Source organism: Plasmodium gallinaceum (assembly GCF_900005855.1).
Source record: "Plasmodium gallinaceum strain 8A genome assembly, contig: PGAL8A_v1_70, whole genome shotgun sequence".
NCBI lineage: Eukaryota > Apicomplexa > Aconoidasida > Haemosporida > Plasmodiidae > Plasmodium > Plasmodium gallinaceum.
Window position 1 is genome coordinate 20084 of NW_021628231.1, and position 72089 is coordinate 92172.

General features: G+C 18.8%; 6 protein-coding genes and 1 pseudogene across 7 annotated transcripts, besides 26 other annotated features; all 7 read left to right on the forward strand.

The window, feature by feature from the left end:
- Nucleotides 1-955: 955 nt before the first annotated feature.
- Nucleotides 956-1844: a repeat region.
- Nucleotides 1845-3618: 1774 nt separating this feature from the next.
- Nucleotides 3619-5541, forward strand: PGAL8A_00186400 (fam-f protein; the record flags this gene model as incomplete). Its single annotated transcript, XM_028670548.1, has 3 exons — nt 3619-3660; nt 3727-3785; nt 3867-5541. The coding sequence occupies 3 exons, from the start codon at nt 3619-3621 to the stop codon at nt 5539-5541; spliced, it is 1776 nt and encodes a 591-aa protein (XP_028527289.1).
- Nucleotides 5542-8764: 3223 nt separating this feature from the next.
- Nucleotides 8765-9174: a repeat region.
- Nucleotides 9175-10122: 948 nt separating this feature from the next.
- Nucleotides 10123-10536: a repeat region.
- A 1298-nt stretch (nt 10537-11834) lies between these two features.
- Nucleotides 11835-12653: a repeat region.
- A 2645-nt stretch (nt 12654-15298) lies between these two features.
- Nucleotides 15299-17715, forward strand: PGAL8A_00186500 (annotated as a pseudogene). Its single transcript is given in 10 exon segments — nt 15299-15503; nt 15506-15602; nt 15604-15803; nt 15806-16115; nt 16117-16445; nt 16447-16595; nt 16598-16787; nt 16789-17033; nt 17036-17228; nt 17231-17715. Coding segments are annotated over 10 exon segments (2403 nt in total).
- A 596-nt stretch (nt 17716-18311) lies between these two features.
- Nucleotides 18312-18847: a repeat region.
- Nucleotides 18848-20625: 1778 nt separating this feature from the next.
- PGAL8A_00186600 (fam-f protein) lies at nt 20626-22556 on the forward strand (the record flags this gene model as incomplete). The annotated part of the gene is made up of 3 exons (XM_028670549.1): nt 20626-20667; nt 20734-20792; nt 20891-22556. The coding sequence occupies 3 exons, from the start codon at nt 20626-20628 to the stop codon at nt 22554-22556; spliced, it is 1767 nt and encodes a 588-aa protein (XP_028527290.1).
- A 1219-nt stretch (nt 22557-23775) lies between these two features.
- Nucleotides 23776-24276: a repeat region.
- A 296-nt stretch (nt 24277-24572) lies between these two features.
- Nucleotides 24573-26038: a repeat region.
- Nucleotides 26039-28042: 2004 nt separating this feature from the next.
- On the forward strand, nt 28043-29959 carry PGAL8A_00186700 (fam-f protein; the record flags this gene model as incomplete). Its single annotated transcript, XM_028670550.1, has 3 exons — nt 28043-28084; nt 28149-28207; nt 28306-29959. The coding sequence occupies 3 exons, from the start codon at nt 28043-28045 to the stop codon at nt 29957-29959; spliced, it is 1755 nt and encodes a 584-aa protein (XP_028527291.1).
- Nucleotides 29960-31989: 2030 nt separating this feature from the next.
- Nucleotides 31990-33114: a repeat region.
- Nucleotides 33115-33520: 406 nt separating this feature from the next.
- Nucleotides 33521-34108: a repeat region.
- An 82-nt stretch (nt 34109-34190) lies between these two features.
- Nucleotides 34191-34632: a repeat region.
- Nucleotides 34633-35984: 1352 nt separating this feature from the next.
- Nucleotides 35985-36877: a repeat region.
- Nucleotides 36878-38609: 1732 nt separating this feature from the next.
- Nucleotides 38610-40532, forward strand: PGAL8A_00186800 (fam-f protein; the record flags this gene model as incomplete). The annotated part of the gene is made up of 3 exons (XM_028670551.1): nt 38610-38651; nt 38719-38777; nt 38879-40532. 3 exons carry the CDS (start codon nt 38610-38612, stop codon nt 40530-40532), a joined length of 1755 nt encoding a protein of 584 aa, XP_028527292.1.
- Nucleotides 40533-41759: 1227 nt separating this feature from the next.
- Nucleotides 41760-42260: a repeat region.
- Nucleotides 42261-42262: 2 nt separating this feature from the next.
- Nucleotides 42263-43399: a repeat region.
- A 52-nt stretch (nt 43400-43451) lies between these two features.
- Nucleotides 43452-44142: a repeat region.
- Nucleotides 44143-44945: 803 nt separating this feature from the next.
- Nucleotides 44946-45490: a repeat region.
- A 112-nt stretch (nt 45491-45602) lies between these two features.
- Nucleotides 45603-46257: a repeat region.
- A 1348-nt stretch (nt 46258-47605) lies between these two features.
- Nucleotides 47606-48478: a repeat region.
- A 1784-nt stretch (nt 48479-50262) lies between these two features.
- On the forward strand, nt 50263-52185 carry PGAL8A_00186900 (fam-f protein; the record flags this gene model as incomplete). The annotated part of the gene is made up of 3 exons (XM_028670552.1): nt 50263-50304; nt 50371-50429; nt 50532-52185. The coding sequence occupies 3 exons, from the start codon at nt 50263-50265 to the stop codon at nt 52183-52185; spliced, it is 1755 nt and encodes a 584-aa protein (XP_028527293.1).
- Nucleotides 52186-53281: 1096 nt separating this feature from the next.
- Nucleotides 53282-54650: a repeat region.
- A 456-nt stretch (nt 54651-55106) lies between these two features.
- Nucleotides 55107-55516: a repeat region.
- A 1469-nt stretch (nt 55517-56985) lies between these two features.
- Nucleotides 56986-58619: a repeat region.
- Nucleotides 58620-60394: 1775 nt separating this feature from the next.
- Nucleotides 60395-61087: a repeat region.
- Nucleotides 61088-61105: 18 nt separating this feature from the next.
- Nucleotides 61106-61582: a repeat region.
- A 2255-nt stretch (nt 61583-63837) lies between these two features.
- On the forward strand, nt 63838-65796 carry PGAL8A_00187000 (fam-f protein; the record flags this gene model as incomplete). The annotated part of the gene is made up of 3 exons (XM_028670553.1): nt 63838-63879; nt 63947-64005; nt 64086-65796. 3 exons carry the CDS (start codon nt 63838-63840, stop codon nt 65794-65796), a joined length of 1812 nt encoding a protein of 603 aa, XP_028527294.1.
- A 570-nt stretch (nt 65797-66366) lies between these two features.
- Nucleotides 66367-67099: a repeat region.
- Nucleotides 67100-67438: 339 nt separating this feature from the next.
- Nucleotides 67439-67870: a repeat region.
- Nucleotides 67871-67892: 22 nt separating this feature from the next.
- Nucleotides 67893-68567: a repeat region.
- Nucleotides 68568-69454: 887 nt separating this feature from the next.
- Nucleotides 69455-70340: a repeat region.
- The last annotated feature ends 1749 nt before the right edge of the window (nt 70341-72089 follow it).

Here is a 72089-nt window from a genome sequence, read left to right on the forward strand (position 1 = left end):
CATATATTTACATTAAAAGTAAGAATACTAAAGCAAGAAAAAATTTAAATACATAATAATTTTTTTTTTGTGTGTGTATCTACAATTTAAGAATAAATATATAATATATTTTTTTTTTTGCATATAACGTTAACGTAAATATTTTATGATAATATTTTTTTTATTATCTTCTTTTTTTTTATTATTAAAAAAAAAGTATAATCATAAAGTAAAAAGTTTTTTTTTTTTTTTTTTTAAAGGATGTATTCAAATTACTATGGAATATATATTTTTTTTAAGTTAAAATGTAATATTAAGGAAATCAAATTTTGGAGTGTCGAATAAATAAAAAAAAAGCAATTAACTAATTAGTATTTGGTGTTTATTAATAAAAATAATAATTTTAAATTTAAATCTTAATTAAATTAAAATTAAATCAAGTAGAGTTTATTCCACATTCTCTTTTCTAATTTGTTTTATGCTAGCAAAGTCATTGAACAGGCTTTTAATAAATTATTATGTTCATGATAATTTTTTATTATTTTTTTATAGTTACTTATTAAAAAAATATATTTCTTTTTAATTCTTGTTTTTTAACAAAATGATTATATGCTTTATGAATAATGCATAACATAAGCCATAATGAAATTGCATAATTCTTATGTAGTATCATTTGAATAGTTCATATGATTTCTCAAGTGTAAAATAATAAAGTTAATATTATGAGATAAATTGTTATAAAGTCATGTAAATATGGCAACATTTACTTAAAAGGAAAATTTAATTTTCGTTATATTAAGTAATTTAAATTATGAAAAATTGATAAGTATTTGTAACATAATTAATATTTTGATAAATATAATACAAAAAGGCCTCTATATGTGTTCTTTAATAACATGACTATATAAAGCACTATAAAGTCTTTGATTGCTTAGTTTATAAAAAATATTTCCATAAAATATTCTTTTATGTTGTAGTTTTATTTACACTAATCAAGAATTTCAAGATTATATTACTAAATAATTACAAATAAAATTATATCATTCAAATATTTATTCTTAAAGAAGTGATATCAAGGAAGGTTTTCATAAAAATTTTTCTTATATATGGAAAACTCTGTGTGAATAAAAATATACACCCTTTAAATAAATATTTCAAAGTATAGATTTAATTAGTAATAATGTACCTCATGTCACATGTGAAATACATCGTATTTTTTTATGTTTGCAATTGATTGTGTATTCCCTGGTTTTATAAAATTATCGTCTAAAACTATTCCTGAAATGAGAACCATTTATTAAGTTCATTGATGAAAATAATTATGTAAAGAATTAAATAAAATCAAGGAAAATCTACTAGTTACAAAAAAGGTTATTGATATTAGCAATATTATTCCATTTGAATTAACAAAATATGAGAGAAATTACATGAGACCTTGTAATAGAAATATCTGATATAAACTATATAGGTCCTTTTCATATGAACTAATTAAAATTTAAAGTCGAAAATTAAAAACAATACATATATATTAAGGAAATACAAAAATTTAAATTCTAATTAAAGAACAAAATTATTAAGCGATAAAACATGTGAAATATATAAAACACAATTAATGAGTCTAATAAAAGTCACAGAGGAAAATAAAGAAACAATTACAAATTTTATGTATGAATTAAAACGAAAAAGTTATTTCTATATCTGAAAAAATTTTTTATTTTATTTTATAACATGATTAATATTAAAAATAGCAATTAAATGAATGAATATCAAAAAAACATGCTACTATAAAGAAAGTTAAAGTACAAAAAACAAGGTAATACCATTATCTTTCTGAAGATTATAGAGTATGGTTAATAAATAGTCTTATAGTTATATTTAAATTTTTAATAAGATAAAAGAGAGTGTATTAAATATTTACTTGCGCATGTAAAGTATTTGAGGAATATAAGAGCATTAATGTAATTATTCTTTCATTAGTTTACAAAACATTCGAGCACTAGAATGAGAACGCTGTAATACGTATAATTAAATTATACTAAAAAATAAAAGAATTTTAAATATCATTTTTTTTATGATAGTATATTATATTCATTTAGTGTTTTTGTAATACAGTAGGGATACCTAAGAAATTGATATTAATTGATTAATATATAAAAATTAGTATACATTGTCATATTTAATATAAATAAATTGCTTTTTTTTGTTATTTTATGTAATTATATAAGGAGTATATATAATTATCTGTAATATTTAATATTTAGTAAATTTAATAATCAGATATTTGTTTTCTTATTTTGTGTGAATCTGATTATTTATTATAAAAAAATATTAAAACAACTAATTAATAAATAATTCATTATGTGATTGAAACATTATAATTAATAAGATAAAATAAAATTTTTTTTTTAAACTCTTTTTACATAAAATTAAAAAACAATAAATAAGGCTAATATAATTATAAATTTCAAAAATATATATTTATAAATGAATATAAATTATTATATATATTATTTAAAAACAAAACATTGCGATAAAATAAAAATTAAATAATTGTGTTTATAAGAAGATTAAATTAAACATACTGTATAATCATATTTTTTTTTTTAATAAAATTAATTTCAAACCACGCATGAAAACATGTTATATTTAATAAAATATAATTAGAAAAGATTTATATATTTATTTTAATTTTCATATCTATTTAACATAACCTATAATCTTATGTAAACTTTTTAAAAGATATTTTCTCTCTTACAAACATTCTAAAAGGAAATATGATTAAATGATAACTTTATTAAGAATATATTATAATGTTTATTTAAATATATTTTTTTAAAAAAATATACATATTTTAATTTATTTTGTTCAAAAAATATTAAATTTTATTATAAGAAAAGTATAAAATTTTCTAAATAAAACATATTAAAATAGTAAAAGAAGTGTACATTTATCACTTTTTTACTGTTACTTTTTATATAATGTAAGTAATTCATATACCATAAGACTATGCTCTTCAAAAAAAAAGAAAAATAAAACAAATTAGAATTTTAACATATATAGATTTGGAATAAGCAAGAAGAACTATATTTGACATTTAAAGCATGCTAAAATTAAATCTTGTTTGTTTTTTATTAGAATATATTTTTTAATGAATTAAAATTTACTGTTTTATTTTTATGAAATTTATGTATTCATTGAAATGGAAAAATAAAACTAAAAAATCATAAATTTAAAAGTTTTAATAACTATTACATAATTCTTATTAAATGTAGTTAAATAGAAAAAAAAATATATATATGTATTATATTTAACCTTTAAATATAAAAAGAAATTTATGTATTTTTTAATTTTATGTAATCAAAATTAAAAGAATTTTATAGTTTTAAAATATAAAATATGCGTATTAATTAAATAGAAACTAAAAAATATTATGATAATTATAAAATATCTTACTATTTTAATTTAAATAGGAAAATGTTCTATTTTCTATAATGAACAGATTAATCTAGCATTTTATAGAATATTTAAATAAAAATTTTTTTTTAGTGTACAATTAGGAATCTGAAATGAAATTTCATTATAGATAATTCATTATTTTTAAATATCTTTTAAAAATATAAATAATTAAACAAATTTCAAATGAAAATTCATTTGTTTTTACTATATCATTTTTATTTTTTGGTAATATTATTTTGAATAAATAAAAAAAAAAAGTTTTATTATTTTTTTTTTTTTAATTTTTTATAGATCACAATAATAGTATATATTTACTTCTGTTGCATTCATCCATACTATAAATCAAAGAAGTATTTAATTTTTTTTTTGTTAAAAAAAAAAATATTACATATTCACAATAAATTTAAAAATTCTTTTTTATACTTTATCAGATATAAACTCAAATTTATAAGGCATATAGAAATACAATTAGTAAGATATTTAGCGGAATTATATGATTTTAAAGATGAGGATATTATAAATTCTTCAGGCCTTTCAATGAAAGATGTACAACTGTTATATAACACAAGAGAAGCAAAATATGAAAATACATTGGCTGAAGGCTATTTTGGAGATTCAAGAAATTTATTTGTAAAATTAATAGATAATATATTTTTTAAAAATTATCACAAGTACTTAGAAAAAGAGAAAAAGTATATTAGATCAATATATAACAGTTTAGAGACTACCAAATACGAAGTGTTAAATTTTTTAAAAAGCTCACTTGATGATGCAGAAGATCATATAAATACGGTATTTCAGGGTCTTATCGCTTCTGATAAATCTGAATTGTTAAGATTTGGTGATGTAGAAATCACCGTTAGCCACAATGGAGATAACATTGATCTATTAATTAATGAACAAGATGCACATGAATACTTAGAACGGATAAAATTTACTGGAGCGTTTCCTTTAATGTTAGAAAATTCCTTTGACTATTTTAGAAAATTGAATGAAAAGAATGATATATTTTTTTCTAGTCTTAGTAATGGCATTTTTAGTTACAAAATTTATACTATTATTTATTTTATATTTCGTAAAAATATATTTCCTCTTAAATATGTTCAAGGAGATAATTGTAATATCATTGATTACTATAGGTATGAAATGGAAAATATTTTTAAGGAATTTAATAATTCCATACTATTACTTAATAAAAAAAGATCTACAACAATTATTTCTATAAAAGAAAACGTTAATGAATTTAATGATTTATTTAATGGTATAAATAGAGCCTTAGATCGCACAATAGAGGATAAAACACATAAATTATTTAAGTTATTAAATAAAATATTAAATGGAGACATAAAATGTATAATATCATTTATTGCATACATACTTGAAATAAACCTTTCGAATAATAATTTTGAATTAGATAAATTGAAAGAAGAATATAATGAGATTTTATTTAAACATAGGATTTTAAATGAAATATATAATTTATTTTTACAAGAAAAAGAAGAGATAAAAGAATCCTTAGTTGAATTTAAAACCTATATAAAAGATATTTTTGGTTTCGATGTAAATAGTACGGGTATTAGATCATTAGTAAGCAAGCTTTATGGATCAATTGATATAGAAGATATAACAGAGATATTTGAAGTTATCGTATTCTCATTATTATGTAAGAAACAAATTAATGAATATGCAAATTTTATACAATTACTTAAAAATGAATCGAAAAATGGAAGGTTAGATAAAAAAAAATTTATAGGTACCCACGGAAGAATAAGGGAAAAAGTTTTATTAATTCCAAAAAATAAATCTGAAAATTTAATATTAAAATATGCTGAAATTTATGAAAGGAATAGTTTTATTAATAATATTAAGCGTTACCGTAGACAATTGTCTTCAGTACTACGGGACATGGATAGAGAATTACGTAAGTTTAAATTCTTTAGATTCATCATATATTCTTTAAATAATGAGTTGAATAAATCAGAAAAACTTTATTTCAGTTCTAAAAAAAAAAAATTATTGAACAAAAATGTTATATTATGTTTTCTCTATGACATTATAAACTTTGATAGTAGTTATGAAAAAAAATATAAATATACTCGTATTTAGAGATTTAAGTTGAAAAAAATAGTATTTACAAATAAAAAAAAATATATACATTATTATAATTACTTTTAAAATAATCATTTTTATTTTCCTTTTGTTTTTGATTTATTATTTTGATATTTAATTACATATGAAGTACACTAAACTGTCAAGTTAATACATAGAAGGTAAGGTTACTTATACTATTTTATTTATTATAAAAATAAATATTGTATATAATATATGATCATAATTTAATTATATAACATATAACAAATAATTTACGTTACATTAAATTTAAAATTCCTTAATCAATTTTATGTTAATTAAATAGTTTATTATTCTTAGTTCTCTAAAATTTTATAATAGCGTCAATATTGTTTAATAAAAATCATTAAATAGTTGTGTTAAAGCTTAAATATTTTATTACAAGTATTCAAAATATGATACACATTTATCCTTAATAAGTGTTACTCTTTTCTTGATAAAATTTATTCTTTTTATAATTGGTCATTCATTATTAAATCAAAAGAAAAAAATTTATTTTTTATTTTACGTTCTTTACGCATTTCTGAAATACCTTAAGTGCTTTTCGATAAAAGATATTATTCACCTTTTTAAATTTTTAATATAATAAAAAGGATTATTTATAAAAAGTTCCATGTACATTAAAGTTTTTTAAAAAGATGTGCATATGAACATACATATCTGAAGATTTTTGTGCAATGATAAATTTACAGAAATATGCACATTAAGATATGCATGACAATATATGTACAATAATATATGCATGTAAAAGTACATTAACATATTTTTTTTTCTTTTTTATTAATGAAAGAGTTTAGGTTTACTTTTTTTGTATAATTTTGGCAGGAAATTATTTAATTTTTTAATAAAGCATAATAATTTTTAAAAAAGCTATAAAATCATGTTTAAAAGTTTAATATAAATTAATACTGTGTTCTTTATATTTTATAGAATAATTATATAGTGCATATAATTACTTATAATAAGTGATTTTACATGAAAAATAACTATTATAGTTTAAAATAACTGTTCTTTATGGACTTTATAATATACTGATAAAGTATTCTAACATCCACTAAATAAATCACACGGATTTTTAAAATATAGATATATTTTTATTGTAAAATCAAAGAGCTAGATAAAATATCATTTATTGATCAATAATTAATTTTTTGCTTATTTATTTTTATACATATATTTCTTGTTTTTAAAGATATTATTGAATTTTTTTTAATATAATATAAATAATATCAAATTATCTATTTAATTTATTTTTATAGGTAATAACAAACTACACGCAATGTAACTATAATACTATTATTTATTTTTTCTATTTGCATATAAAGTAGTTTAAAAAAGGCAATATATCTTTTTACAGAAGCAATTTTTTACTATTGGTAAGGAAATTATTCTTGAAATTTTACATCATTATCATAATATAACTATGAAATAATAGGCTAAGTATATTAAAAACGTTGTTGAAATTATAAAAATTTAAGTAGTACAGTTAAATTAAATTTATGAAGAATGATATTGTTAATACTTTTTGCGCATATATTATTGATTAATTGATTATATTATATAAATTATATTTATGCGAAAAATAATTTCCGTTAACATACTTCATAATGAATCTATATTTAACAAAAAATGTCAAGATTCAGGTGAAATAGGGGCCAACTGTCAGTATATTAAAGAAAAGCGTAATAAGATTTATCTTAATATATTGACTATTTCAATAAAGTACAGTTTAAAATAATTTTATGTATTATAATAAAATGTATTTTTCTTTATAAAAATTGGTAGATCCTTTAAATACAATTTATAAAATTAAGTTATATATTTAGTTCATAATGAAAATTGAATTGGTTTTTATTTTTATTTTAGGAAGGTTTTATTTATGAAAACCTAATTTTAAATATTTAATTTATTTATATAATTCTTTTTATAAGTAATTCAACAGTCCTTGTAAGTCTTTATTTATATGATTTAATCATATAATATAATTTAAAGTTTACTTAGACTAAAAAAGAAATATGTTAAGTTTTATTAAAATTTACTAATAATGTTGGATTATTTTATTGAATTAAGGGAGCATTTAATATAATATTTTTGTGGAAATTTTAATTTTTATTATTTTTCCATCCAGTATTCGTTTCTTTTTTTAAACAAAATATTTTATTAAATTTATAGTGAAACAAATAATGAAAAAATAATACAAATTAGGTTATTTTAAAAAGTATAAAAAAAGCAAATTTAATTAATATAATATAAAGTAAGCTGAAACAGCTGCAATTATTTCTATTTTTTTGTATTAATCGTATGATAACCTTATATCCTTCATAATTTTATTTCATAATTATATTATGTAACAATAACATAACTAAAAAGTTAGTGTAAAATAAATAACAAAAACAAAAAAAAGGAAGAAATATTACGAAAAAAAGCAAAAAATATTATATTTTCCTTTAGTAAAAAATGAGTCAACAAAACAAAGAAAAAAGTGAGACGTATTTACAAAATTAAAAATAAAAAAGAGCATAAAAAATATTGTAAAGATAATTATGGATATAACTTTTTAGAATTTTTATAGTCATAATAGTATATTAAAACATAATTAAATTTACAATTATTCAATTCCCACATTATAAATTAAATAGAACAAAAAATGTAAAAAACAAATTATATTTATAATAATGAATTTAAATTTACTTTAAGATAAATGATATAAGTCAATTTCTAATAAATAACATTATGGAATTTTGTGAGTTTTCAACATAATGAATTTAAATATAACTTAAAATGTGCACATATAATATATTTGATAAAGCACATGAATTATGCACAAAAAAAAATTTTAATTCTATATTATTTTTTTTTGAGTTATCAAAAAACAAATATATAGCCTTAAAAATGGTTAAAATTTATATAAAGATTAAAATTTTTGATGAATAACAGTATATATGTGTGGTATAATTAGGTGTTTATGTATATAGACTATTTTAATTTAAGTAGTATTAGTGTTTTTATTAAAATATATGAACATTGTTATTAATTTTTAACATATTGAAAATAATAAAATATTTATTTAGTATAAATTAATTAATTAAAAAATTAGTATATAATAAAATATGAATTTTATGTTATCATTTAAAAAATCATTTTGATAATCTTTTTGAAATCATAACTTATAGTAACAAACTATACATGAACATTTAATAGTTTATTTACTATTTGGCTATCCAATGACTTTGCTAGATTATTGAACAGAAAAATTAATGAAGAGCACAAAGAATTTCTTCTACTAATTTAATGAATTTAAATATAAATTTGAAGACTATAAACAAATAAAATGAATATATGTAATATATTTCATGAATCACATGTTTTTAAGAGGTAATTACTTTATTAAAAATTCAATATTTTTATTTAAAGTTTAAAAACTCATTAACTATAGATTTTTAATTAAATATATTTTACTTATAAGATTATCAATAATGTTTACTAACTTAATTTTATTGCTCTCAAATTAACAAAAATAAATAATTATTAAATCATAAATTCAATTATGTAAGTATAATAATAAAGGAAATTTTATTATTGTCAATATAAAATTTTTTTTTAAAAATTCAAATAAAAAATCAATACACAGAAGCCGTTTTCGTCAACAATTTTCTCATAATTTTGAAGATTAAATCTTTTTTTTAAAAAAAGTAAATATATTATTTATGTATTTAACTTATAAAAAGAATCAAAAAAAATTATTTTTTTTCTTTTTTTTTTTTTTTAATTTAGCGTTTGCATGGACTATATATGTTCTATGCAGCAATTTATTTATTTTTAGAAAGGTTATTAATGTCTTTTCCTAATAAATAATCAATAACTTTGCTATTATTGATCAAAAAAATTAATAAAAAGAATGCAGAGAGGTTTATTTTGTTTTTATTTATAAAAAATACATATTTAAATAATAATAATTTATTTATATTAAGATTAAAATTAAAATTGTTTACTATATGATAAAACATATAAGGATTTAAATACAAGTAAAAACAAAGATTCTTTTTTTTTTCCTGTGGAACATTTCGAATACTATTTATATTGTTCAAAAATTAATTTGATATAACCAATTTTTACATATCCTAAACAAAAATTAATTAACAAACAATTTAATAAATGGAAAAAATAAAAATATATATATATACAACAAAACAAAAATAAAATAATGACAAAAATAACTTTTTTTTTCAAATTAGTGACTAATAAAAAACATTAATTATCTTTTTGGGAATAAAAAAATTAATAGATATATGAAAAACACATAGTCATGCAAGTGTTATATATAAAAAAAAAAAATTATTAACAGTTAACTTTTTTATTTCTTTTGTGGGTTAAAAAAAAAACAAAATAAAACATTCTTTTTACTTTTTTTTTTGGAGAAAGGAAACAGTGAATTCTGACAATTTTATTTGATATTTTAAAATAAAATTTTACACTACTAAAATAAAATTTTCACGTTTATCGTATTAATATAATTTAACTTGTGTTTTGTTAATTATTTATATTTGTTAATTTGTCATTTATTAATTTCACATTTAAAAAATTTGTTGGAGTGCTTAACAAACATATTAATAAAGAACATGTAAAGCATCCTCTACTAATTTAATCGATTTAAGTATATTTTTAAATGTTATAAACAAAATAACTAAGTTTATATAGTCTACTTCATTGAGTATTTATTATTTTTATTAGACATTTATTCACTTTATAAAAATTTTATATTTTTATTAAAAATTTAAATCCTCACTTATTATCGATTTTTTATTAAATATATTTTACTTATAATATTACAAGTAATGTTTAGAAATTCAAGTTAGTCGTTCCCATATTAATAAACCTATGTAATTAATAGAATACAAATTAAACTATATAAACACTATAAACACGAATATTTAATTATTGTTAATATAAAATTTTCTTATATAAATTTAAGCAAAAAAAAAAAAAAAATACTACAAGGAAATTTTTTAGTTAACAATTCCTATTTTTAATTTTTTGACAGAAAATCATTTTAAAAAAAACAAATATATTTTTCTAATGTATTTTAAATTACAAAAAAAAAAACAAAAAAAAAAATGTCTATTAATTTTTTTTCTTTTTTTAAATCTGGTGCTTTCATGGCTAACTACTTATTTTCCATACAGTTATTACTTTTTATTATTAAAAAGATTAATAATGTTCTTTATTAGCAAATTTAAGAGCTATGAATTTGAGTTTATAAACATTGCTCTTAACATTATAAGTAAAATATATTTAATAAAAAATCTATAATTAACGAAGATTTAAATTTTTAATAAAAATATAAGATTTTTATTAAATAGTCTCTTAAGAACAATAAATACCTAATTGAGTAGACTATATAAATGCAATTTACCGATTTATTGCATTAAAATTAAAATTGAATTCATTAAATTAGTAGAGGAAACTTTCCATATTCCTTATTAATACGTTTTTTCAGTGTACTAGAAAACTTATTAAATAAGCAATTAATAAACCAAATCATAAATGTGCATGATGAATTTTATATCTTTCACGTATATACTAACTATTATTCAAAAAATATTAATAAAATGTTTAATTAACTATATTCAATCATTAATTTAGTAATTGCTTCCTAAATAACTTTGTTAATATAGAACGAATAAATTAAAAAGAGCATATAGAGAAACTTTGTTTGATATATTTAAAATAAAAGATTTAACAAATTATGTATATTTATTAATATAGAACACTAATTACATTAGCTAATTACTATTTTAATTAGTTTATGCAATATTCTGTGTATATAATATCTAATATTACATTTATAATATTTCTGAAAAAAAAGAAACTTTACACAATCAGCCTTACAATAAAAAAAAAAAATTTGTTTGTTTTTTTTTTTTTTTAAAAAAAAATACAAACAAAAAAATTGATCATTTTTTTTTTTTTTTTTTTTTTGTGTGCATGACCAACTTCGTATTCTTCATTTAATTAGTTCTTTTATTTTCCAAAAAGATTAATAAAGCCTTTTATTTACCAGTAACAGATCTTTTTCCAATTGATTTTTATTTTTTTATCAATTTTTTTTTTTCTGACGGTCTTTGTTTTTTTTTTTTTACAAAAATACACAAAAAAAAATTGATCATTTTTTTTTTTTTCTTTTTGTGTGTGCATGACCAACTATGTATTTTTCATATAACTATCCTTTTATTTTCCAAAAAGGTTAATAAAGCCTTATATTAACCAAAGATATAGTGAAAAATGCAATATTAATATATAATAATATCTCATATATTGCGATAGGAGAAACACAATATTTTTCTATGTTTAGAATTACTTCTATATATCTATATTTTTTAAATATAATACCAGAAAATAAATCAGAAATAAGAATTATTTATTCAAATAATTGGTAGAAAAATTCACATGATAATTTAGTGAATTAAAGAAAAATCCTTAATTAAAGGTAAGTATATCAAAATTGGAGATATTATTTCTTATGAATTGTTTGCATATGAAAAGAATTAAATTAAATATTATAGTAGAAATGTATAGCATAAATCACATTAGTATTTCTTCACAGGTTAACTGAAACCATAAATAAAAATTTAAAAGAAATAACTATGTATTATAGAGGAAAAAAAATATTCTTCCCTTTAACGAAAATTAAATTGTTAAGTAATGAAACGAAAGATATATGTTAAAGATAGTTGAAAAATCTTATAAAAGTAAATAATAAATACAAAAAAAAGTAAAAGCGCAAATATTCATTAAAACCTAATGATTATTCTGATATTTATGAACGAAACAATATTTCACACAATGAAATTATTATTAATATAAATAGAAAAATAAATGATGGAATACAAAAAAGATCTGATGTTGTAAAAAAGTCTAGAGAAGTTAATCCTTAAGTAACCCCATTGCATATTTGGGTAGTGGCGTATGATTAATAGATTATTAACATTTTGTAAAATAATGATTAGTTTCTTATACTGAAAATAGAAAATTCACTACGCATATTAAACAGTTATGAAGAAAAAAAAATGTTTTTTTTTTTTTATATTAGTGCATTTTTTTTCTATTTGTTCATTTTGTGTTAATGATACTTTTGTTTTTGAAAAGTTAACAAGATTTGTCAAAATGAATTGAAATTTGAATGAAAAAAAAATGGAATTTTATATTATAAAGGAAAAACAAAACGGATTTTTTTATTTGTATTTAAATTATCACATGTTTTAACATACGATAAACAATTTGAATTTAAGCTTTTTTTGCATAAACAATCATTCTTACCTTAATATATGTATATAATAAATAAAAACAATAAAAACTTCTTTACAAAATCTTTACTGATTCATTTGTTAAATACTCTATCAAAGTCATTAAAAAGATAATTAATAAATAACATAGAAAAGATTTTTTTATTTAATATTTCTTTTTAATATCATTTAAAGCAGGTCAATAATACTATTTATTGACTTTATCCTTTTATGTGAATGTTTTAACATGCTTTTTCTCTTACTATAACTTGCATGAACATAAAAATTTAATTATTTAATATTATTTAAAGTAATTTGATAATACTATTTATTGATTTTGTATGTACTTTTAGATATGTATATTAACATGCGTATTTTCATCGTATAACTTACATGTACCAGTAAAAATCTATTTATTTAATATTTATTCTCAATTCATTATAAAATATGTCCATGATAACATTTATCAATCAAGTATATACCTTTGTGTACTCATATTAATGTGCATGTTTTCTTCGTATAACTCGCATGCACAAATGAAGTTTTATTTATTTAATACTTCTTCCTAATACCATTTAAATTATTTCGATAATACTATTTATTGACTACTAGTTAAAAAAAAAAAACATATATAAATATTTTATATTTATAATTTATTTATTGTTAGAATATTTTTTTTCTCTTGTCTAATTTTATAGGACTCTTAATGAAGTAAAATTTTTTTTGTTAAGTTGGATTAATTTTTGAACAATAAATAATTGAACTTAATATGTAAAAAGAAAAAAAGAAAAAAAATTTGTCAAAATATTTATTTAATTCTTATATATTTCAAAAAGACTTATACTAATTGGAATTTCAGTTTATATGATATTTTTTAAATATTATTTTATATATAAGTAACAATTTTAACTATTATTCTAATTTTTAACAAATATAAAAACGTATTTTGATTAAAGTAAATATATGTCTTTAATGTAATTATTTCTCAATTACGTAAATTATATGTATAATTCTTATGTATTAGTATAATCACTATATACTTTTACAAAAATTAAAATTTGCTGAGTTATTTTTACGTGTCTTCTGTTAATTACTTTATTAAATACTGAATTAAAATCATTAAATAATTAGTAAAGCATTAATACTTTAAAATAATTTCAACTTTTTTTTAAAGAAATTTAAAATTTACGGGTTAAATATTAATAATATGCCAACTTTTGTTTACTTTTGAAAATTGAAAAAATATAACCACTATTAATTTGCTATATTCAGATATTTTTTTATATTAAACACATGCTTATAAAAAAATAATCTTAAAACACATAAAAATAAAGAAATTTAATAGGTTTTTTTAACCATGTAAAATTTATTTTCCTCTTTTTGTAATATTAATAAATAATTTCTATTAAAAAAGTAAAAAAGTAGAATTATCAAAATTAAAGTAAAAAATAATAAAAAATATAAATGTACATATAAATATTATAAAATAAAACAGAAGAAAAAAGTAAAAAAAAACAAAAATTGAAAAAATAATATAATAAAATTAAATCTAGCAAATTTATAGTTAAAACTTATCATTTAAAAGCTGTTTTTAATAGCGTCATAAAAAATATATATAATTGAAAGATCTTTATTTTTTTTAACCTCTTTTTACTAGTTCTATCTTTTTAAAAAATGTTTAATTATTTATGAAAAATGAGGATTTGATCTTTAATATATAATAATATACTTTATGTTAAATAAAATTAAATATTTTATATGTTCTTAAAACTATAATTATGTGAGTATATCTTAAATATATAAAAATTACCCTTTTATTTTTTTTATATAAAATTGATATTAAGTATTTTTTGTGAATATAATTTACATAAATTAAATATAAAAAAATAAATGAATTCAAATTTTTTAGAGATTTATTTTACTATATTTTTTAATAAATATTATAATTAGGAAAGAAAAAAAAAAGAATCATAAATTTTTTATTTCTTTTTTATCAATGGATGCATCTACAAATGCAAATATCTTTGTAACTGTACAAGCTACACAACCTCAAACTATTTCAATTATCCAAACAACTCAAGATACAACAAATATTCCATCTATATCTATGTTTGTATTGTAATTTTAAATTTAATTCAAGAAATAATTAACTCTATAACTTCTCCATAACCTCAAAATACATCAAAATTAATACCTGATACTATTATTCCTAATATACCTACAAATGTACTAACAACTGTATCTCCAACTACTTCAACACCTGGAAATAATTCCGCATTACATTCTACTGAGACACCAATAGATATATCTATAATCTTTCTTATATCTACATCTGAAAATTCAAGTGTACTTGCAACTTAAGCAATGAAAGTGTTTATGACTTCTCTATTACTTTAAAACATATATACATTAATATCTAATACTTTACTTCAAATATATCTACAATCATACCCATGGTTACATCAACAAACTCATGTATATATGGATATTTACAAACAAATAAATCTCTAATTACTAAAATTCCTGGATCTAATACTTTATAACTACCTATTACCATTCCCACAAATATGAATTCAACTAGTCCAACATCTGGAACTAATTCAACATTATCTCATAGCACGGCTTCAAATATTTAATCAATTTCATCTACATCTACGTTTCTAAATTCAAATATATCAACAATTGTACGAACACCTATTCCTACAGATACTCTAGCTCCTAGAACTAATTTCACTCTACCATAAATTGTTGTACATGCAAATACACCTAAAAATTTACCCAAAAGTGAATCCAGAAAAGTAAATACAAATATAAGTGCACAAATAGTTATTACTACAATTACTCAAACACCTGACACTAATTACATATTAGCATCTACTATAAATCCTGAAAATATATCTTCAGATTTGTCTATATCTGCAAATTCAAATATAAATATGGTTCAACCGATAACTATGTTAAAACTACTTCATCATCTGGAAATATATTAACACTTGCATTTACTATCGTACCCGCGAATATATTTGTATATTTATTTATAATTGAGTACGGAAACGCAAATATATCTTAAATTTTACTTATATTTATTCTTACAAATTCAAATATACCTAAAATTAAATAAACAATATCTAAAATTATTCCAACACCTGGAGCTAAATTACAAACAAAAAATATATATCCTTATGCAAATAAATCCACAAATGCAACTGTATCTACTTTATCTGCACATACAGATACAACTAAAACCACTTCAAATACTGTGAAGAACAATTCTACTTTTAAGATTAATAAACCTAGATTTAATTCATATATGAATAATCCTTTCACATTTACAAAATTAATACATAGCTAAAACCATACTAATAATAATACATTACATATTTCATCTAATAATATTCGAGGTACTCCCTAGTCACTAGTCCAAAATATAGTTACTGTAAATACGTCTTCCAATAATTCTACTTGCATTGATAGCCTTCCCAATTAGCGAATCACCTTTTGGAATTATTTTTTTTTATTGTTATTCTGCATAAAGTGACAAAAAATTACTATAAATATATATATATATATATATATATCACTGTATTTCTTTTAATTACTTGTTATAATTATTACTTCATTGTCATTAAAAATTTGTATATTATATATTTACAAAATTTATATTTATATAATAGTAAGGTCCTATTAGATTTATAATTGGTAGTAAAAGACAAAAGAAAAGGAAAAAACAAATAAAATGCAAAAATCAAAAAGAAAGCTCAATGAATTTTGTGGTAACGCCTTTGAAAATTCTATGTGCATTGTTAGATAGTAATATTCAATCCAATGATGTATATAATAGGACAAATAATTCGTTACAAAAAATTAGATATGAAAATGACATAAATAATGCGCTTATAGAAAAATAAGAAGAAAAGGAAAATGAAAACTTTAAAAAAAAGTCATAAAAAAGAAAAAACAGAATAAAATACAAATAACGCAAAAATAAAAAATGATGCTGCAGTGACGAGAAAAAAATTAAAATGGAAGACTATATTAAAAATACATATGATGGTAATGGATGATTGCGAAAAGAAGAAATGGGAAAAGAACAAAGGAGAATTTTTTGAAGATTATTTGGTAGAATTAAAAAAAGAAGGTATACGTTCGTACGTAACAATCAGAGATGTAATAATGAAAAAAGAGATAGAAGATAACATTAATACTATGTTAGAAAACAAAATAATCTGTGGGCTTAGTGCATAAAAAAGCATAAGAATATGTTAGAAAAATGGAAAAAGGAAAAATAGTTTGAAAGTTTGAAGAGGGAATGGAAAGAGGAAGAAGTTAACTATTAAGAAATAATAAAAAAAGAAAGAATAATAAAAAGTACAGAAAATGAAATAATCCCATAGAAAAACAAAAAATAATATGGAAAAAATACGTAAAAAAACATGGAAAGTGGTTGTGTGACACTAATGACTTAAAAAGTTTTAATGAATTGCTAAAGAAATATAAAATAGAAGAAACGAAAGAAAATAAAGGAGTAGATAGTGAAGAAGGAAATATTAAAATATAAAGGGAAAAAAAATCAGATAAGGATTCAAAGAAAAATAATTTGGCATTGAAATTATGGATTAAAACACATTTGATGATATTAGAAGAACATAAAGAAGAGGAGATGATGATGAACAGAGATGAATTTCATAAAATATCCATAGAAAAATTGAAAATAACAATAAATCCAAAAGAAACATTAGAAATAGAAAAATAAATAAGAAGAAATATTACATTAGAAAATAAAAATGCAGAATTAAAAAAATTAAGGTGAGAAAATTGATTTCTTAAATTGAAACTATATTGGATTAACGAAGAAAAAAAAATGTTAAAGAGATGAATAAAAAAATTTATAAGAAAATAATGAAGAAAAAATTAAAGATTCTATATTATGTCTGCAAAAAATTATATGAAGGAAATGCAAAAGAGATAAATGGAAAATGAAAACGCGGAAAAATGGCCTATGAAAATGATGAAAAAAAGCACAAATAAAGAAACATATAGAAATGAAATGGGTAAAAAGAATGATATAAAGAAAGTGAAAACGAAGGTGAAAGCAATATGAAAAGAAAAAAAATAAAAAATTAACGTGAAGAATATAAAGAAAAAATAAATAAGAGTAAAAAGGGGAAAAAAGTAAAAGAAAAAAAAATGAAGGATGAAGAAGTGTAAATGAAAAATAAGAAAATTTATGACTTTGAGAAAAATGCCAAAGTGGAAAACTATGATAGAAATACATGTGATTATAATGGAAAATTATAAACACAGGGAGTGAAAATTAAACAGAGAAAATTTTTTGGAATGTTGTTTAGATGAATGGAAAAGAAATAAAAGATAATATGGTAATGTAATGGGAACAAAAAGTACAATGTATTTAGAAGAAGCAATATTATTGCATTAAAAAGGAAAAAAATGCATTCTAGGAAATTGATGGAATAACATAAAAAAACGTAAGAAAAATGGAAAAAATAATGATGTTAGCAATATTATTTCATTTGAATTGACAAAATATGAGATATATTACATGAGAAAATATAATAGAAATATCTGATATAAATATTATAGGTGCTTATCATATGAACAAATTAAAATTGAGAATAGAAAATTAAAAACAATACATATATATTATGGAAATAAAAAAATTTAAATTCTAACTAAAGAACCAATTTATTAAGCAACAAAACATATGAAATATATAAACACAATTAATGAGTCTAATAAATGTCATAAAGGAAAAAAAGAAACAATTCCAAATTTTATGTATGAATTAAAATGAAAAAGTTATTTTTATATGTGAAAAAAAAAAATTTTTATTTTATTTTATAACATGATTAATATTAAAAATAGCAATTAAATGAATGAATATCAAAAAACATGCTACTATAAAGAAAGATAATGTACAGAAAACAAAGTAATGCCATTACTTTTCTCAAGATTATAGAGTATGGTTAATAAACAGTCTTATAATTATATTTAAATTTTTAATAAGATAAAAGAGAGTGTATTAAATATTTACTTGCGCATGTAAAGTATCTAAGGAAAATAAGATCATTAATATAATTATTCTATCATTAAATAAAAAAAATTCGAGCACTAGGATTAGAACGATGCAACACGAATAATTAAATTATACTGAAAAATAAAAGAATTTTAAATATCTTTTTTTTTATGATAGTATATTATATTCATTCAATTTTTTTGTAATACAGTAGGGATACCTAAGAAATTGATATTAATTGATTAATATATAAAAATTAGTATACATTGTCATATTTAATATAAATAAATTGCTTTTTTTTGTTATTTTATGTAATTATATAAGGAGTATATATAATTATCTGTAATATTTAATATTTAGTAAATTTAATAATCAGATATTTGTTTTCTTATTTTGTGTGAATCTGATTATTTATTATAAAAAAATATTAAATCAACTAATTAATAAATAATTCATTATGTGATGGAAACATTATAATTAATAAGTTAAAATAAAAATTTTTTTTTTAAACTCTTTTAACATAAAATTAATAAATAATAAATAAGCCTAATATAAATATAAATTTCAAAAGTATATATTTATAAATGAATATAAATTATTATATAGATTATATAAAAACAAAACATTGCGATAAAATAAAAATTAAATAATGATGTTAATAAGAAGATTAAATTAAGCATACTGTATAATCATATTTTTTTTTTTTAATAAAATTAAATTCAAACCACGCATGAAAACATGTTATATTTAATAAAATATAATAGAAAAGATTTATATATTTATTTTAATTTTTATAACTATTTTATATAACCTATAATATTATGTAATCTTTTTTAAAGCAATTTTTTTTCTTACGAACATTCTAATGGAAAATACGATTGAATACTGACTTTATTATGGATATATTATAATTATTTATTTAAATATATTTTTAAAATAATATAAATATTTTAATTTATTTTGATCATAAAAATATTAAATTTTATTATAAGAAATGTATAAAATTTTCTAAATAAAAATCATTAAAATAGTAAAAAAAATTTAAATTTATCACACTTTTACTGTTCCTTTTGTATACAATTAACGTAATTCATATATCATTAATTATACTCTTAAAAAAAAAAAAATAAAAATAAAATAAATTAGAATTTTAACATATGTAGATTTAGAATAAGAAATAAGTACATTATTTTACATTTAAAACATGCTAAAATTAAATCTTGTTTGTTTTTTATTAGAATATATTTTTTAAAGATTTAAAATTTACTCTTCATATGAAATTTACATAAGCACTCAAAGGGAAAAATAAAACTAAAAAACCATAAATTTAAAAGTTTTAATAACTATTACTTAATTTTTATTAAATATAGTAAAATAGAAAAAAAAAAAATATATGTATATGTATTATATTTATCCTTTAAATATAAAAAGAAATTTATGCATTTTTTAATTGCATGAAATCATAATTAAAAAAATATTATGCTTTTAAGTTATAAAATATGCGTATTAATTAAAGAGAAACTAAAATATATTAAGAGAATTATAAAATATCTTACTATTTTAATTTAAATAAAAAAATGTTATATTTTATATAATGAACAAATTTATCCAATTTTTTATAGAAATATCTAAATAAAAAATTTTTTTTAGTGTACAATTAGGAATCCGAAATTTAATTTTATTATAGATAATTCTTTATTTTTAAATATCTTTTAAAAATATAAATAATTAAACAAGTTTCAAATGAAAATTCACATATATTTACTATATCATTCTTATTTATTGGTAATATTATTTAGAATAAATAAAATAAAAAGCGTTTTATTATTTTTTTTTTTTAATTTTTTATAGATCACAATAGTAGTGTATATTTACATTTGTTGCATTGATCCATATTATAACTTAAAGAAGTATTAAATTTTTTTTTTTAAAAAAAAATATTATATATTCATAATAAAATTAATAATTCTTTTTTATATTTTATCAGATATAAACTCAAATTTATAAGGAATATAGAAATACAATTAGTAAGAAATCTAACGGAATTGTTTAATTTTAAAGATGAAGATATTATAAATTCTTCAGGTATTTCATTGAAGGATCTACAATTATTATACAACAGAAGAGAATCAAATTATGAAAACACATTGGCTGAAGGATATTTTGGAGATTCAAGAAATTTATTTGTAAAATTAATAGATACATTATTTATAAAAAATTATTACAAGAACTTAGAAAAAGATAAAAAGCTTATTAGAACTATATATAACACATTAGATTCTACCAGCTGCGAAGTGTTAAATTTTTTAAGAAACTCACTTAATGACGCGAAAGATCATATAAATATGGTATTTCAGGAACTTAACTCTTCTGTTAAATATGAATTGGTAAGATTTAGTGATGTAGAAATCACCCTTAGCCACAATGGAGATAACATGGATCTATTAATTAATGAACAAGATGCACATGAATACTTAGAACAGCTAAAATTTAATAGAGAGATTCCTTTAAGATTAGAAAATTCCTTTGACTATTTAAGCAAATTGAATGAAAAAAATGATATATTTTTTTCTAAGCTTAGTAATGGTATTTTTAGATACACAACTTATACTTTTGATTATATAAAGTTACTTAATAATAAGTTTCCCCTTAATTATATTTATGGAGGTAAGTCTGATATCATTAATTACTGTAGATATGAAATGGAATATATTTTTAATGAATTTACTAATTCTATATTTTTATTTAATAAAAAAAGATACACTACATTTATTTCTATAAAAGAAAATATTAATGAATTCTATAACTTAATGAATAATAAAATTAGAGAATTAGATCGTACAATAGAAGAAAAAACACATAAATTATTTATGGTACTAAATAAAATATTAAATGGAGATATAAAATGTATAATATCATTTATTGCATACATATTTGAAATAAATCTTTCGAATAATAAGTTTAAATTAGATAAAATTAAAGAAAAATATAATGAGAAGTTATTTCAAGATAAAATTTTAAATAAAATAAATGATTTATTTTTACAAGAAAAAGAAGAGATAAAAGAATCCTTAGTAGAATTTAAAACCTATATAAAAGATATTTTTGGTTTCGATATGAATAGTACGGGTATTAGATCATTAATAAACAAGCTATATGGATCAATTGATATAAAACATATTACAGAAATATTTGAAGTTATTGTATCCTCATTATTATGTAAGAAACAAATTAATGAGTATGCAAATTTTATACAATTACTTAAAAATGAATCTAAAAATAGAAGGTTAGATAAAAAAAAATTTATAGGTACCCACGGAAGAATAAATGAAAAAGTTTTATTTATTCCAAAAAATAAATCTGAATATTTAATATTAATGTATGCTGAAATTTATGAAAGAAATAGTTTTATTAATAATATTAAGAGTTGCTGTAGTCATTTATCATTAATATTACGGGACTTGGATGAAGGAATATATAAGTTTATTATCTTTAGATTCTTAATATATTCGTTAAATAATGAGTTGAATAAATCAAAAAAACTTTATTTCAGTTCTAGAAAAAAAAAATTATTGAACAAAAATGTTATATTATATTTTCTCTATGACATTATGAACTTTGATAGTAGTTATGAAAAAAAAAAATACAAAGATAGTTATCTCTATATTTATTGACTTATATTAAAAATAGTAGTATTTACAAATAAAAAAAGATATGTATATTATTAAATTACTTTTGAAACATTTATTTTTATTTTCATTTTGTTTTTGATTTATTATTTTGATAATTAATTACATATGAAATACACTAAACAGTCTAGTTAATGCATAGGATGCAGGTTGATTTATACTATTTTATTTATTATAAAAATAAATATTGTATGTAATGCATGATCCTAATTTCATTATATAACATAAAGCAAATAATTTACTTTACATTAAATTTAAAATTCATTAATCAATTATATGTTAATTAAATAGTTTATTATTCTTAGTTCTCTAAAATTTTATAATAGTGTCAATATTGTTTAATAAAAATAATTAAATAGTTGTATTAAAGCTTAAATATTTTATAACAAGTATTCAAAATATGATACACATTTATCCTTAATAAGTGTTACTCTTTTCTTGATAAAATTTATTCTTTTTATAATTGGTCATTCATTATTAAAACAAGAAAAAAAAATTATTTTTTATTTTACTTTCTTTACGCATTTTTGAAATACCTTATGTGCTACATAATCTCTCAAAAAAAAAAATAAGCATATAAAGTACGTAATTAGTTTTTAAATAATACTACATACCTCTTTTACACAATATTTATATAAATAAATACAATATGAACAATTTATTTTGTGTATATTATATCGTTAATATAATGTGCAATAATAAATGTGTACATTAAAAAAAAAAGAATATAATAAAAAAAATATTATCCTAGAACATTTTTTTTTTATGCTTGTGTTATATTACAAAAAAAAAATTGTTATTATTATTATTTTTTATTTATTTTTTTTTACTTTACTCACTTTTAGTGTTAGTATATATTTTTTTTTTTCTTAATTCATGTATTTTTGAATTATTATTTAAACATTATTCAAAACAATATAAGAAAAAATATGTTTCATTATGATCCATATTCAATGAGGATTTAAATTTTTAATAAAAACAAAGATTTTTATTAAAGTAAATAAACTCCGATTGAAAACAAAGAATACACAACGAAGTAGGAAACACAAAATACAGTTTAATTGTTGATAGAATTTAAAATTATGCTAAATCTCACAAAATTATTAGAGAAAATTCTACATACTCTTTATTAGAATGTTTGTTCATCACTCTATCAATGTCATTGAACAGGTATTTAGTAAAATATGAGTCTACCTTATTAAACATTTATTTAATAAAAATCCATATTTTAATTAAAAATTTAAATCCTCATTTATTATTTTTTCTAATTAATATATTTTATTTATAGTTTTGTTTAATATGTAACCTTTCAAATCCACTGATATAAAATTAGTAAATATAAGTAATTAGTAAAATACAAATTATGTTATGTTAATATTACAAACATGAAAAATTTTTTTTTTATATAAAATATTCTCTTAAAAAAATTCAAAATAAAAATTTACTAAAAAAGAAAATTCTTTATTCAATAAATTTTGTATTTTTCAACAAACATTCTCCATAATCTATAATCCTTTTTTTTTTTTTCAAAAGAAATAAATATCTTTTTTATTTATTTGATTTATTAAAAAAAACCAAAAAAAATTATTAACCAATTTTTATTTTTACTTTTTTATTTTGGGTTTGCATGGCTAACTGTGTATTTTCTATATAGATAGTTATTTTCTTTCTCAAAAAGGTTAATAATTTCATTTATTAATAACACAACTAATAATTTATTTTCCATACAGCTATTACTTTTTATTCTCAAAAAGTTTAATAGTACCTTATGTTTACTATGTGTATTTTAAAAAAAAAATCTATATAGAATAGTATGTAAAAATAATTATATATTTTTATTATGAATGTTGTTTCTAGAGTTATACGACAAAATATTGGCATTTCTATATATTTGTTTTTCTCTGGATATTTACGTGTATTAACAAAGAATAATATATTTTTTTTTTAACCTTATCATAACTGACAACAAGTTAAACAATACTATTTATTGATCACACTGATAAGCAAGTACATTAAAAGACTTGTATACTTTTCAGATATATACAATCTTACATCTCCGCTATGAGAAGGAAAATTACTTTTCTATGCTATATCTCTTGATGCATAATATCATGAACTTTGTGAAGTATTTACAATTTCATTATAAGATGGGATGAAATAAAAGTCTTCATGTTCTACTAATATATGTTTATAATATAGTGCTATGTAATATGGAAGATAATTTTCATAATATTTAGACCTAAAAATCTAATAAGACAAACTACTTTGAATTTCATCAACATGTTTGAATTCTTAATTAAATTATGTTACACTTAATTTCTATTTATACAATTTTCCATTACTAATAAATACAATTCCAACAGTACTTTTATAATTAGTGAAAATTAATGTTTTAGATAACTTATTATAATAATCAAATCTTTCACAAAATATAACTATTTAAAATAATATCATTTCTACAGTACTACTTTTTCATTAAACATAATTTAACTTCTTTGATATGGAATACATAACTATTGTCTGAAATGTGTCATTATATACTTGAGTTAATAAGCCCCCTATAGAATAATCTGATTCATCATCAAAATAGCATAAGGTTTTCATAGTTCAAAGAATTAAAGATTAATTATTTTGTCTATCTTTTCTTTTATTTGTTCAAATGACTGGAAACATTCCTCAATACATACAAACTTTTTCTTTTAACCTAATAATAGAAATAGTTTATATGCCCATTATAAAAATTTCTTTATATAACTTCTTGTTTTATTAACTGCGTGTTCGGTGACTTTATTAGAGTACAGAACAAACAAATTAATAAAGAGCATGTAGAGTATCCTCTAGGGTTTTGATGTATTTATGAATATTTTTAAATGTTTTGAATGTGTGATCCTTAATTATGTAATCTACTTCATTCGGTATTCTTTAATTTCAATAGTCATTTATTTACTTTAATAAAAATCCTTATTTTTATTAAAAATTTAAATCCTTATTGAAGATTGATTATTAATTAATTGTAAATTACTAGTTTATTAGTTATGATTACATTCAGCAATTAATATATATTTCTGTTTAATTAACAAACATAAACAATTATTGACAAATACAAAAAATTATATAAATATTAATTACATGAAAATTTTATTGTTATATGTATAAAATTTTCTTTTACAATATTAATCAAAATCATATTTCATTCCAAAAAAAAAAAAAAGGAAAACTTTTTTTTTTTTTTTTTTTTTTTTTTTATTTATTTATTGGTAAGAAATCTTTTTCCAATTGATAATTTTTTTTTTTTTATCAATTTTTTTTCCTGACGGTCTTTGTACTTTATTTTTAAAAAAATTACAAACATAAAAAATTGATCCTCATTTTTTTTTTTTTTTTGTGTGTGCATGACCAACTTCGTATTCTTCATTTAACTAGTCCTTTTATTTTCCAAAAAGGTTAATAAAGCTTTTTATTAACCAGTCTAATAAACGTTACAGAGGAAAATAAAGAAACAATTCCAATTTTTATATATGAATTAATATGAAAAAGTTATTTCTATATCTGAAAATGAATTTTTATTTTATAACATGATTAATATTAAAAATAGAAATTAAATGAATGAATATCAAAAAAACATGCTACTATAAAGAATTTGAAGACAAAAAACAAGGTAATATCATTACTTTTCTCAAGATTGTAGAGTATGGTTAATAAATATTCTTATAGTTATATTTAAATTTTTAATAAGCTAAAAGATAATGTATTAAATATTTACTTGCGCATGTAAAGTATTTGAGTAAATTAGAGCATTAATGTAATTATTCTTTCATTAGTTTACAAAACATTCAAGCACTAAAATGAGAGCGCTGTAATACGTATAATTAAATTATACTAAAAAATAAAAGAATTTTAAATATCATTTTTTTTATGATAGTATATTATTTTCATTTAGTGTTTTTGTAATACAGCAGGGATGACTAAGAAATTGATATTGATTAATTTATAAAAAATCGTATACTATGACATATTTAATATAAAATAAATTGTTTTTTTTTGTTATTTTATGTAATTATATAAGCAGTATTTATAATTATCTGTAATAGCTAAAATTTAGTAAATTAAATAAGCAGATATTTGTTTGCTTGCTCTGTGTAAATCTGATTATTTATTATAAAAATATTAAAACAACTAATTAATAAATAATTTATTATGTGATTGAAACATAATTAATAGGATTAAATAAAATTTTTTTTTTTAAACTCATTTTACATAAAATTAAAAAATAATAAATAAGGCTAAGATAATTAAAATTTCAAATGTATATATTTATAAATGAATATAAATTATTATATAGATTACTTGAAAAAAAAACAGTCCGATAAAATAAACATTAAATATTGATATTAATAAGAAGAATAAATTAAGCATACCGCATAATCATATTTTATTTTAATAAAATTAAATTCAAACCCCGCATGAAAACATGTTATATCTAATAAAATATAATTAGAAAGGATTTATATATTTATTTTAATTTTCACATCTATTTTACATAATATATAATCTTCTGTAAACTTTTTAAAAGTAATTTTTTTCTTACATTCTGAAGGAAAATATGATTGAATGCTAACTTTATTATGGATATATTATAATTATTTATTTAAATATATTTTTTTAAAATAATATAAATATTTTAATTTATTTTCATCATAAAAATATTAAATTTCATTATAAGAAATGTTTAAAATTTTCTAAATAAAAATCATTAAAATAGTAAAAAAAATTTAAATTTATCACACTTTTACTGTTCCTTTTGTATACAATTAACGTAATTCATATATCATTATACTATACTCTTAAAAAAAAAAAAATAAAAATAAAATAAATTAGACTTTTAACATATGTAGATTAAGAATAAGAAATAAGTACATTATTTTACATTTAAAACATGCTAAAGTTAAATCTTGTTTGTTTTTTATTAGAATATATTTTTTAAAGATTTAAAATTTACTCTTCATATGAAATTTACATAAGCACTCAAAGGGAAAAATAAAATTAAAAAATCATAAATTTAAAAGTTTTAATAACTATTACTTAATTCTTATTATATGTAGTTAACCAGAAAAAAAATATAAACATATGTATTATATTTAACGTTTAAATATAAAAAGAAATTTACGTATTTTTTAATTATAGGATATTATAATTAAATGAATTTTATGCTTTTAAGTTATAAAATATACGTATTAATTAAATGGAAACTAAAAAATATTAAGAAAATTATAAAATATCATACTATTTTAATTTAAATAAAAAAATGTTTTATTTTATATAATTAACAGATTAATCCAATTTTTTATAGAAAATTTAAATAAAAATACTTTCATTAGTGTACAATTAAGAATCCCAAATAAAATTTCATTATAAATAATTCTTTATTTTTAAATATCTTTTAAAAATATAAATAATTAAACAAATTTCAAATGAAAATTCATTTGTTTTTACTATATCATTTTTATTTTTTGGTAATATTATTTAGAATAAATAAAAAAAAAGCGTTTATTATTTTTTTTTTTTAATTTTTTATAGGTCACAATAGTAGTATATATTTACTTTTGTTGTATTGATCCATATTATAACTTAAAGAAGTACTTAATTTTTTTTTTTAAAAAAAAATATTATATATTCATAATGAAATTAATAATTCTTTTTTATATTTTATCAGATATAAACTCAAATTTATAAGGAATATAGAAATACAATTGGTAAGAAATTTAGCGGAATTGTATGATTTTAAAGATGAGGATATTATAAATTCTTCAGGTATTTCATTGAAGGATCTACAATTATTATACAACAGAAGAGAATCAAATTATGAAAACACATTGGCTGAAGGATATTTTGGAGATTCAAGAAATTTATTTGTAAAATTAATAGATACATTATTTTTAAAAAATTATCACAAGTACATAGAAAAAGAGAAAAAGCATATTAGATCTATATATAACACACTAGAGACTACCAACTACGAGGTTGTAAATTTTTTAAAAAGCTCACTTGATGATGCGGAAGATCATATAAATATGGTATTTCAGAGGCTTAACTCTTCGGATAAATCTCAATTGCTAAGATTTAATGATATAGAAATCACCCTAAGGAAAAATGGAGATAACTTTGATCTATTAATTAATGAACAAGATGCACATGAATACTTAGAACAACTAATATTTAGTGGAGAGATTCCTTTAAGGTTAGAAAATTCCTTTAACTATTTTAGCAAATTGAATGAAAAGAATGATATATTTTTTTCTCAACTTAGTAATGGTATTTTAAGTTACAAAATATATACTATTGATTATTTAAAATTTAGTGAAAATATGTTTCCTCTTAAATATGTTCATGGAAATGATTCTGATATGATTAATTTTTATAGATATGAAATGAAAAATATTTTTAAGGAATTTACTAATTCCATATTTTTATTTAATAAAAAAAGATCTACTACAATTATTTCTATAAAAGAAAATGTTAATGAATTTAAAGACTCAATTAACAATATAATTGGAGCATTAGATCGTACAATAGAAGATAAAACACATAAATTATTTAAGTTATTAAATAAAATTTTAAATGGAGACATAAAATGTATAATATCATTTATTGCATACATACTTGAAATAAACCTTTCGAAAAATAAGTTTAAATTAGATAAAATTAAAGAAAAATATAAAGAGAAGTTATTTCAATATAGGATTTTAAATGAAATATATGATTTATTTTTACAAGAAAAAGAAGAGATAAAAGAATCCTTAGTTGAATTTAAAACCTATATAAAAGATATTTTTGGTTTCGATATGAATAGTACGGGTATTAGATCATTAGTTAGCAAGCTTTATGGATCAATTGATATAAAACATATTACAGAAATATTTGAAGTTATTGTATTCTCATTATTATGTAAGAGGCAAATTAATGAGTATGCAAATTTTATACAATTACTTAAAAATGAATCGAAAAATAGAAGGTTAGATAAAAAAAAATTTATAGGTACCCACAGTAGAATAAATGAAAAAGTTTTGTTTGTTCCAAAAAATAAATCTGAAAATTTAATATTAAAATATGCTGAAATTTATGAAAGAAATAGTTTTATTAATAATATTAAGCGTTACCATAGACATTTATCTTCAGTATTATGGGACATGGATAGAGGATTACGTAAGTTTAAATTCTTTAGATTCTTTATATATTCTTTAAATAATGAGCTGCATAAATCAGAAAAACATTATTTAAGTTCTAAAAAAAAAAAATTATTGAACAAAAATGTTATATTATATTTTCTCTATGACATTATGAACTTTGATAGTATTTATGAAAAAAAATATAAATATACTAGTATTTAGTGATTTAAGTTGAAACAAATAGTATTTACAAATAAAAAAAAAAAAAAAATATGTACATTATTATAATTACTTTTAAAACAATCATTTTTATTTTGCTTTTGTTTTTGATTTATGAATTTGATATTTAATTACATGTGAAGTACACTAAACTGTCAAGTTAATGTGTAGGAGGTAGGGTCACTTATACTATTTTATATATTATAAAAATAAATATTGTATATAATACATGATCCTAATTTAATTATATAACATATAACAAATAATTTACTTTACATTAAATTTAAAATTCTTTAATCAATTATATATTAAATAAATAGTTTATTATTTTTAGTTCTGTAAAATTTTATAACAGCGTCAATATTGTGTAATAAAAATAATTATATAATTCTGTTAAAGCTTAAATAATTTATTACAAGTATCCGAAATGTATTACACATATATCCTTAATCAGGGTTTATTTTTTTTTGATAAAATTTATTCTTTTTATAATTGATCATTCATTATTAAAACAAGAAAAAAAAATTATTTTTTATTTTACTTTCTTTACGCATTTTTGAAATACCTTATGTGCTACATAATCTCTCAAAAAAAAAAATAAGCATATAAAGTACGTAAGTAGTTTATAAATAATTCTAAATGTCTCTTCTACATAATATTTAGATGAATAAATACAATAAAAATATTTCATTTTGTGTACATTATATAGTGCATATAATGTGCGATAATAAATATGTACACTAAAAAAAAAATGAAAGTAATAAAAAAAATATTATCCTAGAACACTTTTTTTTTTATGTCCATGTCATATTCCAAAAAAAAAATTATTATTATTATTATTATTATTATTATTTATTTATTTTTTTTTATTTTACTCACTTTTAGTGTCAGTATATATATTTTTTTTTCTTAATTCATGTATTTTTGAATGATTATTTAAACATTATTCAAAACAATATAAGAAAAAATATGTTCCATTAAGATCTATATTCAACGAGGATTTAAATTTTTAATAAAAACAAAGATTCTTATTAAAGTAAATAAATGCCGATTGAAAACAAAGAATGATCAACAAAGTAGGCAGCATAAAATACTATTTAATTATTGATAGCATTTAAAATTATGCAAAAACTCATCAAATTATTAGAGAAAATTCTACATACTCTTTATTAGTATGTTTGTTGGGTACTCTAGAAAAGTCATTGAACAGGCATATAGTAAAATAAGAATCTACCCTATTAATTATTTATTTAATAAAAATACACATTTTAATTAAAAATATAAATCCTCTTTTATTATTTTTTCTAATTAATATATTTTATTTATAGTTTTGTTTAATATGTAACCTTTCAAATCCACTGATATCAAATTAGTAAATATAAGTAATTAGTAAAATACAAATTAAGTTATGTAAATATTACAAACATGAAAATTTTTTTTTTTATATAAAATATTCTCTTAAAAAAATTCAAATTAAAAATTCACTTAAAAAGAAAATTCTTTATTCAATAAATTTTGTATTTTTCAACAAACATTCTCCATAATCTATAATCCTTTTTTTTTTTTCAAAAAAAATAAATATCCTTTTTATTTATTTGATTTATAAAAAAAAAAAAAATTATAAGCCAATTTTTCTTTTTTTTTTTATTTTGCGTTTGTATAGCTAACTATGTATTTTATATATAGATAGTTATTTTCTTTCTCAAAAAGTTTAATAATTTCATATATTAATAACACAACTAATAATTTATTTTCCTACAGCTATTACTTTTTATTCTCAAAAAGTTTAATAGTTCTTTCTGTTTACCATGTATATATTAAAAGAAAAAAACTATATATAATAGTATGTAAAAATAATTATATAATTTTCTTATGAATGTTATTTCTAGAGTTATACGACGAAATATTTGCATTCCTATATATGAGTTTTTCTCTCAATATTTACGTGTATTAACAAAGAATAATATATATTTTTTTCAACCATATCACAACTGAAAACAAGTTAAACAATACTATTTATTGATCACACTGATAAGCAAGTACATTAAAAGACTTGTATACTTTTCAGATATATATAATCTTACATCTCCGCAATGATAAGGTAAATTATTTTTCTATGCTATATCTCTTGATGCAACATATCATAAACTTTGTGAAGTATTGGCAATTTCATTATAAGATGAGATGAAATAAAAATCTTCATGTTCTAATAATATGTGTTTATAATATACTGCTATGTAATATGGAAGATAATTTTCATAATATGTAGACCTAAAAATTCAATCAGCTAAACTACTTTGAATTTCATCAACATGTTCAAATTCTTAATTAAATTATGTTACACTTAATTTCTATTTATACAATTTTCCATTACTAATAAATACAATTCCAACAATACTTTTATAATTAATGGAAATTAATGTTTTAGATAACTTATTATAATGATCAAATCTTTCACAAAATATAACTATTTAAAATAATACCATTTCTACAGTACTACTTTTTCATTGAAGATAATTCAACTTCTTTAATATGGAATACATAACTATTGTCTGAAATGTGTCATTATATACTTCATTTAATAATCCCCCTATAGTATAACCTAACTCATCATCAAAATAGCATAAGTTTTTCATAGTTCAAAGAACGAAAGATTAGTTATTTTATCTATGTTTTCTTTTATTTGTTCAAATGACTGTAAACATTCCTCAATCCACTCATACTTTTTCTTTTAACTCAATTATAGAACTAGTTTATATTCCCATTATAAAAATTCCTTTATATAATTCTATAATAATTAAAATCTTTCAAAAATGAACTTAATTATTTCTTAGATTTACGCCTTTCTGTCTTAATAATTACTTGTATTTTATGAATTGAAGGTATAACTATTCGGGTATTTGTTACTTTTTTAAAATGGGTTCTACATGTTTTGGAAAAACTGTCACTTGTATTCATCTATATTTAAACATTTATTAATAAGGAATATATTTATTTTTATAAATACGTTAATAAGTTTAACTGTTGTTTTCACAACAATAATGAAGCTACCAACATATACAACTGCCTAATTTTCCTTTATTAGCTGCACAAAAACATATTACATTATTCTATCAATTTGGGAAAGACAATTTTTATTAAAAAATAAAATACATTAATAACAGATGCTTAAAACTTGGATATTATATAACCTATATGCATGGTTAATAAGAAGCATTATAATCTTTTTGAAAAAAGTAATATCTGTAAGGAAAATAAATAGTTAATCATGCAAGCATTTGATAAGAAAAAAAAAAAATTAATTTTTAATTTTTTTTTTGTTTTCTTTTGTAAATATTAAAATACATATATGCGATCATTTTTTTAAAAAAGGATATTAATGTCAAAAAATAGAAGGAAAAATAGTTGTGGTTAATAAAAGGCTTCATTAACCTTTTTAGTAATAAAAAGGACTAGCTATTTTAAAAATACTTAGTTAATTATGCACGCGCGAAAAAAAAAGAAAAAAAAAAATTATGGAATTTTTTTTTGACTTATTTTTCTTTTGAAAAATGGATATACGTTAAAAAAAAAAAAAATGAATATATTTAATTTTTTTTTGAAATGATTTAAATGGAGAAAAGAAAATTGGTAAAATAAAAATCGATAGTAAGATTTAGTACCAATAAAAATAAGATCTTAAAAAGATAATTATGTTTACATAAAAGAGTTTAATTTGCATAATATGGATATTTTTAATTTATGAGATAAAATTTTATACACATGACTATAAAATTTTCACGTAATTAATATTCATATAATTTATTTGCATTTTTACTAATAGTTCTGTTTGTTAATTCAACAGTAATATATTTAAATTTCTGAATATAACTTATAACGACGAAATAAATGAATTACACTTAATTAATAATCAACATTCAATAAGGATTTAAATTTTTAATAAAAATAAGGATTTTTATTAATGTAAATAAATGCCTATTGAATGTAAAGAATGCTGAACAAAGTAGAGAACATAATTAAGAATTATTCGTTCAAAGCATATAAAAATACATATAAATACAACAAAATCGTAGAGACATCTCTACATGCTCTTTATTAATTGTTTCTTCAGTTCACTAGCAAAGTCGCCGAACACCCAGCTAATAAATGAATGACATAATATTGTAATAATTCATTAGAAAAATGTAAATATTCCTATTTAATTTAACATGTCAAAAAACTGATGAAATTATATGAGAAGATAAAAATAATATACTAGGTATTGTAGTTTGAAGAATTAATTTATCAGTTCATTATGAGACGGTAATATTATATAAACAAGATATAAATAGAAATTATTTAATGTATTGTTTTTATAGTAGAAATATTATCACATAATGAAGAAGTAATAAAAAATTTAGAAAACTCAGACGTATTATTAATGGACGTGTAATAATAGTTTAATGGAGATCACTCTATAAATTGTTTAATTTGACATATAAAATATAATGGATGGCCTAAAAACAATAAGAATAAAACATTACGAAAACATAATGAATTTGATATAGCTTCACTAATTATTGTAAAACCTTAAAATAGAAGGAAGAGAAATATTTTATTCAAATAGTAATATGTCATTATTAATATATTATTTAGCTAATATAGATAAAAGAATTTCTAATGCTACCGATGTAATTTTTCACCAAAAAGTACCTGGATTTCTACTTTAGGACTTCATTCAATGAGTAATATTATAGAACTATTTTTAGTTGCAATATGATTTATTATAAAATAGATAAAGTTATATTATTTTTTTTTGTATGATATCCAGAATAAATATGTATTATGAAATAACTACATATAGCATAGGAATTTTAAATAAAATATTCATCACAAATACGTATATTATATTGCGTGATTTGGTATTTGATCTTTAAATAATATTGCTGATATCTTCTTTCTAGTATTTAGATGAATAAATAGAATATAAACATTTTATCTTGTGCATGCTGAATCACAGGGACAATGTGTAGTAATAAATGAGCACACTAAAATAGTTACTCAAAAAGCATATATACTAAAAAAAAATATATGCATATACCGACATTAAAAGTAAGAATACTAAAGCAAAAAAAAATTTAAGTACATAAAATTTTTTTTTTTGTGTGTGTATCTACAATTTAAGAATAAATATATTATATATTTTTTTTTTGCATATAACACAAACGTAAATATTTTATGATAATATTTTTTTTATTATTTTCTTTTTTTTTATTATTAAGAAAAAAATATAATCATAAAGTAAAAATTTTTTTTTTTTTTTTTTTTAAAGGATGTATGCAAATTACTATGGAATGTATACTTTTTTTAAGTTAAAATGTAATATTAAAGAAATCAAATTTTGGAGTGTCGAGTAAATTAAAAAAAAAACAATTAACTAATTAGTATTTGCTGTTGATTAATAATAATAAAAATTTTAAATTTAATTCTCAATTAAATTAAAATTAAATCAAGTAGAGTTTATTCCGCTGATATTTTATAATTTGTGCTTAAGTTAGCAAAGTGATTGAACAGGCATTTAATAAATTATTACATTCATGATAATTTTTTATTATTTTTTTATAGTTACTTCTTAAAAAAATATATTTTATTTTAATTTTTGTTTTTTAACAAAATGAGTATATGTTTAATGCATAATGTATAATTTGTACCATAATGAAATTTCATTATTCTTATGTAGTATCATTTGAATAGTTCATATGACTTCTCAAGTGTAAAATAATAAAGTTAATATTATGAGATAAATTGTTATAAAGTCATGTAAATATGGCAACATTTACTTAAAAGGAAAATTTAATTATTGTTATATTAAATAATATAAATTACAAAAAATTGATAAATATTTATAGCATAATTTATATTATGTTAAATATAATACAAAGAGGCCTCTGTACATGTTCTTTACTAACATGACTATACAAAGCACCATAAAATCTTTGATTGCTTAATTTATAAAAAATATTTCCATAAAATATTCTTTTATGTCGTAGTTTTATTTACACTAATCAAGAATTTCATGATTATATTACTAAATAATTACAGATAAAATTATATCATTCAAATATTTATCCTTAAAGAAATGATATAAAGGAAGGTTTTCATAAAATTTTTTCTTATATATGCAAAACATTTTGTGAAGAAAAATATATACCCTTTAAATAAATATTTCAAAGTATAGATTTAATTAGTAATAATATCGCTCATGTCACACGTGAAAAATATCGTATTTTATTATTTTTGAAGTAGATTTAGTATTCCCTGGTTTATTAAAAATTATCGTCTAAAACTATACCTGAAATGAGAACCATTTATTAAACTCACTGATGAAAATATTTATGTATAGAATTAAATAAAATTAAGGAAAATGTATTAGTTACAAAAAAGGTTATTGATGTTAGGAGTATTATTCCATTTGAATTGACAAAATATGGGAGAAATTACATGAGACATTGTAGTAGAAATATCTAATATGAATATCATAGGTCCTTTTAATATGATCTAATTAAAATTGAGAATTGAAAATTAAAAAAAATACATATATATTAAGGAAATAAAAAAATTTTAATTCTAATTAAGGAACCAAATTATTAAGCAACAAAACATGTGAAATATATAAATCACTATTAATGAGTCTAACAAAAGTCACAGAGGAAAATAAAGAAACAATTCCAGATTTTATATATTAATTAATATGAAAAAGTTATTTCTATATTTGAAAAAGAGTTTTTCTTTTATTTTATAGAATGATTAAAATTAAAAATAGCAATTCAATGAAAGCATACCAAAAAAACATACTACTATAAGGAAAGTTAAAGTACAAAAAACAAGGTAATACCATTACTTTTCTCAAGATTATAGAGTATGGTTAATAAATATTCTTATAGTTATATTTAAATTTTTAATAAGATAAAAGAGAATGTATTAAATATTTACTTGCGCATGTAAAATATTTGAGGAAAATAAGAACATTAATGTAATTATTCTTTCATTAGATTACAAAACATTCGAGCACTAGAATGAGAACGCTATAACACGTATAATTAAATTATACTGAAAAATAAAGGGATTTTAAATATCATTTTTTTTATGATAGTATATTATTTTCATTTAGTGTTTTTGTAATACAGTAGGGAAAAATATGAAATTGATATTAAATGATTAATTTATAAAAAATCGTATACTATGACATATTTAATATAAAATAAATTGTTTTTTTCTGTTATTTTATGTAATTATATAAGGAGTATATATAATTATCTGTAATACTTAATATTTAGTAAATTAAATAATCAGATGTTTGTTTTCTTCTTTTGTGTGAATCTGATTATTTATTATAAAGAATATTAAAACAACTAATTAATAAATAATTCATTTGTGATTGAAATATTATAATTGATATGATAAAATAAAAATTTTTTTTTAATCTTTTTTTACATAAAATGAGAAAACAATAAATAAGGCTAAAATAATATAAAATTTCAAAAGTATATATTTATAAATGAATATAAATTATTATATATATTAATTAAAAACAAAACATTGCGATAAAATAATAATTGAATAATAATGTTAATAAGAAGATTAAATTAAACATAATGTATAATCATATTTTTTTTTAATAAAATTAAATTCAAACTACGCATGAAAACATGTTATATTTAATAATATATAATTAGAAAAGATTTATATATTTATTTTAATTTTCATATCTATTTAACATAACCTATAATATTATGTAAACTTTTTAAAAGATATTTTCTCTCTTACAAACATTCTAAAAGGAAATATGATTAAATGCTGACTTTATTAAGAATATATTATAATGGTTATTTTAATATATTTTTTTAAAATAATAAAAATATTTTAAATTATTTTGTTCATAAAAATATTAAATTTTATTATAAGAAAAGTTTAATATTTCCTAAAAAATACTCAATAAAATAGTAAAAAAAGTTTACATTTATCACATTTTTACTGTTCCTTTATATAAAATTAAAGTAACTCATATATCATAAGACTATCCTCTTCAAGAAAAAAAGAAAAATAAAACAAATTATAATTTTAACATATATGGATTTAGAGTAAGTAAGAAGAACTATATTTGACATTTAAAGCATGCTAAAATTAAATCTTGTTTGTTTTTTATTAGAATATATTTTTTAAAGATTTAAAATTTACTCTTTTATTCTTATGAAATTTATATATTTATTGAAAGGGAAAAATAAAACTAAAAAATTATGAAATTAAAAGTTTTAATATATATTACATAATTCTTATTAAATATAGTGAACTAGAAGAAAAATATATACATATTTATATATTTCTCAATTGTATGAAATTATAATTAAGAGAATTTTATTAAGTTATAAAATATGCATATTAATTAAATACAAACTAAAAAATATTAAGATAATTCAAAAATATCTTACTATTTTAATTTAAATAAAAAAATGTTTTATTTTATATAATAAACAAATTTATCCATTTTTCATAGAAAATCTAAAGAAAAATTTTTTTTTAGTGTACAATTAGGAATCCGAAATATAATTTCATTATAGATAATTCTTTATTTTTAAATACCTTTTAAAAATATAAATAATTAAACAAATTTCAAATGAAAATTCATTTATTTTTACCATATCATTTCTATGTTTTGGTAATATTACTTAGAATAAATGAAAAAAAAAAACGTTTTATAATTTTTCTTTTTTAATTTTTTATAGATCACAATAGTAGTATATATTTACTTTAGTTGCATTGATCCATATTATAACTCAAAGAAGTATTTAATTTTTTTTTTTTAAAAAAGAAATATTACATATTCATAATAAATTTAATATTTTTTTTTTTACATTTAATCAGATATAAACTCAAATTTATAAGGAATATAGAAATACAATTGGTAAGAAATTTAGCGGAATTGTATGATTTTAAAGATGAGGATATTATAAATTCTTTAGGTATTTCAATGAAAGATCTACAATTATTATACAACAGAAGAGAATCAAATTATGAAAATACATTGACTGAAGGCTATTTTGGAGATTCAAGAAATTTATTTGTAAAATTAATAGATACAATATTTTTAAAAAATTATTACAATTACATAGAAAAAGAGAAAAAGCATATTACATCTATATATAACACATTAGATGATACAAGCTACGAAGTTTTATATTTTTTAAGAAACTCACTTAATGACGCGAAAGATCATATAAATATGGTATTTAAGGAACTTAACTCTTCTGATAAATCTGAATTACTCAGATTTAATGAGGTAAAAATTACCCTAAATCACAATGGAGATAACATTGATCTATTAATTAATGAACAAAACGCAAATGAATACTTAGAACAGGTAAAATTTAATGGAGAGATTACTTTATGGTTAGAAAATTCCTTTGACTATTTTAGCAAATTGAATGAAAAAAATGATATATTTTTTTCTAAACTTAGTAATAGTATTTTTAATTACAGAATTTATACTTTTGATTATTTTAATTTGCGTATAAATAAATTTCCTCTTAAATATATTAATGGAGATGATTCTGATATCATTGGCTATTATAGATATGTAATGAAAAATATTTTTAATGAATTTACTAATTCCATATTTTTATTTAATAAAAAAAGATCTACTACAGTTATTTCTGTAAAAGAAAATGTTAATGAATTTAATGACTTTATTAATATAACAATTAGAGAATTAAATCGTACAATAGAGGATAAAACACATAAATTATTTAAGTTATTAAATAAAATTTTAAATGGAGACATAAAATGTATAATATCATTTATTGCATACATACTTGAAATAAACCTTTCGAATAATAAGTTTAAATTAGATAAAATTAAAGAAAAATATAATGACCTGTTATTTCAACATAAAATTTTAAATAAAATAAATGATTTATTTTTACAAGAAAAAGAAGAGATAAAAGAATCTTTAGTTGAATTTAAAACCTATATAAAAGATATTTTTGGTTTCGATGTGAATAGTACGGGTATTAGATCAATAGTAAGCAAGCTTTATGGATCAATTGATATAAAACATATTACAGAAATATTTGAAGTTATTGTATTCTCATTATTATGTAAGAAACAAATTAATGAGTATGAAAATTTTATACAATTACTTAAAAATGAATCGAAAGATAGAAGGTTTGGTAAAAAAAAATTTATAGGAACCCATGGAGGAATAAATGAAAAAGTTTTTTTTATTCCAAAAAATAAATCTGAAAATTTAATATTAAAATATGCTGAAATTTATGAAAGAAATAGTTTTATTAATAATATTAAGCATTGCCGTATAGATTTATCTTCAGCACTATTGGACTTGGATGAAGGAATACATAAATTTATAATTTTTAAATTCTTAATATATTCGTTAAATAATGAGTTGAACAAATCAGAAAAACTTTATTTCAGTTCTAAAAAAAAAAAATTATTGAACAAAAATGCTATAATATATTTTCTGTATGACATTATGAACTTTGATAGTATTTATGAAAAAAAATATAAATATATTTATATTTAGTGATTTATGTTGAAAAAAAAAGTATTTACAAATAAAAAATAATATGTACATTATTATAATTACTTTTGAAACAATCATTTTTTGTTTTCCTTTTGTTTTTGATTTATCAATTTGATATTTAATTACATATGAAGTACACTAAACTGTCAAGTTAATATATAGGAAGTAGGGTCACCTATACTATTTTATTTATTATAAAAATAAATATTGTGTATAATACATATCCTAATTTAATTATATAACATATAACAAATAATTTACTTTACATTAAATTTAAAATTCCTTAATCAATTATATGTTGAATGAATAGTTTATTATTCTTAGTTCTGTAAAATTTTATAACAGCGTCAATATTGTTTAATAAAAATAATTATATAATTTTGTTAAAGCTTAAAAAATTTATTACAAGTATCCCAAATATAATATACATTTATCCTTAATAAGAGTTAATCTTTTCTTCATAATATTTATTTCATTTAATAATTGATCATTCATTATTAAATTAAAAAAAAAAAAATTTATTTTTTATTTTACGTTCTTTACGCATTTCCGAAATACCTTATGTTCTGTATAATCTCTTAAAAAGAAAATAAGCATATAAAGTACATATATAATATATAAATAATACTACATGCCTCTTCTACATAATATATATATGGATAAATACAATAAAAAAATTTCATTTTGTGTATATTATATCGTGCATATGATGTAGGATCCTACATGTTAGCACTAAAAAAAAAAAGAATGTAATAAAAAAAATATTGTCTTAGAACACTTTTTTTTTATGTCCGTGTCATATTCTAAAAAAAAAATTATTATTATTATTATTATTATTTGTTTATTTTTTTTTTTTTGTACTCACTTTTAGTGTCAGTATATATTTTTTTTTTCTTAATTCATGTATTTTTGAATGATTATTTAAACATTATGCAAAACAGTTTAAGAAAAAATATTTTTCATTAAGATCTATATTAAACGAGGATTTAAATTTTTAATAAAAAAAAATATTCTTATTAAAGTAAATAAATGCCTATTGAAAACAAAGAATGATCAACGACGTAGGCAGCATAAAATACATTTTAATTATTGATAGCATTTAAAATTATGCAAAAACTCATTAAATTAATAGAGAAAATTCTACATACTCTTTATAAATACGTTTGTTTAGTACTCTATCAAAGTCATTGAAAAGGAATTTAGTAAAATAAGAATCTACCCTATTAATTATTTATTTAATAAAAATCCATATTTTAATTAAAAATTTATATCGTCATTTATTATTTATTCTAATTAATATATTTTATTTATAGTTTTATTTAATGTGTAACCTTTCACATCCACTGATATCAAATTAGTAAATACAAGTATTTAGTAAAATGCAAATTAAAATATGTAAATCTTACAAACATGAAAATTTTTTTTTTTGTATATAAAATATTCTCTTAAAAAAATTCAAATTAAAAATTCACTTAAAAAGAAAATTCTTTATTCAATAAATCACTTTTGAATCTTTCAACAAACATTCTCCATCATCGAAAATCTTTTTTTTTTTTCAAAAAAAATAAATATCCTTTTTATTTATTTGATTTATAAAAAAAAAAAAAATTATAAACCAATTTTTCTTTTTTTTTTTTATTTTGCATTTGTATAGCTAACTATGTATTTTCTATATAGATAGTTATTCTCTTTCTAAAAAAGGCTAATAATTTCATTTATTAATCACACAATGATTTATTAAATGGGTGTTCGGTGACATCACTCGAGTATTGAATAAACAAATTAATAAAGAGCATGTAGAGTTGTCTCTACGATTTTGTTGTATTTATATGTATTTTTATATTCTTTGAACGAGTAACTCTTAATTATGTTCTCTACTTCGTTCAACATTCTTTACTTTCAATAGGCATTTATTTACTTTAATAAAAATCCTTATTTTTATTAAAAATTTAAATCCTTATTGAATATTGACTATTAATTAAATGTAACTTAATTATTTATTTGTTGTGAGTTATATTCAGCAATTTATATATATTGTTGTTGAATTAGCAAACATAAACAATTATTAAAAATGCTAATTAATTATATGAATATTAATTAGGTGAAAATTTTATTGTTATATGTATAAAAATTTTCTTTCACAAATTCAAAATATAAATATTATGCAAATTAAACTCTTTTATAAAAATATTATTATCTTTTGTAGAAAAAAATCTCTCTCTCTGATTCTCTTCAAAAGAAAAAATCCAAATATTTTTTATTTTTTTTTTTTATCTTTATCTTTTTCGAAAGAAACATTTCTCAAAAGAAAATTCCAATAATTTTTTTTTTTTTTTTTTTTTTTTTTTAGTTAGCACAACTAACTATGTATTCTCCACATAGCTAGCCTTTTATAGCCAAAAAGGTTAATGAAGCCTTTTATTAACCAATAATCGAATCTTTCACAAAATATAAATATTTAAAATAATTCCATTTCTACAGTACTCCTTTTTCGCTAAACATAATTTAACTTCTTTTATACGGAATACATAACTATTGTCTTAAAAGTGTCATTATATACTTGGTTAATAAGCCCCCTATAGAATAATCTGACTCATCATTAAAATAGCATAAGTTTTTCATAGTTCAAAGAACAAAAGATTAAATGTTTTATCTATGTTTTCTTTTATTTGTTCATATGACTAGAAACATTCCTCAATCTATTCAAACTTTTTCTTTTAACTCAATAATAGAACTAGTTTATATTCACATTATAAAAATTTCATTATATAACATTTATAATAATTAAAAGCTTTTAAAAATGAACTTAATTATTTTTTAGATTTAAGTCTTTCTGTCTAAATAATTAGTTGTATTTCATCAATTGATAGTATAACTCTTCCGTTATTTGTTACATATTTTAAATAAGTTCTATATATTTGGTTAATAAAAGGCTTCATTAACCTTTTTGGATATAAAAGGACTAGCTATGTGGAGTATACGTAGTTAGTTGTGCTAACTGAAAAAAAAAAAAAAAAAAAAAAAAATTATTGGAATTTTTTTTTGAGAAATGTTTTTTTCGAAAAAAAAGATTTATTATTCATTTTTTTTTTTAAGGAAAGAGATTTTTAAATGGAGAGAGAGATTTTTTTTTACAAAAGATTATAATGTTTTCTAAAGAGTTCAATATTCATAATATTTATTTTTGAATTTATGAGAGAAAATTTTAAACATATGACAATAAAATTTTCACGTAATTAATATTCATATAATTTATTTGCATTTTTAATAATTGTTTATGTTTGCTAATTCAACAGCAATATATATAAATTGCTGAATATAACTCACAACAGAGAAATAATTAAGTTAAATTTAATTATTAGTCAATATTCAATAAGGTTTTAAATTTTTAATAAAAATAAGGATTTTTATTAAAGTAAATAAATGCCTATTGAAAGTAAAGAATGTTGAACGAAGTAGAGCACATAATTAAGAATTACTCGTTCAAAGCATATAAAATACATATAAATACAACAAAATCGTAGAGGCAACTCTACATGCTCTTTATTAATTGGTTTGTTCAATACTCGAGAGAAGTCACCGAACACCCAGTTAATAAATCAATATGAGAGCATTGGATTTGAATTGCTAAACATTTCTCATGATATTATAAATAAAATATATGTAATTAAAATTGATAATTAATGAGGAATTAAATTATTAATAGAAATATAAAATTATTATTAAAGCAAATAAATGCTGAATGAAGTAAACTATATATATAAAACACTTTACTGGTTTATAACATTAAAAATATATGTTGATTCAATAAATTAGTAGGGGAAATCCTATATGCTCTTTATTGATCTGTTTGTTAAATATTCTGGCAAAATCATTGAACGGACAATTAATAAATTAATATGTTTACTATTAATTCAAACGAAATATTCTAAAATACATTTTTAAGATGCATCATCGAAAATCATTTGACGCTCGATCAATAAATGGAATTATTTATTTTATTTTTTAATGATAACAAGTATGTATATAAAATAGATTAAATTTTGTTTGTACACGAAAATATTTTAGCTTTGCTTTAATATACTGCAAGATACTAAATGTAATGAAGTGTTTTAGGTTAATTAGATGTTAATATTATTACTTACATATTAGCTTAATATTAAATAATAAAATAGAAATTATTTATAAATTATCATAATTTATATATATATTTGGTTAATAAAAGGCTATATTAACCTTTTTGGTAATAAAAAGAACTAGCTATATGAAGAATACGTAGTTCGTTATGCATACACGAAAAAAAAAAAAAAAAAAAAAAAAAAAATTATTGAACTTTTTTTGATATATTTCTTTTAATAAACAGAGATACGTAAAAAAAAATATATTTATTTTTTTTTTAAAATGATTGAATTGAGGAGAAGAAAAAGATTGGTAAAATAAAAATCGAGAGTAAGACTTAGTACCAAAAAAAATGAGATCTTATACAGATAAAAAAATATATATAAAAGAGTTAAATTTGCATAATATTTATATTTTGAATTTGCGAGAAAAAATATTATACATATAACAATAAAATTTTCACCTAATTAATATTCATATAATTAATTTGCATTTTTACTAATTGTTTATGTTTGTTAATTCAACAGCAATATATATTAATTGTTGAATGTAACTCATAACAAATTAACAAGTAATTTGCATTTAATTATTAATCAATGTTCAATAAGAATTTAAATTTTTAATAAAAATAAGGATTTTTATTAAAGTAAATAAATGACTATTGAAATTAAAGAATGCTGAATGAAGTAGATTACATAATTAAGGATCACTCGTTCAAAGCATATAAAAGTATATATAAATACATCAAAATCGTAGAGGAAACTCTACATGCTCTTTATTAATTTGTTTATTCAATACTCGAGTGATGTCACCGAACACCCATTTAATAAACCAATATTATAAAATATGTTCTTAATAAACAAAATAAGTAGATATTTCTATACATGCTCTTCATTATCATAGCCATTAAAAAATTATAGAATTCTATTAATGGTAAATGAATCAACGTAAGAAAATTATATCGATAAAAATTAAGAATAGAATTTAATTTATAATTTTGTACTTATCGAAAGTATTTCAGATAGTTTAGCAGTTTGAATTAATAAAATAATTGATAAAGAGACCTATATTCTTAATTAGATGACATAATATTGTAATAATTCATTAGAAAAATGTAAATATTCCTATTTTATTTAACGTGTCAAAAAACTGGTGATATTACTTGAGAAGATAAAAATAATATACTAGGTATTGTAGTTTGAAGAATTAATTTATCTGTTCATTATGAAACGGTAACAATATATAAACAAGATAAAAATAGAAATTATTTAATGTATTGTTTTTATAGTAGAAATATTATCACATAATGAAGAAGTAATAAAACATTTAGAAAACTCAGACGTATTATTAATGGACGTGTAATAATAGTTTAATGGAGATCACTCTATAAATTGTTTAATTTGACATCTAAAATATAATGAGAAGCTTAAAAACAATAAAAATAAAACATTATGAAAACATAATGAATTTGATATAGCTTCACTAATTATTGTAAAACCTTAAAATAGAAGGAAGAGAAATATTTTATTCAAATAGTAATATGTCATTATTTATATATTATTTAGCTAATATAGATAAAATAATTTCTAATGCTACCGATGTAATTTTTCACCAAAAAGTACCTGGATTTCTATTTTAGGACATCATTCAATGAGAAATATTATAGAACTATTTTTAGTTGTAATATGAGTTATTATAAAATAGATAAAGTTATATTATTTTTTTTTGTATGATATCCAGAATAAATATGTATTCTGAAATAACTAAATATAGCATAGGAATTTTAAATAAAATATTCATCACAAATACGTATATTATATTGCGTGATTTGGTATTTGATCTTTAAATAATATTGCTGATATCTTCTTTCTAGTATTTAGATGAATAAATAGAATAAAAACATTTTACCTTGTGCATGCTGAATCACAAGGACAATGTTAATAATAGATGAGCATACTAAAATAGTTACTCAAAAAGAACATATATAAAAAAAAAATATATACATATACCTACATTAAAAGTAAGAATACTAAAGCAAGAAAAAATTTAAATACATAATAATTTTTTTTTTGTGTGTGTATCTACAATTTAAGAATAAATATATAATATATTTTTTTTTTTTTGTATTTAACGCTAACGTAAATATTTTATGATAATATTTTTTTCATTATTTTCTTTTTTTTTATTATTAAAAAAAAAATATAATCATAAAGTAAAAAGTTTTTTTTTTTTTTTAAAGGATGAACGCAAATTACTATAAAATGTATATTTTTTTTAAGTTAAAATGTAATATTAAAGAAATCAAATTTTGGAGTGTCGAGTAAATTGAAAAAAACCAATTAATTATTTTGTATTTTTTGTTGATTAATAATAATAAAAATTTTAAATTTAATTCTCAATTAAATTAAAATTAAATCAAGTAGAGTTTATTCCACTGATATTTTATAATTTATTTTATGTTAGCAAATTGATTGAACAGGCATTTAATAAATTATTATATTCATGATAAGTTTTTGTTATTTTTTTATAGTTACTTCTTAAAAATATATATTTTTTTTTAATTTTTGTTTTTTAACAAAATGATTGTATGCTTTTTGCATAATGTATAATTTGTACCATAATGAAATTTCATAATTCTTATGTAGTATCATTTGAATAGTTCATATGACTACCCAAGTGAAAAATAATAAAGTTAATATTATGAGATAAATTGTTATAAAGTCATGTAAATATGGCAACATTTACTTAAAAGGAAAATTTAATTTTCGTTATATAAAATAACTTAAATTAGAAAAAATTGAAAAATATTTATAACATAATTAATATTATGATAAATATAATACAAAGAGGCCCCTGTACATGTTCTTTACTAACATGACTATACAAAGCACCATAAAATCTTTGATTGCTTAATTTATAAAAAATAGTTCCATAAAATATTCTTTTATGTCGTAGTTTTATTTACACTAATCAAGAATTTCAAGATTATATTACTAAATAATTACAAATAAAATTATATCATTCAAATATCTATTCTTAAAGAAGTGATATCAAGGAAGGCTTTCATAAAAATTTTTCTTATATATGGAAAACATTGTGTGAAGAAAAATATATAACCTTTAAATAAATATATCAATGTAAAGATTTAATTAGTAATAATGTCCCTCATGTCACATGAAAAACATCGTATTTTATTATGTTTGAAGTAGATTTTGTATTCTCTGGTTTTATAAAATTATCGTCTAAAACTATACCTGAAATGAGAACCATTTATTAAGTTCACTGATGAAAATATTTATGTAAGGAATTAAATAAAATTTAGAAAATGTACTAGTTACAAAAAAGGTTATTGATGTTAGCTATATTATTCCTTTAGTATTAACAAAATATGAGAGAAATTACATGAGACGTTGTAGTAGAAATATCTGATATCAATGATATAAGTCCTTTTCATATGAACTAATTAAAATTGAAAATAGATAATTAAGAACAATACATATATATTAAGGAAATAATAAAATTTTTAATTCTAACTAAAGAATCAAATTATTAATCAACAAAACATATGAAATATATAAAACACAATTAACCAGTCTAATAAAAGTCACAGAGGAAAATAAAGAAACAATTCCAAATTTTATGAATGAATTAAAATGAAAAAGTTATTTCTATATCTAAAAATGAATTTTTATTTTATTTCATAACATGATTAATATTAAAAATAGCAAAAAAGAAAAAAACAGACATGCTACTATAAAGAAAGATAAGGTACAAAAAACAAAGTAATACCATTATTTTTCTCAAGATTATAGAGTATGGTTAATAAATAGCATTATGAGTATATCTAAATTTTTAATAAGATAAAATAGAGTGTATTAAATATTTACTTGCGCATGTAAAGTATTTGAGGAATATAAGAGCATTAATGTAATTATTCTTTCATTAGTTTACAAAACATTCGAGCACTAGAATGAGAACGCTGTAATACGTATAATTAAATTATAAAAAAAAATAAAATAATTTTAAATATCATTTTTTTTATGATAGTATATTATTTTCATTTAGTGTTTTTGTAATACAGCAAGGATAACTAAGAAATTGATATTAAATAATTAATTTATAAAAAATCGTATACTATGACATATTTAATATAAAATAAATTGTTAATTTTTGTTATTTTATGTAATTATATAAGGAGTATATACAATTATCTGTAATATCTAATATTTAGTAAATTAAACAATCAGATATTTGTTTTCTTGCTTTGTGTGAATCTGATTATTTATTATAAAAAATATTTAAACAACTAATTAATAAATAATTCATTATGTGATGGAAACATTATAATTAATAAGTTAAAATAAAAATTTTTTTTTTAAACTCTTTTTACATAAAATTAAAAAACAGTAAATAAGGCTAATATAATATAAAATTTCAAAGGTATATATTTATAAATGAATATAAATTATTATATATATTATTTAAAAACAAAACATTGCGATAAAATAAAAATTAAATAATGATGTTAATAAGAATATTAAATTAAACATACTGTATAATCATATTTTTTTTTTAATAAAATTAAATTCAAACCATGCATGAAAACATGTTATATTTAATAAAATATAATTAGAAAAAATTTACATATTTATTTTAATTTTCATATCTATTTAACTTAACCTATAATCTTATGCAAACTTTTTAAAAATTTTTTTTTCTCTTATAAACATTCTAAAAGGAAATATGATTAAATGCTGACTTTATTAAGAATATATATTAATATTTATTTAAATATATTTTTTTAAAATAATATAAATATTTTAATTAATTTTGTTCATAAATATATTAAATTTTCTTATAAGAAAAGTTTAATATTTCCTGAAAAAAAACTCATTAAAATAGTAAAAAAAGTTTACATTTATCACATTTTTACTGTTCTTTTATATAAAATTAAAGTAATTCATATATCATAAGACTATGCTCTTCAAAAAAAAAAGAAATATAAAACAAATTAGAATTTTAACATATATAGATTTAGAATAAGTAAGAAGAACTATATTTGACATTTAAAGCATGCTAAAATTAAATCTTGTTTGTTTTTTATTAGAATATATTTTTTAAAGATTTAAAATTTACTCTTTTATTCTTATGAAATTTATATATTCATTAAAAGGGAAATATAAAACTAAAAAATCATAAATTTAAAAGTTTTAATAACTATTACATAATTCTTATTAAATGTAGTTAACCAGAAAAAAAAATATATATATATATTATTTTTAACCTCTAAAAATAAAAAGAAATTTATGTATTTTTTAATTTTATGAAATCATAATTAAAAGAATATTGTGCTTTTAAGTTATAAAATATGCGTATTAATTAAGTAGAAAGTAAGAAATTTTATGATAATTAAAAAATATCTTACTATTTTAATTTAAATAAAAAAATGTTTTATTTTATATAATGAACAGATTTATCAAATTTTTTATAGAAAATCTAAATAAAAATTTTGTTTTAGTGTAAAATAAGGAATCCGAAATGAAATTTCATTGTAGATAATTCTTTATTTTTAAATATCTTTTAAAAATATAAATAATAATAGAAATTTCAAATGAAATTTCATTCATTCTTACTATATCATTTTCATTTTTTGGTAATAATATTTAGAATAAATAAAAAAAAAAGAGTTTTATTATTTTTTTTTTTTAATTTTTTATAGATCAGGATAGTAGTATATATTTACTTTAGTTGCATTGATCCATATTATAACTCAAAAAAGTATTTAATTTTTTTTATTTTTAAAAAAGAAATATTACATGTTCATAATAAATTTAATATTTTTTTTTTACATTTAATCAGATATAAACTCAAATTTATAAGGAATATAGAAATACAATTGGTAAGAAATTTAGCGGAATTGTATGATTTTAAAGATGAGGATATTATAAATTCTTCAGGTATTTCAATGAAAGATCTACAATTATTATACAACAGAAGAGAATCACATTATGGAAACACATTGACTGAAGGCTATTTTGGAGATTCAAGAAATTTATTTGTAAAATTAATAGATACGATATTTTTAAAAAATTATTGCAATTACATAGAAAAAGAGAAAAAGCATATTATATCTATATATAACACACTAAATGATACCAGCTACGAAGTGTTAAATTTTTTAAGAAACTCACTTGATGATGCAAAAGATCATATAAATATGGTATTTCAGGAACTTAACTCTTCTGATAAATCTGAATTACTCAGATTTAATGAGGTAAAAATTACCCTAAATCACAATGGAGATAACATTGATCTATTAATTAATGAACAAAACGCACATGAATACTTAGAACAGTTAAAATTAAGTGGAGAGTTTCATTTAATGTTAGAAAATTCCTTTGACTATTTTAGCAAATTGAATGAAAAAAATGATATATTTTTTTTTAAACTTAGTAATGGTATTTTTAATTACAGAATTTATGCTTCTAATTATTTTAATTTATGTATAAATAAATTTCCTCTTAAATATGTTAATGGAGATGATTCTGATATCATTGACTATTATAGATATGTAATGAAAAATATTTTTAATGAATTTACTAATTCCATATTTTTATTTAATAAAAAAAGATCTACTACAGTTATTTCTATAAAAGAAAATGTTAATGAATTTAATAGCTTAATTAATATTACAATTAGAGAATTAAATCGTACAATAGAGGATAAAACACATAAATTATTTAAGTTATTAAATAAAATTTTAAATGGAGACATAAAATGTATAATATCATTTATTGCATACATACTTGAAATAAACCTTTCGAAAAATAAGTTTAAATTAGATAAAATTAAGGAAAAATATAATGACCTGTTATTTCAACATAAAATTTTAAATAAAATAAATGATTTATTTTTACAAGAAAAAGAAGAGATAAAAGAAACCTTAGTTGAATTTAAAACCTATATAAAAGATATTTTTGGTTTCGATGTGAATAGTACGGGTATTAGATCATTAGTAAGCAAGCTTTATGGATCAATTGATATAAAACATATTACAGAAATTTTTGAAGTTATTGTATTCTCATTATTATGTAAGAAACAAATTAATGAGTATGAAAATTTTATACAATTACTTAAAAATGAATCGAAAGATAGAAGGTTAGATAAAAAAAAATTTATAGGTACCCACAGTAAAATAAATGAAAAAGTTTTATTTGTTCCAAAAAATAAATCTGAAAATTTAATATTAAAATATGCTAATATTTATGAAAGAAATAGCTTTATTAATAATATTAAGCATTGTTCTATAGATTTATCTTCAGCACTATTGGACTTGGATGAAGGAATACATAAGTTTATTATCTTTAGATTCTTAATATATTCGTTAAATAATGAGTTGAACAAATCAGAAAAACTTTATTTCAGTTCTAAAATAAAAAAATTATTGAACAAAAATGTTATATTATACTTTCTGTATGATATTATGAACTTTGATAGTATTTATGAAAAAAAATATAAATATATTTATATTTAGTGATTTATGTTGAAAAAAAAAGTATTTACAAATAAAAAATAATATGTACATTATTATAATTACTTTTAAAACAATCATTTTTTGTTTTCCTTTTGTTTTTGATTTATCAATTTGATATTTAATTACATATGAAGTACACTAAACTGTCAAGTTAATATATAGGAGGTAGGGTCACTTATACTATTTTATTTATTATAAAAATAAATATTGTATATAATACATGATCCTATTTAATTATATAACATATAACAAATAATTTTCTTTGCATTAAATTTAAAATTCCTTTATCAATTATGTGTTGAATAAATAGTTTATTATTCTTAGTTCTCTAAAATTTTGTAACAGCTTCAATACTGTTTAATAAAAATAATTATATAATTTTGTTAAAGATTAAATAATTTATTACATGTATCCGAAATATAATACACATTTATCCTTAATAAGAGTTAATCTTTTCTTCATAATATTTATTTCATTTAATAATTGATCATTCATTATTAAATTAAAAAAAAAAAAATTTATTTTTTATTTTACGTTCTTTACGCATTTCTGAAATAACTTCTGTGCTATATAATCTCTTAAAAAAAAAAAAATAAGCATATAAAGTACGTATATAATATATAAATAATACTACATGCCTCTTCTACATATCATATATATGAATAAATACAATAAAAAAATTTCATTTTGTGTATATTATATCGTGCATATGATGTGCGATCATAAATGTTTACACTAAAAAAAAAAAGAATGTAATAAAAAAATTATTATCCTAGAACACTTTTTTTTTTATGTCCGTGTCATATTTCAAAAAAAAAATTATTATTATTATTATTATTTGTTTATTTTTTTTTTTTTTGTACTCACTTTTAGTGTCAGCATATATTTTTTTTTTCTTAATTCATGTATTTTTGAATGATTATTTTGTCGTACGAGTTTATCATGGCACATTTTCCCCACAACTTAATATGCACAAAATAAAATGTATTTATTCTATTTGTTCATCTAAATATTATACAAAAGGAGGCTATAATATTTTTGTGCACAATATTCTATCATCTTAAGTAAAACAATGGCATTATTTTATTTTATTCTATTTGAGTTGTCTTACAGTTTCGAGTCCTTTTTGTGTATTATCATTTATCTTTTGTTTCCATTATCGTTTAATTAATATGGTATTGTAATATTTATTTTATATATATCAGAGTGGTTTTCAGATTCTAATTCACAAGTTCAGGCTTTTTTTTTTAATTTCAATAACTTGTATAAAATTTCTTAAATGAACCTCATATATTTCTTTAGATTTATTACCTAATAGTTTAGTTTTATCAAGTAAAATTTGAGTCTCTTTACATCATAGAATATATGCATATCTATTAATATCCCATTTTCTATTTTAATTACTATATATGATAAAGACAGATAAGGTTTATATTGATTATTGCCACTTTAATGTTGATATTGATTCGTGTGACAGTTTGATAACTCGTGTAAAATAATATCAACCACGTTAATATCTTTAGTTGCTACTAATGGCTTTTCCTTTAATTTATTTAAGTCTCCATGCACTTTTATATATTGTTTAAATAAGTTGTTTTCATTTCTCAAATATTTTCAGACAATAATATTGAAAAACAAAAACATATACATCCGTTCAGAACAAAGCAAAATATGTTATTCCTCCTAGACACCATCTGGTGTATAATTATATATCAATACTACATTTCTCACCATTTTTTCAACATATATATCTTTTTCCGCATATATGATCTTAAGTATATAATAAGACTTTTATGAGAACTTTCATTAATATATTTTCTTCAGAATAATGAGCACATCTATGGAACAATTTTATTCATAATTATTCTGTAACATATTTTTGAAAATTTGTCTTCATAATTAGAATTACAATTAATAATAATACTTCTAGGTCATCCAAATATAAGAACCCAAGTGCTTTTCATCATAAAGATTGCATCAATGAAAGTAGGTATCCTTCTAATAAAACTAATTAGTATAAACCGCGCATAATGATCTATTGCTACCTGAATATAATATTTTTCTTTTTTCTATGTTTTAGATCCCATAATATCTAACGAATCCATATCAGAATGGGTTTTGATAATACCTAATTATTATTAGATTTAAACCTTACATTATTCATTGCTTGATAAACTAAAAAATTTGTAACATATATTTCAATATATAGATTAAAATTAGGCCATCAAATACATCTCTGTATTTTCTATAAAGTTCTAATGATTATGCAATGTTCAATAAATTTACTACTATGAAACTAGTCTATCAATTGAGCCATATATATTTCTGGTATATATAACTTTCCTGTTTTACTGTTAATAGAAGAACCATTTCTCCATATTGCATCTCTTAGAATATTATCCTTTCCTTCTAACATTGTGTCACATATTTATTGATAAAATGGAACAACATATATATTTTTTTATGAATAACTTTGTGATAAGTATTAATTTATTGATTAATGATTCAGTGACTTCGATATTGCTAAACTAGCAAATTAACAAAGAGTATGTAGAATAAAATCTTTTTAATTTATTTTTATCAAACTGAAATATTAAGAAAATTATTAACTTTTGTTGATGAATATTATGTATTAATTATATTTGTTGACTATTATTTTAGTTAATTTATACATTACCCTATGCATCACATTTAGCACTACATTTTTAATCTTAAGCCAAAATAACATGTGCATCATCATCTTCTCAATAAAAATAGCTTTTTTTAAAAAAAAAAAATATATATATTTTTTAATTGTAAGTGATCATAAAAAATATATAAAAAAATATATCTAAATTTTTTTTTTAATGCATTTACATTTGGTGAAAATATTTTTTTTTATTGTACACACTGTTTGTGCACTTATTTTTTTAGTGTATGCGTAATTTACTAATTATATATTTAGTTACGTTGCTAGAGTAATGAACAAACAGATTAATAAAAAACATGAAGAGTTTCCTCTACTAAGTTAATGAATTTAAGTACAATTTTAATGCTACTAACTAATAAACTGTATTTATATAGTCTACGTGATTGATCATTTATTACTTTTATGATACATTTATTTACTTTAATAAAAATCCCTATTTTTATTAAAAATTTATATCCTCAATGATTATTGATTTTTAATTAATTTTATTCTACTTATTATAAACGATTTTTAGAAAATAAAGTATATTAATTACAAGTTACAAACATGAGTAATTAGTGAAATACAAATTAGATTTTATAAATATTACATAATGCAAAAATTTTATTATTGTTAATATAAAATTTTTTTATATAAATTTAAACAAAATATACTACAAGAAACTTTTCTATAAAAAACTCATCTTTTGTAATTTTTTCTCCATTTAAATCATTTTAAAAAAAATAAATATACTTATTTATGTATTTTAAATTTACCAAAAGAAAATAAAGAAAATAAGTAACCAATATTTTTTCTTTTTTATCTAGCGCTTTAATGGTTATGTGTTTTCGAGGTATCAAGTTGGTTCCACCCTCATAAAGGTTAATAATTTTTTTTATTAACCAGTACACTAAAAAAAAAATTAAATAAATAATAATTTTTTTTTCTGCGTTAGTATTTACAATTAAAAAAAAAAATATAATAAATATATATATTTTTTTTGGCATGTGATACTGACTTAACTGATATATTATGATAATATTTTTTTTTATTATTAAAAAAAAAATTAATTTCTTTTTTTTTGTGGGATTAAATACGAATTAGTATGTAGTATATACTTTTTTTTTTAGTTAAAACAAATATTGAGGAAATTATATTTCGAAATGTCATATATAGGCTCAAAAAAAAAATTAAGCAATAAATTGCATTTTATTTTGACAAATAAAAATAAAAACCTTAAATTTAAATTACATTAAGTTTACACTAAATGTTTTTTTATTAATTTTTTTCTTCAATATTAGGAAATTCATTATAATAGCAATTGATGAATCACATGGATAACTATTTATTTTTCATACAGCTATTACTTTTTATTACTAAAAAGGTTAATGATTCTTTTTATTAACCAAAAATCTATATTTATTTAAATAAAAACATGTTAAATTAATATCTTTATTATCCTTAATATATTAGTTAATTTGTAAGAGATACTTATCTTATTTAATAAATTTTTTTCCTTATCTTTATTAAAAAATAAATACTCAAATAAAAAAAAAATAATTATGAAAAAATATTATTAATACTTTATGGAATTATTATTTTCCAAATAAAAAACACCTGTTTAATGAAATTAATAAAGTACTGGTCTATGAGTAGTTTTATCTATATATTTTAAATGATATTTAAATGAATAAAATGAGTAAAAAAATTTCTATTTATGCGTATTAAAATTCAGATGAATTATATAAACATAAAGGTGCATACTAAAAAAAAAAAATATTGCACTAAAAGTAAATACTGAAAAAAAATTAAATACACTACATTTTTTTTTTTTTGTGTGTGTATACTTACAAATATTAAATATATACTTATTTTGGGGGTCTATGCTCTGACTTCAAAATAAAAAAAATTTTTTTAGTGTATAATTGATGTAGAATGTATATTTATTTTTTTTAATGAAATATTAAAAATATAACATTAAAAAAAAAATAACATTTAAAGGGTTTTTTGTAAATTAACCAAATAGTGATTAATGAATGTAATCAAAATTTTATAATAATTAATAAGAGTATGCTATTTTTGTAGCACTGATTTTGTATTTTAAATGATATAAGCAAAGTTTTCTCTGTACACTTTATTAATTTGTATTTTCAGCATTAGTAAAGCTATGGAACGAGCAGTTAGCAAATTACTTGGAGACAACAGTAGGGATATCAAATCTAAAACAAGCAGAACTACCAATGAATTAAAAATTTCAAATAATGTAAAAAAAAATAAACAACCTTAAATTAAGAATATTTGAGGATGTGTTTCTTTTCACAAATATTATGTATTCAAAGTAAAAAACCATAATGAAATGTCTATAATTAAACGATCGGAAGGAATACCAAAGCTAGACGAAAAGTCATTAGGGAATAATTTTTGATGGTTTACAGATTTTGAAGACAAAATAAAAATGCAAGGATTATCTAGAAAAGAAACTTGTATGATACTTCAGTCTATTACAGCTACAACGCATAAATAATATATTATGGAAATAACTACTAATGAAGATATAACTAATATATTACAACTTCAGGTAATATTGACATGATCATTGTTTATTAATAAAGAAGAAAAATACGAATTAATGAAAGAAATAATAAATGAAGATAAGAAACTTACAGTAATCGAGGCTACTGATTCCTTTATTAGTGATTGTAGAACATACTCTTAAAGTCGTTTATATATGGAGAAACATAATAGCTTAACAAATATAAACCTCTGAAGGAATCAAAAAAGTCGAAATTCACTTAGTATCAGAAATACTATCCTAGTAAGTTACCAGTGAATGAAACTTTTAGGGTTTATATGAAAAGCCTAGTATAACTGGAATCAATGACAAAAAGTGAAAATAAATTAAGGAATGTAGATATATATAAACTTGATAAAGCGAATAATAAAGAATTGAATATTATTAAAAATATAATATTAAATAAATGTTATTGTTGTGGAGAAAAAGGCCAACTTATAAAGAGTTGTATACATCACAAGAAAAGATGAAGTAATTATAATATGAAAGAACACTTAAAGTCTGGTTAATAAAAGGCTTTATTAACCTTTTTGGAAAAATAAAAGGACTAGTTAAATGAAGAATACGAGTTTGTCATGCACACACAAAAAAAAGAAAATTGATGATCAATTTTTTTTGTTTGAACTTTTTTTTAAAAAAAAAAGTACAAAGAGTGTCATGAAAAAATTGATAAAAAAAAAAATAATTTGGAAAAAGATTTGTTACCATTAAATAAATAAATAAAAAAAAAAAAAAAAAAGAATTTTTTTTTTAGGAAATGAAATATGATTTTGATGAATTTTGTAAAAGAAAACTTTATACATATAACAATAAAATTTTCATGCAATAAATATTTATATAATTTTTCTTGTAGTGTCAATAATTGTTTATGCTTTTTAATTCAACAGAAATATATATTAATTGCTTAATGTAACTCATAACTAATAAACAAGTAATTTACATTTAATTCATAATCAATGTTCAATAGGGATTTAAATTATTAATAAAAATAAGGATTTTTATTAAAGTAAATAAATGACTATTGAAATTAAAGAATGCTGAATGAAGTAGATTACATAATTAAGGATCACTCGTTCAAAACATTTAAAAATAGATATAAATATAACAAAATCGTAGAGACACCTCTACATGCTCTTTATTAATTAGTTTGTTCATTACTCTAATAAAGTCACCGAACACCCAGTTAATAAATCACTAATATAGATAAAAGAATTTCTAATACTATGAATGTAACTTTTCATCAAAAAGTACCTGGATTTCTATTTTAGGACACCATTCATTGAGTAACATTATAGAACTATTTTTAGTTGCAATATGAGTTATTATAAAATAGATAAAGTTTTACTTTTTTTTTTTTGTATGATATCCAGAGAAAATATGCATACTGAAATAACTACACATAGCATAGGAATTTTAAATAACATATTCATCACATATACGTATATTTTATTGTGTGTTTTGGTATTTAATCCTTAAATAATATTACTGATATATTTTTTATATTATTTAGATGAATAAATAGTATAATAACATTTTATCTTGTGCATGCTAAATCACAGAGACAATGCGTAATCATAAATGAGCACACTAAAATAGTTAATCAAAAAGCATGTACAACAAAAAAAAATATATATATATACTTATATTAAAAGTAAGAATACTAAAGCAAAAAAAAAAATTAAATAAATAATAATTTTTTTTCTGTGTATGTATCACCAATTTAAGAAAAAAAATATCATATATTTTCTTTTTCATATAACGATAACGTAAATGTTTTATGATAGCATTTTCTTTATTATTTTCTTTTTTCTTATTATTAAAAAAAAAATATAATCATAAAGCAAAAATTAACTTTTTTTTTTTTTAGAGATTGTATGTAAAGTACTATGGAATGTATATGGTTTTTAAGTTAAAATGTAATTTTAAGGAAATCAACTTTTGGAGTATCACGTAAATTAACTTAAAAAAAAACAATTAACTAATTAGTATTTTGTGTTTATTAATAAAAATAATAATTTTAAATTTAAATCTTAATTAAATTAAAATTAAATCAAGTAGAGTTTACTCCATTGATATTTTATAATTTGTGTTTAAGTTAGCAAAGTGATTGAACAGGCATTTAATAAATTATTACATTCATGATAATTTTTTATTATTTTTTTATAGTTACTTCTTAAAAAAATATATTTTATTTTAATTTTTGTTTTTTAACAAAATGAGTATATGTTTAATGCATAATGTATAATTTGTACCATAATGAAATTTCATAATTCTTATGTAGTATCATTTGAATAGTTCATATGACTACTAATGTGTAAAATAATAAAGTTAAAATTATGAGATAAATTGTTATAAAGTCATGTAAATATGGCAACATTTACTTAAAAGGAAAATTTAATTTTCGTTATATTAAATAATTTAAATTACAAAAAATTGATAAATATTTATATCATAATTAATATTATGATAAATATAATACAAAGAGGCCTCTCTACATATTCTTTACTAACATGAATATACAAAACAGCATAAAGTCTTTGAATGTTTAATTTATAAATAATATTTCCATAAAATATTCTTTTATGTCGTAGTTTCATTTACACTAATCAAGAATTTCAAGATTATATTACTAAATAATTACAAATAAAATTATATCATTCAAATATTTATTCTTAAAGAAGTGATATCAAGGAAGGTTTTCATAAAATTTTTTCTTATATATGCAAAACATTGTGTGAAGAAAAATATATACCCTTTAAATAAATATTTCAAAGTATAGATTTAATTACTAATAATATCCGTAATGTCACACGTGAAAGACATCGTATGTTATTATGTTTGCAGTTGATTTTTTATTACCAGATCTTATAAAATTATAGTCTAAAATTATACCTGTAATGAAAGCCATTAAGTTCATTGATGGAAAAAATTATGTAAAGAATTAAATAAAATCAAAGAACGTCTACTAGTGATTTATTAACTGGGTGTTCGGGGACTTTGCTATAGTACTGAACAAACCAATTAATAAAGAGCATGTAGAGATGACTCTACGATTTTCTTATACTTATGTATATTTTATATGCTTTGAACGAATGATCTTTAATCATAAACTACTTCGTTAAGCATTCTTTCATTTCAATAAGTATTTATTTACTTTAATAAATAAATCCTTATTTTTATTAAAAATTTAAACACTTATATAACATTAACTATTAATTGATTATAATTATTAGTTTATTTATTATGAGTTATATTCAGCAATCATTTTATATTGCTATTGAATTAACAAAACACAAATACTTATTAAAAATGCAAATAAATTATATGAATATTAATTACGTGAAAATTTTATCTTCATATGTATAAAATTTTCTCTCACAAATTCAAAATATAAATATTATGCAAATTAAACGCTTTACAAAAACATTATTATCTTTTGTAAAAAAAAACCTCTCTCTCTGATACTCTTTAAAAAAAAAAATTAAATCTTTTATTATTTTTTTTTTTTATCTTTATCTTTTTCGAAAGAAACATTTCTCAAAAAAAAATTCCAATAATTTTTTTTTTTTTTTTTTTTTTTTAGTTAGCACAACTAACTATGTATTCTCCACATAGCTAGTCCTTTTATCGCCAAAAAGGTTAATGAAGCCTTTTATTAACCAACTAGCTACAAAAAGGTAATTGATGTTAGCAATATTACTTCATATGAATTGACAAAATATGAGAGAAATTACATGAGACATTGTAGTAGAAATATCTGATATCAATGTTATGAGTCCTTTTCATATGAACTAATTAAAATTGAAAATGGATAATTAAAAACAATACATATATATTATGGAAATAAAAAAATTATTAATTCTATTTAATGAAGTTAATTATTAAGCAACAAAACATGTGAAATATATAAAACACAATTAATGATTCTAATAAAAGTCACAAAGGAAAATAAGGAAACTATTCCAAATTTTATTTATGAATTAAAATGAAAAAGTTATTTCTTATATGAAAAAGAATTTTTCTTTTATTTTTTAACATGATTAATATTAAAAATAGCAACTAAAAAAAAAAAAACATGCTACTATAAAGAAAGATAATGTACAAAAAACAAAGTAATACCATTACTTTTCTCAAGATTATAGAGTATGGTAAATAAATAGCATTATGAGTATATCTAAATTTTTAATAAGATAAAAGAGAATGTATTAAATATTCACTTGTGCATGTAAGGTATTTGAGGAAAATAAGAGCATTAATATAATTATTCTTTCATTAGTGTAAAAAAAATTCGTACACTAGGATGAGAACACTGTAACATATATACTTAAATTATACTAAAAAATAAAATAATATTAAATTTCATTTTTTTTTATGATAGTATATTATCATTTAGTATTTTGTAAAACTGCAGGGATAACTATTAAATTGATATTTAATGATTAATTTATAAAAAATCGTATACTATGTCATATTTAATATAAATANATAAGGAGAATCTAGAGTTACTTCTACTAATTCAATGAACTTAGGTATAATATTATATTCTATAAACAAGTAAATTGTATATATATAGTATACTCCACTTAGAAAACAAAGTAATACAATTTCTTTTCTCATGATTGTTGAGTAAGGTTAATAAATAGTCTTATAAGTATATTTAAATTTTTAATAAGGTAAAAGAGAATGTATTAAATATTCACTTGTGCATGTAAGGTATTTGAGGAAAATAAGAGCATTAATATAATTATTCTTTCATTAGTGTAAAAAAAATTCGTACACTAGGATGAGAACACTGTAACATATATACTTAAATTATACTAAAAAATAAAATAATATTAAATTTCATTTTTTTTTATGATAGTATATTATCATTTAGTATTTTGTAAAACTGCAGGGATAACTATTAAATTGATATTTAATGATTAATTTATAAAAAATCGTATACTATGTCATATTTAATATAAATAAATTTTTTTTTTTTTGTTATTTTATGTCATTATTTAAGGAGTATATATAATTATCTGTATTAGATAATATTTAGAAAATTAAATAAGCAGATATTTGTTTGCTTTCTCTATGTGAATCTGATTATTTATTATAAAAATATTAAAAAACTAATTAATAAATAATTTATTATGTGATTGAAACATTGAAATTAATAAGATAAAATAAAAATTTTTTTTTTAAACACATTTTACATAAAATTAAAATACAATAAATAAGGCTAATATAATATAAAATATCATATGTATATATTTATAAATAAATATAAATTATTATATAGATTATTTGAAAACAAAACATTGCGATAAAATAAAAATTAAATATTGATGTTAATAAGATGATTAAATTAAAAAGCTATATAATCACATTTTTTTTTTAATAAAATTAAATTCAAAACCCATATGAAAGCATGTTATATTTAATAAAATATAATCAGAATGTATTTATATAATTATTTTAATTTTTACATTTATTTTACATAACCTATAATCTTATGTAAAAATTTTAAAAGCAATTTTTTTTTTTAAAAACCTTCTAAAAGAAAATATAATATAATTCTGACTTTATTAAGGATATATTATAATTATTAAAATAAATATTTATTTTTAAAATAATATAAATATTTTAATTTATGTTGTTATAAAAATATTTAATTTTTTTATAAGTTTAAAATTTTCTAAATAAAACTCATAAAAATAGTAAAAAAAATTACATTTATCACATTTTTACTGTTCCTTTTTATAAAATTAAAGTAATTCATATATCATTATACTATGCCTTTCAAAAAAAAAAAAAACAAAATTAAAACAAATAAGAATTTTAACATATATAGATTTAGAAAAAGAAATAAGTGCATTATTTTACATTTAAAACAAGTTAAAATTAAACATTGTTTGTTTTTTATGAGAATATATTTTTTAAAGATTTAAAATTTACTGTTTTATTATTATGAAATTTATATAAGCATTGAAAAGGAAAAATGAAACTGAAAAATCATAAATTTAAAAGTTTTAATAACTATTACTTAATTCTTATTAAATGTAGTTAACCAGAAAAAATTATATATATATATTATATTTAACCTTTAAATATAAAAAGAAATTTATGTATTTTTTAATTTTATTAAATCATAATTAAAAGAATATTGTGCTTTTAAGTTATAAAATATACGTATTAATTAAAGAGAACCTAATAAATATTAAGAGAATTATAAAATATATTACTATATTAATTTAAATAAAAAAATGTTTTATTTTATATAATGAATAAATTTATCCAATTTTTTAAAAAAATCTAAATAAAAATTTTTTTTTAGTGTACAATTAGGAAACCGAAATGAAATTTCATTTTAGATTATTCTTTATATTTAAATATCTTTTAAAAATATAAATAATTAAACAAATTTCAAATGAAAATTCATTTATTTTTACTATATGATTTTTATTTTTTGGTAATACTACGTAGAATAAATAAAAAAAAAAGCGTTTTATTATTTTTTTTTTTTTAATTTTTTATAGATCACAATAGTAGTATATATTTACCTTAGTTGCATTGATCCCTATTATAACTCAAAGAAGTACTTAATTTTTTTTTTTTTAAAAAAGAAATATTACATGTTCATAATAAATTTAATATTTTTTTTTTACATTTTATCAGATATAAACTCAAATTTATAAGACATACAGAAATACAATTAGTAAGAAATTTTGCGGAATTATATGATTTTAAAGATAAGGATATTATAAATTCTTTAGGTCTTTCAATGAAAGATGTACAATTATTATATAATACAAAAGAAGCAAAATATGAAAATACATTGGCTGAAGGCTATTTTGGAGATTCAAGAAATTTATTTGTAAAATTAATAGATACAATATTTTTAAAAAATTATTACAAATGCTTAGAAAAAGAGAAAAAGCATATTAGATCTATATATAACACTTTAGAGACTACCAACTATGAAGTGTTAAATTTTTTAAAAAGTTCAGTTAACGATGCAGAAGATCATATAAATACGGTATTTCAGAGACTTATCTCTTCTGATAAATCTCAATTGCTAAGATTTAATGATATAGAAATCACCCTAAGGCAAAATGGAGATAACTTTGATCTATTAATTAATGAACAAGATGCACATGAATACTTAGAACAACTAATATTTAGTGGAGAGATTCCTTTAAGGTTAGAAAATTCCTTTAACTATTTTAGCAAATTGAATGAAAAGAATGATATATTTATTTCTAAGCTTAGTAATGGTATTTTTAGTTACTTATTTTATACTACAGATTATTTTAATTTACGTAAAAATATGTTTCCCCTGAAATATATTAATGGACATGATTCCGATATCATTGATTACTATAGATATGAAATGAAATATATTTTTAAAATATTTACTAATTCCATATTTTTACTTAATAAAAAAAGATCTACCACAATTATTTGTATAAAGGAAAACGTTAATGAATTTAATGATTTATTTAATAATATAAATAGAGCCTTAGATCGAACAATAGAGGATAAAACACATAAATTATTTATGGTATTAAATAAAATTTTAAATGGAGACATAAAATGTATAATATCATTTATTTCATACATTCTTGAAGTAAATCTTTCGAAAAATAAATTTAAATTAGATAAAATGAGAAATAAATATAATAACATATGTCAACATAAGATTTTAAATTATATAAATGATTTATTTTTACAAGAAAAAGAAGAGATAAAAGAATCCTTAGTTGAATTTAAAACCTACATAAAAGATATTTTTGGTTTCTATGTGAATAGTACGGGCATTAGATCATTAGTAAGCAAGCTTTATGGATCAGTTGATATAAAAAGTCTCGAAAAGATATTTAAAGTTATTGTATTCTCATTATTATGTAAGAAACAAATTAATGAGTATGCAGATTTTATACAATTACTTAAAAATGAATCGAAAAATAGAAGGATAGATAAAAAAAAATTTATAGGTACCCACAGAAGAATAAATGAAAAAGTTTTATTTATTCCAAAAAATAAATCTGAAAATTTAATATTAAAATATGCTGAAATTTATGAAAGAAATAATTTTATTAATAATATTAATTGTTGTATGGATTTACCTTCAGCACTATTGGACTTGGAGGAAGGAATACATAAGTTTTTTATCTTTAGATTCCTAATATATTCATTAAATAATGAGTTGAATAAATCAGAAAAACATTATTTCAGTTCTAAAAAAAAAAAATTATTGAACAAAAATGTTATATTATATTTTCTCTATGACATTATGAACTTTAATAGTAGTTATGAAAAAAAATATAAATATAAATATAAATATACATATATTTATAGATTTATGTTGAATAAAATTGTGTTTTAAAATAAAAAGAAATATTAACATTATTATAATTACTTTCAAAACATTCATTTTTATTTTCATTCTGTTTTTGATTTATCAATTTGATATTTAATTACATATGAAATATAATAAACAGTCAAGTTAATGTGCAGGATGTAGGGTAGCTTATACTATTTTATTTATTATAAACTTAAATATTGTATATAATACATGATCCTAACATAATTATATAACATATAGCAAATAATTTACTTTACATTAAATTTAAAATTCCTTAATCAATTGTTTGTTAAATAAATAGTTTATTATTCCTGGTTCTCTAAAATTTTATAACAGCGTCAATATTGTTTAATAAAAATCATTATGTAATTTAGTTAAAGCTTAATTATTTTATTACAAGTGTCCAAAATATAATATACATTTATCCTTAATCAGGATTAATTTTTTTTTGATAAAATTTATTCTTTTTATAATTGTTAATTCATTATTAAATAAAAATAAAAAATTTATTTTTTATTTCTACGTTCTTTAGGAATTTCTGAAATAATTTATGTGCTACATAATCTCTTAGAAAAAAAAAATAAGCATATAATGTATGTACATAGAGTATAAATGTTTTATTAACTGGGTGTTCGGTGACTTCACTAGAGTAATGAACAAACAAATTAATAAAGAGCATGTAGAGTTGTCTTTGCGATTTTTCTGTATTTATATGTATTTTTATTTGCTTTGAACGAGTAATTCTTAATTATGTGCTCTACTTCGTTCAGTATTCTTTACTTTCATTAGGCATTTATTTACTTTAATAAAAATCCTTATTTTTATTAAATATTTAAATCCTTATTGAATATTGACTAATAATTAAATGTATCATAATTATTTCTTTGTTGTGAGTTATATTCAGCAATTAATATATATTGCTGTTGAATTAATAAACATAAACAATTATTGACAATACAAAAAATTATATAAATATTAATTACATGAAAATTTTATTGTCATATATATAAAATTTTCTCTCATAAATTTTAAAATATAAATATTATGCTAATAAAACTCTTTTATAAAAAAATAATTATCTTTTACAAAAAAAAATTTCTCTCTCTATATTAAAAATCGCTTTACCCAAAAAAACAAAAAAAATATTTTTTTTTTTATTTTTTTTTTTTTTCTTTATCTTTTTCAAAAGAAACATATCTCAAAAAAAATTCTAATCATTTTTTTTTTTTTTTTTTTTTTTAATTAAGTACAACTAAATACGTATCCTCAACATAGCTAGTCCTTTTTATAGCCAAAAAGTTTAATGAAGCCTTTTATTAACCATGAATATTATGTGCTATCATAAATGTGTACTCTGAAAAAATAAAGAAAATAATAAAAAAATATTATCCTAGAACACTTTTTTTTTTATGTCCGTGTCATATTCCAAGAAAAAAATTATTATTATTATTATTTGTTTATTTTTTATTTTTTTGTACTCACTTTTAGTGTCAGTATATATTTTTTTTTTTCTTAATTCATGTATTTTTGAATGATTATTTTGTCGTACGAGTTTATCATGGCACATTTTCACCACAACTTAATATGCACAAAATAAAGTGTATTTATACTATTTATTCATCTAAATATTATACAAATCAAGCCTGTAATATTTTTGTACAAAATATTCCATCATCTTAAGAAAAATAATGGCATTATTTTATTTTATTCTATCTGAGATGTCCCACAGTTTCGAGCCCTTTTTGTATATTCTCATTTATCTTATTGTTTCCATTATAATTTAATTCATATGATATTGTAATATTTCTCCTATAAATATCGGAATAGTTTTCAAGTTCTTATTCACGCATAAGTTCAGGTTTCTTCTTGTTACTATCAATAACTTGTATAAAATTTCTTAATTGAACCTCATATATTTTTTTTAGATTAGTAATCGAATAGTTTATTTTTATGAAGTAAAATTTAAGTCTCTTTACATCATAGTATATATGCATATCTGTTAATCTCCCATTTTCTATTTTAATTACTCTATGTGGTAAAGATAGATAAGGTTTATATTGATTTTTGCCACTATAATGATAATATTGGTTCCTTTGACAGTTTTGTAACTCTGTAACTGGTTAATAAAAGTCTTTATTGACCTTTTTGGAAAATAGAAGGACTAGTTATATGAAGAATACGTAGTTGGTCATGCACACACGAAAAAAAAAAAAAGATCAATTTTTTTTTGTTTGTATTTTTATAAAAAAAAATACAAAGACCGCCAGAAAAAAAAAAAAAATGAATTGGAAAAAGATTTGTTACCAATAAATAAAAACAAGAAAAAAAAAGAAAAAAAAATTTTTTTTTTTTTGGAAACAAAACATGTATTTAATGAATTTTTTTTGAGAAAATTTTATACATATAACAATAAAATTTTAATGTAATTAATATTCATATAATTAATTTGTATTTTCACTAATTGTTTATGTTTGTTAAATGAACAGTGATATATATTAATTTCTGAATGTAACTAATGACAAAGAAACAAGTAATTTACATTTAATTAATAATCAATGTTCAAGAAGGATTTAAATTTTTATTAAAAATAAGGATTTTTATTAAAGTAAATAAATGCCTATTGAAAAGAAAGAATGCTGAAGGAAGTAAATTACATAATTAAGGATCACTCGTTCAAAACATTTAAAAATATATATAAATACATCAAAACCGTAGAGGAAACTATACATGCTATTTATTAATTTGTTTTTTCAGTACTCCAGTAAAGTGACCGAACACCTACTTAATAAAACGGTATCCACAATTTAAGAAAATAAATATCATATATTTTGTTTTTTTTTTTTTATAATAATAACTTAAATGTTTTATGATAATATTTTCTTTATTATTTTCTTTTTTCTTATTATTAAAAAAAAAATTATAATCATAAAGCAAAAAATTAATTTTTTTTTTTTTTGAGAGGATGTAAGTAAATTATTATGGAATGTATATTTTTTTTAAGTTAAAATATAATATTAAAGAAATTAAATTTTGAAGTGTCGAGTAAATTAACTTAAAAAAAAACAATTAGTTTTTTAGTATTTGGTGTTGTTTAATAAAAATACAAATTTTAAATTGAAATCTTAATTAAAAAAAATTTAAGTCAAGAGAGTTAACTCCACATGCTCTTTTATAATTTGTTTTATGTTAGCGTAGTTATTGAACAGGCATTTAATAAATTATTATGTTCATGATAATTTTTTATTATTTTTTTTTGTTATTTTTTAAAAAAATATATTTTCTTTTAATTTTTGTTTTTTAACAAAATAATAATATGCTTCTTTTATAATATATAACATAAGCCATAATGAAATTTCATAATTCTTATGTAATATCATTTGAATAGTTCATATGACGACTCAAGTTTAAAATAATAAAGTTAATATTATGAGATAAATTGCTATAAAGTCATGTAAATATGGCACATTTACTTAAAAGAAAAATTTAATTTTCGTTATATTAAATAATTTAATTTACACAAAATTGTTAAATATTTATAACATAATTAATATTAGGATAAATATAATACAAAGAGGCCTCTATATATGTTCTTCAATAACATGATTATACAAAGCACCATAAAGTCTTTGAATGTTTAATTTATAAATAATATTTCCATAAAATATTCTTTTATGTCGTAGTTTTATTTACACTAATCAAGAATTTCAAGATTATATTACTAAATAATTACAAATAAAATTATATCATTCAAATATTTATTCTTAAAGAAGTGATATCAAGGAAGGCTTTCATAAAAATTTTTCTTATATATGGAAAACATTTTGTGAAGAAAAATATATACCCTTTAAATAAATATTTCAAAATATAGATTTAATTAGCAAATAATGTCCTTCATGCCACATGTGAAATACATTGTATTTTATTATGTTTGCAGTTGATTTTTTATTACCAGTTTTTATAAAACTATCGCCTAAAACTATATCTGTAATGAGAGCCATTAAGTTCATTGATGAAAATAATTATGCAAAGAATTAAATAAAATTAAGGAAAATGTACTAGTTGCAAAAAAGGTTATTGGTGTTAGCTATATTATTCCATTAGTATTAACAAAATATGAGAGAAATTACATGAGACGTTGTAGTAGAAATATATGATATCAATGATATATGTCCTATTCATATGAACTAATTAAAATTGAAAATAGAAAATGAAAAACTATACATATATATTATGGAAATAAAAAAATTTAAATTCTAAAAAAAGAAGCAAATTATTAATGAACAAAAAATGTAAAATATATAAAGCACAATTAATGATTCTAATAAAAGTCACAGAGGAAAATAAAGAAACAATTCCAAATTTTATGTATGAATTAAAATGAAAAAGTTATTTCTATATCTGAAAAAAAATTTTTATTTTATCTTATAACATGATTAATATTAAAAATAGTAAATAAATGAAAGCATATCAAAAAAACATGCTACTATAAAGAATGTTAAAGTACAAAAACAAAGTAATACAATTTCTTTTCTCATGATTGTTGAGTAAGGTTAATAAATAGTCTTATAAGTATATTTAAATTTTTAATAAGGTAAAAGAGAATGTATTAAATATTCACTTGTGCATGTAAGGTATTTGAGGAAAATAAGAGCATTAATATAATTATTCTTTCATTAGTGTAAAAAAAATTCGTACACTAGGATGAGAACACTGTAACATATATACTTAAATTATACTAAAAAATAAAATAATATTAAATTTCATTTTTTTTTATGATAGTATATTATCATTTAGTATTTTGTAAAACTGCAGGGATAACTATTAAATTGATATTTAATGATTAATTTATAAAAAATCGTATACTATGTCATATTTAATATAAATAAATTTTTTTTTTTTTGTTATTTTATGTCATTATTTAAGGAGTATATATAATTATCTGTATTAGATAATATTTAGAAAATTAAATAAGCAGATATTTGTTTGCTTTCTCTATGTGAATCTGATTATTTATTATAAAAATATTAAAACAACTAATTAATAAATAATTTATTATGCGATTAAAACATTATAATTAATAAGATAAAATAAAAATTTTTTTTTAAACACATTTTACATAAAAATTAAAAACAATGAATAAGGCTAAAATAATGTAAAATTTCAAATGTATATATTAATGAATGAATATAAATTATTATGTAGATTATTTAAAAACAAAACATTGCGATCAAATAAAAATTAAATATTAATATTAATAAGAAGATTAAATTAAAAAAACTGTATAATCATTTTTATTTTTAATAAAATTAAATTCAAACCCCATATGAAAGCATGTTATATTTAATTAAATATAATTAGAAAATATTTATATAATTATTTTAATTTTTACATTTATTTTACATAAAATATAATCTTATGTAAACATTTTAAAAGCAAATTTTTTTCTTAAAAACCTTCTAAAAGAAAATATAATATAATTCTGACTTTATTAAGGAAATATTATAATTATTTAAATAAATATTAATTTATAAAATAATATAAATATTTAAATTTATTTTGTTCATAATAATATATAATTTTTATATAAGTTTAATATTTTCTGAATGAAACTCATTAAAATAGTAAAAAAATTTACATTTATCACATTTATACTGTTACTTCTTATAAAATTAAAGTAATTCATATATCATTAGACTAAGCATTTCAAAAAAAAAAAACAAATTAAAACAAATAAGAATTTTAACATATATAGATTTAGAAAAAGAAATAAGTGCATTATTTTACGTTTAAATCATGCTATAATTAAACATTGTTTGTTTTTTATTAAAATATATTTTTTTTATGATTTAAAATTTACTGATTTATTATTATGAAATTTATATTTTCATTGAAAGAGAAAAATAAAATTGAAAAATCATAAATATAAAAGTTTTAATAACTATTACTTAATTCTTATTAAATGTAGTTAACCAGAAAAAATAAAAATATGTGTATGTATTATATTTAACATTTAAATATAAAAAGAGGCTTATGTATTTTTTAATTGTGTGAAATCCTAATTAAAAGAATTTTATTCTTTCATGTTATAATATATGCGTATTAATAAAAGAGAAACTAAAAAAAAATAAGAAAATTATAAAATATCTTACTATTTTAATTTAAAAAAAAAAATGTTTTATTTTATATAATGAACGGATTAATCCAGTTTTTTATAGAAAATTTAAATAAAAATGTTTTTTTAGTGTACAATTAGGAATCCGAAATGAAATTTCATTATAGATTATTCTTTATTTTTAAATATCTTTTAAAAATAT